This window comes from Schistocerca piceifrons, chromosome 8, assembly GCF_021461385.2.
Source record: "Schistocerca piceifrons isolate TAMUIC-IGC-003096 chromosome 8, iqSchPice1.1, whole genome shotgun sequence".
Lineage (NCBI taxonomy): Eukaryota > Metazoa > Arthropoda > Insecta > Orthoptera > Acrididae > Schistocerca > Schistocerca piceifrons.
Genome location: NC_060145.1, coordinates 246136236 through 246208324, shown reverse-complemented (window position 1 = coordinate 246208324; position 72089 = coordinate 246136236). Strand labels below are relative to the sequence as shown.

General features: G+C 42.6%; 1 protein-coding gene across 1 annotated transcript; it reads left to right on the top strand.

Annotated features, from left to right (window-relative positions):
- The first annotated feature begins 25455 nt into the window (after positions 1 to 25455).
- Positions 25456 to 65872, top strand: LOC124711560 (endocuticle structural glycoprotein SgAbd-8). Its single transcript, XM_047241699.1, has 4 exons — positions 25456 to 25520; positions 37524 to 37774; positions 57516 to 57771; positions 65257 to 65872. Exons 1-4 carry the CDS (start codon positions 25509 to 25511, stop codon positions 65356 to 65358), a joined length of 621 nt encoding a protein of 206 aa, XP_047097655.1. The 5' UTR covers positions 25456 to 25508; the 3' UTR covers positions 65359 to 65872.
- Positions 65873 to 72089: the final 6217 nt, after the last annotated feature.

The window sequence follows — 72089 nt, the reverse complement described above, 5'->3', positions numbered from 1 at the left end:
TTGCAAATTAAAATATTGTGTCCTCGCTATCAAGTAACCTCAGTTCAGTTATAGATTTCCTTTGTTACCCCATACGGTTGTGCTTTCAATGATTTCAATGATAAGACAACGATTTTGGGAAAACAAGGAAAGCAGTATATTGCAGACGGCGTTGATTCATGGCTTTCTGGATGTTATGTGAGAAAAGCGCGATCAGTGTTTCGCGTGGTCGATGTTTCCGGCATCCATGCTGGATGGTATGGAAGAGATCATTCTGTTGAGGTACATAATTATGTCTGAGTTCGGAATATATTCTAATCTTCCACAGCAGCTGTGAGTTAAGGATACTGGACGGTAGTTTTATCAAATCTACTTTCCTTTTTGTACATGGGCGTGACCTGTACCGTCTTCCAACTAGCGAGCGTAGTTTTTTGTTCAAGTTAGCTGCTGCACATTGTGTGTAAAACTTAACCCTGTAATTCTGTACAGAATATGACCGGGACTCCGTTACAACTAAAGTTTTGTTCAGTTTTAACGATTTTTTCTTCATTGCTACTGTATCTCTTATCTTTGTAGCTGTGCGAGAATTAATTGGTGTAACAGCCTTGAATTTTCCCTCTGCTTTTGATTTATAACCCTCATTACCAGTTCTTGTGTCATTCATGAGTGTCTGGGACACTTATATTAGTTTTACATGACGTTATTTGGCTTTTTTTAAAAATATTTTTAGGGATATATATATATATATATATATATATATATATATATATATATATATAGAGAGAGAGAGAGAGAGAGAGAGAGAGAAAGAGAGGGAGAGAGAGAGAGAGAGAAAGATCTTTTCATATGACAGTCGTTTTCTAAAATGTGTAATTCAGCAATTCTCTAAATACAGGCCTATGCCTTTATACTTACAGTACAGTTATCTCTGTATCTTTAGATGTTTCTTTACAGTAACTGTATACCGTGTACGGTCCCTCCTATAATTAGCTGTTCAACGTGGTACATATGCGTCCAGTGCATGGCTGACTAATCTTCTAAAACTGACTTCAATCAGATCTGAGTTTCTCTGGGCCTCAAGGTTCTAAATTCCCTTTCACAGCGCTTACTTGCTGCAGTTACGCCCTGAGAATGGCAGGGTGTGATGCTGTCAAAACATCGGCGGTTGCATTCCCTAAGTTATCCGAACATTGGCCTATAGTGCTCCTGCGATATATTCCTCTTCAAAACAATGCGCTTTACAGTCTCCTCAGGTACGACTACGTAAAGCCAACTGTGCGTAAAGGAGAAAACCGTAGGCTGACTGTACATACGCAGTTCTCGATGTCCATCCACCTGTCGATGCAGTAGATATCCCTACATTTCATCATCCCCCTTTAAAACGAGGCCAATATAGCAGATGTGATACAGTTTTAGCTGCGTTATTGAAGTCTCCATTTTCTTCACTACCAACATTTATTCATTTGGGTGTGAATCTGGTAGAGTGGTGATTTTCTTATCGGTGTCCTGCAGATGTTGAGTGGTTTGTCAATATTTCCAAGTTGTTTTCTTACCAGTAACTGCCAATAAAACGTTGTTATGAGAGACTTAACGCATAAGTGATGCTTCCGAGCACTTTCAGGGGGTGAACAGAGACCAGGATTCGGATGTTTACACTCTTTCTATACATTCATTTAACTTCAGTGATATTCCACCACCTCGTTAACTAAAGACCCCTTTTTTAACGTAACATTTTGCAACAAATTGTGCAAAGGACACATACAGTTTCACCATTATTTGTTAAAATGGGTAATGTATACGGCTGGCTTCATTACCTGCCGTCGGACGACCGCTCCTCCAACAATTTCTCTGAGCTTGCTCCATCTAATAATTAGCTACAGGCTAATACTGATTCATCCACTAAAACTACCAACTAAAATTTCACTTTAACAAAAATCCTATTCTTTTCAAATGATAGAGCAGACCAATCAGTCGTCCTTTTCTTTCACATTTTATAGGCAAATCTAGATTTCGCCTAGTGCCTTGCCATTACAATGCACTATTTCACAGTATTAATGCATGCGCTAGTACATAACTCCCTTATTGTTCGGGCTCTAGTCACAGTTCGTTCGAAACTAGTATCTTGAATGAACTACGACAGAAGCGCGAACTACAGGGGCTGACGTACTAGGACATGCGTTGGTACTATGAAATAGTGCATTGATAATGGCAAGGCACTAGCCGAAATCTAGATTTGCCTATTAAACCTGAAAGAAAAGGACGACTGATTGCTGTGCTCTATTATCTGAAAGTTGTTGAGTGCACCAGCATTATTAATGGAAGGTAACTTGATCTTTACGTCATTTTCGAGTCAGTCAGTCTTCTGACCACGAATTCCTTTCTTGTTCCAATTTCCCTCTCGGAGGAGCAATCGCCACCTCGTTCGTGAATTATTTGCTGTATATAATCCAATCTCTGTCTTCCTCTATAGTTTTTATCCTTCACAGCTCTCCATAGTACCATCGGAGCTACACCCTGACTTCTTAACAAATGTCGTGTCATCATTCCCCTTCTTCTTTTCAGTATTTTCTATACACTCCATTCCTCGCCGATTCCATGGAGAGCTTCCTCATTCCTTACCTTATCAGTCCACCTAATTTCCTAGTTTTCAACTTTCGTCTGTAGCGCCACATCTCAAATGCTTCAATTCCCTTCAGTTCTGGATTCCGCAAGGTCCATATTTCACAACCATACTGAGCTGTGCTGGAAATTTTCGTGTTAAATCCTATGCTTGATACTAGCAGAACCTCTCGGCCAGGAACGCTGTTTTTGCCAGTGCTAGTCTGCTCTTTATATCCTTCTTGTTCCGTCACTCATGTGTTATTTTTCTATCTAGGTAGCAGAATTCCTTAACATGGTCTATTTCGTGATCCCCAGTGCCGATGTTAAGTTTCTCGCTGTTATCCTTTCTACTATTTTTCATTACTTTCTTATTTCTTCGTTTACTGGATCGTCATTTTTCGTTTGTGTCATTGCATCGAGCAGTTTCTCTCCTCTATGACACGTCACTCCATTCTCCTCAGGATATCTATTAGAGGGCCCGCTCGCTCTGATTCGGCTGTCTGTAAAAAAGCGAAGCTGCGTCATTCTGAAGCCAAACTGCAGCTAATTACGCAGTACCTAGTAGACACGTAAAAAAAAATTATTTAGACAAGACATTTTGATCTGTACGTCCGTCTTCGTACAGATGGTTGCCGGATATCGGCTGTGCAATATAATATGTCGTATCAAAGCACCTTCAGCAGCCTAAAACCCAGTTGTTATTTTATTTTAGCAACCAGTTTCAGTGGTGCATTACGCCATCTTCAGGCTTCCTGACCTATGTGTAGCAAGAATCCCACCTCAGGTCCAGTGAAGTGATGATCGAAGGAATCGATGTGTGAAAAATCCACGGACACCAGTCGCTGACCCCATTTTGACTGGGCGAGAGGTGAAATTCCTCCTACGCGTCGGTAAGGAGGCCTGAAGATGGCGTAATGTAGCGCTGAAATAGGTTGCTCAAATAAAATAACTACCGTATTTTAGACGGGTGAAAGTGTTTAGGTTCGATACTTTAGATATCTTTATGGTGCGAAATGTGGCAATTGATTCATAATAATAATAAAATGAGTCAGGTGAACAACATGAGTATTAAAAGGAACCCATTAAAATTGGATTACGCGGTAAATCACACATATGTAAAGGTTCTCAATTCACCTAATTACTTAGGTACTACGAATAACTTAAAACCGGACGACCGCATATAAAATATCGTCGCGAAGGCGGACATAAGACTCCGTTTTATTGGCAGGACCCTAGAGGATGAAATAGTCGCCGGCCGGGGTGGCCGAGCGGTTCGAGGCTCTACAGTCTGGAACCGCGCAACCGCTACGGTTGCAGGTTCGAATCCTGCCTCGGGCATGGATGTGTGTGATGTTCTTAGGTTAGTTAGGTTTAAGTAGTTCTAAGTTCTAGGGGACTGATGACCTTAGCAGTTAAGTCCCATAGTGCTCACAGCCAATTTTGAAATAGTCGACTTAAGAGACAGCTTACACTACGCTCGTCCGTCCTTTTCGAAAATATTTATGTGTGGTATGAGATCAGTACCAGATAGGATTCTCGGGGGACATCGAAAAAGTTCATTAGAAGAGGAGCATCTAGTTTTGTATTATCGCGTAATCAGTATTCCCAATGGTTCTTATGCGACCCGTCACGAATTGTGTTCCTGCGCCATCCATTTCACAAGGGAGAAGCACTTGCATACAACGTCCTCGAGTATTTATAGGATATAATCTAGTCCGTGTCTCTCCATATAGTTTTTGCACCATGCAACTGTCTCAGGTGCCGTAGAAGTTATTCCTTGGTTCCTTATCACATATGGCATCATCCTATCCGGTTCTTTTTTTGACTTCGTTGCCTCCGTGTTCCTCCAGTCGCCGATTACGCGGTGCAGCTCTATTCTTGCCTTATTAGTATTCAAAAATTCTAACATCCTTCTATATCACCACATCTCAAACGCTGCAGTGTTTTCTTTTCCGGTTTTTTCGCGGCAATGGTGTGCCGCAAATGTACTTTCTACGAAATTTCTTCCTCAAATAAGGGATTATGTTTGATTCTAGGGATAGGTAAATTTCTAAAAATATGGATATATACTGTATCGCTATCTGGCACAAATAAGTTTACTAAGGAAGCCACTCTTTCGGACGAAGTAGAAGAAGCTTGGTATATTAAGTCTGTTTCAGAAATTTCTAATAAAACTGATGTGAAATGACGACCAAACATTTCAGACAACAGAGTCCCTTTTTAATTGAATACAGGTGCAGAAATATGTGTGAGTTTTGTTCCGAGTGTAAGTTACTTTTATCTTTTCTAGATCCAGGCAATCAGGAAACAAGAGAAACACACATTCTGCCTCATAGTTGGTAGCAGGGGGTAATAAGTTCCAGTATTTCGTAAAGTGGTGCCACCAAATGCGTGCATTTTGCTCCTCGTACCTATGACTTGCAATGGTAGAGGTCAAACACGAAAGTAACAATGAATGTGCAGTACAGATACATACAAGCTCAAAACATGTGCCCATTTGTAGAACTGAATATTAAACTAAAGTAAGTCCGTTATAAGACATTTGCCGTCGGTTTTCAAGGACTATTAGTTGGAATGGGCAATAAATCTGCTGATGGGAACTATAGTGCTTACGAAGTAAGAAATGACAGACAATAAAAATTTCGCTTTCGATATTCAGTGTTATATTACAGTAATTGACATGTCGATGACTTAATCGATGAAATATATCGATTTTAGTTGGTAGAAATTCGATATTTTGAAGTATGAATATCTTTCGCCAATCCCTGTTTGCTTCTTATATCCTCCTTACTTCGTTTGTGTCTCATTATTTTGTTCCAAAGTATCACAGATCTTTCACATGTAGCGATCCGAATATAATCACCGTACATTCGCATTTTTCTAAAGTCATAACTACGCTGATGTGTTAAAAATGTATGCTGAGAGGCAAGATAAGCGACTCAGGTGATAGAAAATCATTTGATCCTTTATAAAAAGTTTGTTTCTCGATTAGTTTACGAACCACAAAGCAACATCAAAACTCTTTGGGCCTGAGTATCTGGACGGAGGATGAGTGAGCGTTGGAAACGAGGAAACAATGAAGAGGGCAGCACGGTTTCTACAGTTGCTGATGCCGTGACAAAAGGACAGTTCACTAAAACTTTATAAATTTCACTCAGTATGACATAATTCTTTTATTTACAGCAGACCACATAGATTGAGCATGGACACTGAATGAATTTTTTGTAAAGGATCATTAGGTAATACGAGGCGCAATCAAAGTACACTGTTCTAGACGAATGAAGCAGGCTATATTTGTGTTCCGCAATTATCTGTTTTTCTTATACGTGATATGGGGATTAGCGTTATAGTGTGACGATTTATTTTTACTTAATTACAGTGCAGTGGATTTTATTTCCTATTTAATTACTGCTGCTTGTAATACGTTTAAATAGTTATTCTTCAAACTTAACCGGACTACTCTTTGGAATGATTTCACGGCCAGAGCCGCAGAGCATAATTATCGTATGCTCGGCAATATACTAGGTGACGATCATTTTGGCTTTCGGAAACGTAAAGGCACCAGAGAAGTAGTTCTGACGTTGCGGTTGGTAATGGAAGCAAGACTTAAGAAAAATCAAGACACGTTCATAGGATATGTCGACCCGGAAAAAACGTACGACAGTGTAAAATGGTGCAAGATGGTCGATATTCTGACAAAAATAGGGGTTAGCTGTAGGAATAGACGGACAATATACAATACGTACAAGAGCCAAGAGAGAATAATAAGAGTGGACGACCGAGAACGAAATGCTCGGAATAAAAGGGTGTAAGGAAGAGATGTAGTTCTACACTCCTACTGTTGAATCTGTATATCGTAAAAGCAATGATGGAAATAAAAGTTCAGGAGTGGGATTAAAATACAAGATGAAAGGATATCAATGATACGATTCGCTGTTGACATTGCCATCCTGACTGAAAGTGAAGAAGAATTACGTAAGTTGCTGAATATTATGAACAGTGTAATGAGTACAGAATATGGATTGAGAGGAAATCGAAGAAAGATAAAAGTAATGAGAAGTAGCAGAAATGAGAACAGCGAGAGACTTAACATCAGGATTAATGGTCATGAAACAGAGGAAGTTAAGGGACTCTGCCAGCAAGGCAGCAAAATGATGCACGACTGGCGGAGCAAGGAGGACATCAAAAGCAGATTAGCACTGGCGAAAAGGGCATTCCCGGCCAATAGAAGGCCAATAGTACCAAACATAGTCCTTAATTTGAGGAAGAAGTTTATGATAATGTACATTTGGAGCTCAGCATTGAACGGTAGTAAAACATGGACTGTGGAAAATCCGGAACAGAAGAGAATGGAAGCATTTGAGATGTGGTGCTACAGACTAATGTTGAAAGGTACGTGGACTGGTAAGGTAAGGAAGGAGGAGTTTCTGTGGATAATCGGAAAGGAAAAGAATATGTGGATAATGCTGATAAGGAGATGGGACAGGGTGATAGTCAAGGAATGACTTGCATGGTACTAGAGGGGGCTGTAGAGGGCAAAAACTGTAGAGGAAAACAGAGATTGGAATTCATGCAGTTGCAGGTTGTAGGTGCTACTCCGCGATGAAGAGGTTGGCGAACGAGGAGAATTCGGGGCGGACCTCACCAAACCAGTCAGAAGACTGATGACTCAAAAAAAAAATCATTGACAGTATGCCTGTTTCGTTGATACAGTAAGGAACTGTCATCTGGGATTTTTCTGTTGGGTGCTTATCGTGAACGGTTCACCGTAGCTCCATTACTAAGGGGCTTCAGCGCAGTTCTCTCAGTTAAACCTAATCTTTCCACAAAAACAAGAGAGCTGCCGCAGTATTCGGCAACTGCACAGTCTTGATAATTTTATCACTGATCTCATTACCGCTCGCCCACATTACTTTCATCATTATTCACTTTTCTGTAAATGCAAGGTACGTGCTCGTTAGCCTGCTCATTTCACTTTACAGTTCCGATAATTCTTCCTTTCACTGAGGATAACTACATAATCAGCAAATCGAATCACTGATAACCTTCTCGCGAATTTTAATCACATTTTTGAACCTTTCTTTTATCTCAGTCATTACTTCTTCGTTAATGTAAACAAAAAATGGCTCTGTACACTATGGGACAACGTCTTAGGTCATCAGTCCCCTAGAACTCAGAACTACTTAAACCTAATTAACCTAAGAACATCCACGCTCGAGGCAGGATTCGACCCTGCGGCCGCAGCCGTCGTGCGGTTCCAGCCGGTAGCGCCTAGAACCGCTCGGGTACACCGGCCGGCTAATATAAACAGGAGGGCTAAAGACTACATCCATCGTTTATAGTCTACAGTTCCTGATCTGAGAATTTCGTTCGCAATCGCAGCTGGGTTGGTTTATATACAGGGTGTTACAAAAATGTAGGGTCAAACTTTCAGGAAACATTCCCACACACAAATAAAGAAAAGATGTTATCTGGATATGTGTCCGGAAAAGCTTAATTTCCATGTTAGAGCTCGTTTTAGTTTCGTCAATATGTACTCCAACGTCATCAAATTGTAAATTTTCACAATCAACATGTGTGGACTGACGAGAATCTGCACGCAATTGTGCAATCACGTCATCAACACAGATTTCCTGTGAACGTTTGGGCAGGCATTGTTGGCGATATCTTGATTGGGCCCCATGTTCTTCCACCTACGCTCAATGGAGCACGTTATCATGATTTCATACGGGATACTCTACCTGTGCTGCTAGAACATGTGCCTTTACAAGTACGACACAACATGTGGTTCATGCACGATGGAGCTCCTGCACATTTCTGTCGAAGTATTCGTACGCTTCTCAACCACAGATTCGGTGACCGATGGATTGGTGGAGGCGGACCAATTCCATGGCCTCCACGCTCTCCTGACCTCAACCCTCTTGACTTTCATTTATGGGGGCATTTGAAAGCTCTTGTCTACGCAAACCCGGTACCAAATGTGGAGACTCTTCGTGCTCGTATTGTGGACGGCTGTGATACAATACGCCATTCTCCAAGGCTGCATCAGTGCATCAGGGATTCCATGCGACTGAGGATGGATGCATGTATCCTCGCTAACGGAGGACATTTTGAACATTTCCTGTAACAAAGTGTTTGAAGTCATGCTGGTACGTTCTGTTGCTGTGTGTTTCCATTCCATGATTAATGTGATTTGAAGAGAAGTGATAAAATCAGCTCTAACATGGAAAGTAAGCGCTTCGGGACACATGTCTACATAACATATTTTCTTTCTTTGTATGTGAGGAATGTTTCCTGAAAGTTTGGCCGTACCTTTTTGTAACACCCTGTATACGCAAATGAGGGATGGAGCACGTCATATCAGATAGCGCACAAACCCGGTTCTTGATTTAAAATTATCCCTCTGGAATGTCGTATTCGGAAAGAAGCAACTGTCAACTTTCTAATAGTACGAGAGTCTCACTTCTTCTGTCACAAATTCATAATGCAATCTCCGGTGGACATGCTTTACTTTCACGAGACCCAAGTATTTCACTTACTTTATGGTCTCCGTTTTATTTTCACCGTAGCTCCCTCCGACTCAAAAATCGAGATTCAGAACCCCAAACACTCGGGACCAATGACGAAGCAGTTAGGTCCCATTCCCCTCGTCGCCGCCCTTAATCCAATAAACCAACCAACCAACCCAAACACTCCTCGGCAGGTGTGAGTTGGTGTAGCGCCGAATGCAAGCGAGCAGCGCAGGTGTATCACTGTATCACTGTGTAAATATTAAATCACAGAGATCTACAATTTCCATAAAGATAAGCACACGAATTATAAAACTGTTGTCCACCGTCTTCTTTCTTGGGTTTAGCGAAAAACGTAAAATGTCATCCGTCGTACTTAGACTCACTCTTGCCTTGCAACTGTATGAGTACGAAGCTGACGAAATTCTTTAAAAGCATAATTAAATCTTAGGTTCTACTGTATTTAAAGTTGACTTAAGTGTTATTATTAGATTCAATCCTGCAACCAATACGAGCTTTGACGAATTTCTTTCCCGACACTAAGTTATTACACATACTCTTTCAAGAGTATTTGATTTGAGCAGAAAAGTTCCATAAACGCTGTAACCACAGGAAGAAAATTACCAAACTATTATTATTACTGCAACTATTATTATTATATTACAAACTTCGTGTCACAATCGTCAGTTTAGGATACAATATAACTATTATTATTTGTATTAATTCCAAATTATGTATTCTTGACTACTGTGTTTATGGCACTTCGATCCTTGTGTTACGTGTTCTTCAAAGAATGTAAGAATTCAATACATGCTCCATAACAATGAAACTGGAACTATCGTGTCGGTCTGAACTATTTGACAAATTCTCATAGGATACTCAAAGAGAACTTGAGCGTAGCTAGGGCCTGCATATAGGCTTGGCTATATCAAACACAGATCACGAGAAAGAAAAAGACATCGTAATTTAAAGTTCTTTCTATACTAATACTACAAACGCGAAAGTCAGCCTGACTGTTGCGTTTTCACTACAACCGATTTCTACGAAATTTGATGTGGTAGAAGTTCGAACGCCCAGGAAAAAGAGAGACTATGTAGAAAATGTGTAGTACAAGAGATTGATTCATTTGAGTGAATCTGCGAATTAGCAGAAAATATTTGGTCATTGAAGGAGCTATTTACTCTTTCACTTTCAAATGACTCATACATACGGAAAATGCTTTTATTATTGATATATGCTACGTAATATGATTCAACGTAACGAATGAAATGCTAATCTTCAGCGTGTTTAATCCATATTCCTATGCTTACGTTACTGAAACGCCTGGACTAGCAGGACAGAGCGGATTGGGTTGTGGCAAGGGGCCAAAATTAGCTGCTGTCAGTTGTACTCAACATCCAAACTTTATTTATCAACATACAATATTACAAAAAAGATGCGAAACACTCAAATCCTTAATCGACCTCCTTTCATTAACTTTAGATCGGCTAAAGGCCAAACTCAAAATCCAAGACAGAAGGCCTAAACAAGAATTTGAAATACTAGGATTTTCCTGGAGGTTTCACAAAAGAATATGTTCTAAATCTTCAATCTAAACAGGCTGAAGGCCTTAGCAAATTAATTTTAATGAAACTTGGCTGGAGGCCGCGTATTAAACAATAAGGAGAGTTTCAATCAAAAGGCAGATGGCCTTATCTTAAGACATTTCACACAAAATTCGGCTGAAGGCCCCATATGAAAGAATAACAATATCATGCCTTAATGGCAAGACAAGAAGATTATTTAAGAGATATTGATACTCGGCTGAAGGCCATACATCAACCAAATAACTAAAACTCAAGCAGGGAAATAACTATGTAAACCACAAGGACCAGCGCTCACAAGTTTCCAAGGGTCGGCCTGGGATTGTAACACTAACGCCCAGTTAGGTGAGACAGGAAGCCTGTCCAACGACTTCTTCATCTGGAGGCAACCCAACGGACAGACAGCCGACCGACCAATCAACAAAATCAGTTCCGCTCCACGCAAACAGCAGAACGACCATAAGATTTCAATACAATGGCACAAAGAATATTGGCGCCCACAACGACCAACAACATCTCAGCTGTCGAACTACACGCCGTGCTGGACAGCAACAACACGACGAGGAAAATATACTGCCGAAAATTACGTCAACGACCAGGCCAGGTAACCGGAACGTCAACGGCCACAAGGCAGAAGATACCGCTGGTCAACTTCAATAACAGGGAATAAATGAAGCTAAACTCCACAAGAAGACGGCTGGAAACTTAGCCGACTTGAATAAACACACTTTGTTGCTTATGGTAATGTCCCAAAAGCGACAACTAGGATCAAACGAAGAAATGTAAAAACTGAGGCTCGATAGTAGGTTAAGTGAGGACTCAACTTTCATATCCAAGATCCGTGGGCGACGAACTTCGTAGCTCTCGCAAGCAGGACCTCACACTGCAACTATGCGTGCACACCGACGGCGACCCCGGCCAGAGTCTTCGCGATGGAGACTTCCTTGCTGCTCCACGCCAACCGACCGACTGCCCAGGTCCGGAAACGGTGAAACGACCAAACATACGTCGGTCGATGAGACGAACAACCAACGGTAGTCCCGCTCCAATCTCCCTCTTTCAGACAGTTAATGTGTGTCGCCAGCGGCGGGGAGCACTGTCTGTCCGCGCCTCACCGCTTCACCGGCGCTCCGTCCCCGACTTCACTGCTGCTGCATCCTCACTGCACTGCTGATCCATCTCCACTTCACCGCTGGTCCGCCTCCAACTGACTGCCAGACACACGACGACCCGGAAATACTATCGGTCGCTCCAGAGATAGTGCACTTATCGATATGCGCTGCTGCTGCCGCTCACGGACAAGTAAGGCAGGAAGTTAGTGACGCCAGTAAATGGAATAAGAAAACGAGGTGGCAGTACCATAGTAGAAGATGACAAACAATAAATGGCATGAACAAGGGCCGAGCACGGCTCAGTTACTAAATGCGAAAGTAAATCTGACTGTTCTGTTTTCACAACTAAATTGCTGAACCGATGTCGATGAAATTTGGTGCGTAGGTAGCTAGGAGCCATGAGACAGAACAAAGGCTACTTTATGGGGGAAAAAGGTTAAGGGTGGAAAAGGGCTGGAATATTTATTCTTACATCATTGGAGATGTTAAAAGTATTAAATATATTGCACAATGTACATATATAGTGTATAGCTATCAATAGCACGATGCTGGGATGCTCCTATTCATACCAATCTGTACGCGGTGCTCGGCTGAATCTGTGCGTGACGCCACTTCCTTTGTTGGAACAGCTTGGAAGGGTCATCAGTCTTCCGACTGGTCTGATGCAGCCCATCACAAGTTCCTCTCCTGTGCCAACTCTCGATCTTAGAATAGCAATTATTTGCAGGATGTATTCCATCTCTATCTTCCTCTATAGTGTTTGCCCTCTACACCTCCCTCTAGTACCATGGAAGTCATTCCCTGGTGTCTTAACAGATCTTCCATCATCCTGTCCCATCTCCTCGTCAGCATTTTCCACATATTTCTTTGCTTTCCGATTCTGCACAGAACCTCTTCCTTCCTTACCTTACCAGTCCACCTACCTTTCAACATCCGTCTGTAGCGCCACATCTCAAATGCTTCTATTCTCTTCTGTTCCGGTTTTCCCACACCCCATGTTTCACTACCATACAGTGCTCGGAGAGTACCCGTGGTCTAGGGGTAGCGCCTTGATTCATAATCAAAACATCTTCGTTCCCGGGTTCGATCCCCGCCACTCCCTAAATTTTGATAAATAATCAGCATTGGCGGTTGGCGGCCGAAGACTTCCGGCATAAGAAGTCAGCCTCATTCTGCCAACGGCCTTGTCAAAGAGGGCGGAGGAGCGGATAGAGGTTCAGGGCACTCTCTTGTCCTAGGGGTGGGAAATTGCCCCTGAAGGCGGAAGAATCAGCGATGATCAACGACATGAGGATGCAGAAGGCAATGGAAACCACTGCATTAAAGACACGTAACGTGTATCCACAGGACATGTGGCCTGTAATTGAAGAAGTGTCATGATGATCTCTCCATTGGCAAAAGATTTCGGAATAGTCCCCCATTCGGATAGAGGTTCAGGGCACTCTCTTGTCCTAGGGGTGGGAAATTGCCCCTGAAGGCGGAAGAATCAGCAATGATCAACGACATGAGGATGCAGAAGGCAATGGAAACCACTGCATTAAAGACACGTAACGTGTATCCACAGGACATGTGGCCTGTAATTGAAGAAGTGTCATGATGATCTCTCCATTGGCAAAAGATTTCGGAATAGTCCCCCATTCGGATCTCCGGGAGGGGAATGCCAAGGGGGAGGTTACCATGAGAAAAAGATTTAATAATCAACGAAAGGATAACGTTCTACGAGTCGGGGCGTGGAATGTCAGAAGCTTGAACGTTGTAGGGAAACTAGAAAATATGAAAAGGGAAATGCAAAGGCTCAATTTAGATATAGTAGGGGTCAGTGAAGTGAAGTGGAAGGAAGACAAGGATTTCTGGTCAGATGAGTATCGGGTAATATCAACAGCAGCAGAAAATGGTATAACAGATGTAGGATTCGTTATGAATAGGGAGGTAGGGCAGAGGGTGTGTTACTGTGAACAGTTCAGTGACCGGGTTGTTCTAATCAGAATCGACAGCAGACCAACACCAACAACGATAGTTCAGGTATACATGCCGACGTCGCAAGCTGAAGATGAACAGATAGAGAAAAGATTTAATAATCAACGAAAGGATAACGTTCTACGAGTCGGGGCGTGGAATGTCAGAAGCTTGAACGTGGTAGGGAAACTAGAAAATATGAAAAGGGAAATGCAAAGGCTCAATTTAGATATAGTAGGGGTCAGTGAAGTGAAGTGGAAGGAAGACAAGGATTTCTGGTCAGATGAGTATCGGGTAATATCAACAGCAGCAGAAAATGGTATAACAGATGTAGGATTCGTTATGAATAGGGAGGTAGGGCAGAGGGTGTGTTACTGTGAACAGTTCAGTGACCGGGTTGTTCTAATCAGAATCGACAGCAGACCAACACCAACAACGATAGTTCAGGTATACATGCCGACGTCGCAAGCTGAAGATGATCGGATAGAGAAAGTGTATGAGGATATTGAAAGGGGGACGAAAATCTATTAGTCATGGGCGGCTGGAATGCAGTTGTAGGGGAAGGAGTAGAAGAAAAGATTACAGGAGAATATGAGCTTGGGACAAGGAATGAAAGAGGAGAAAGACTAATTGAGTTCTGTAACAAGTTTCAGCTAGTAATAGCGAATACCCTGTTCAAGAATCACAAGAGGAGGAGGTATACTTGGAAAAGGCCGGGAGATACGGGAGGATTTCAATTAGATTACATCATGGTCAGACAGAGATTCCGAAATCAGATACTGGATTGTAAGGCGTACCCAGGATCAGATATAGACTCAGATCACAATATAGTAGTGATGAAGAGTAGGCTGAAGTTCAAGACATTAGTCAGGAAGAATCAATACGCAAAGAAGTGGGATACGGAAGTACTAAGGAATGACGAGATACGTTTGAAGTTCTCTAACGCTATAGATACAGCAATAAGGAATAGCGCAGTAGGCAGTACAGTTGAAGAGGAATGGACATCTCTAAAAAGGGCCATCACAGAAGTTGGGAAGGAAAACATAGGTACAAAGAAGGTAGCTGCGAAGAAACCATGGGTAACAGAAGAAATACTTCAGTTGATTGATGAAAGGAGGAAGTACAAACATGTTCCGGGAAAATCAGGAATACAGAAATACAAGTCGCTGAGGAATGAAATAAATAGGAAGTGCAGGGAAGCTAAGACGAAATGGCTGCAGGAAAAATGTGAAGACTTCGAAAAAGATATGATTGTCGGAAGGACAGACTCGGCATACAGGAAAGTCAAAACAACCTTTGGTGACATTAAAAGCAACGGTGGTAACATTAAGAGTGCAACGGGAATTCCACTGTTAAATGCAGAGGAGAGAGCAGATAGGTGGAAATAATACATTGAAAGCCTCTATGAGGGTGAAGATTTGTCTAATGTGATAGAAGAAGAAACAGGAGTCGATTTAGAAGAGATAGGGGATCCAGTATTAGAATCGGAATGTAAAAGAGCTTTGAAGGACTTACGGTCAAATAAGGCAGAAGTGATAGATAACATTCCATCAGAATTTCTAAAATCATTGGGGAAAGTGGCAACAAAACGACTATTCACGTTGGTGTGTAGAGTCTGGCGATATAGCATCTGACTTTCGGAAAAGCATCATCTACATAATTCCGAAGACGGCAAGAGCTGACAAGTGCGAGAATTATCGGACAATCAGCTTAACAGCTCATGCATCGAAGCTGCTTACAAGAATAATATACAGAAGAATGGAAAAGAAAATTGAGAATGCGCTAGGTGACGATCAGTTTGGCTTTAGGAAAAGTAAAGGGACGAGAGAGGCAATTCTGACGAACGGCTAGTAATGGAAGCAAGGCTAAAGAAAAATTAAGACACTTTCATAGGATTTGTCGACCTGGAAAAAGCGTTCGACAATATAAAATGGTGCAAGCTGTTCGAGATTCTGAAAAAAGTCGGGGTAAGCTATAGCGAGAGACGGGTCATATTCAATATGTACAACAACCAAGAGGGAATAATAAGAGTGGACGATCAAGAACGAAGTGCTCGTATTAAGAAGGGTGTAAGACAAGGCTGTAGTCTTTCGCCCCTACTCTTCAATCTGTACATCGAGGAAGCAATGATGGAAATAAAAGAAAGGTTCAGGAGTGGAATTAAAATACAAGGTGAAAGGATATCAATGATACGATTCTCTGATGACATTGCTATCCTGGGTGAAAGTGCAGAAGAATTAAATAATCTGCTGAACGGAATGAACAGTCTAATGAGTACACAGTATGGTTTGAGAGTAAATCGGAGAAAGACGAAGGTAATGAGAAGTAGTAGAAATGAGAACAGCGAGAAACTTAACATCAGGATTGATGGTCACGAAGTCAGTGAAGTTAAGGAATTCTGCTACCTAGGCAGTAAAATAACCAAGGACGAGCAAGGAGGACATCAAAAGCAGACTCGCTATGGCAAATAAGGCATTTCTGGCCCAGAGAAGTCTACTAATATCAAATACCGGCCTTAATTTGAGGAAGAAATTTCTGAGGATGTACGTCTGGAGTACAGCATTGTATGGTAGTGAAACATGGACTGTAGGAAAACCGGAACAGAAGAGAATCGAAGTATTTGAGATGTGGTGCTATAGACGAATGTTGAAAATCAGGTGGACTGATAAGGTAAGGAATGAGGATGTTCTACGCAGAATCGGAGAGGAAAGGAATATATGGAAAACACTGATCAGGAGAAGGGACAGGATGATAGTACATACGCTAAGACAGGAGTGAATGACTTCCATGTTACTAGAGGGAGCTGTAGAGGGAAAAAACTGTAGAGGAAGACAGAGATTGGAATACGTCAAGCAAATAATTGAGGACATAGGTTGCAAGTGCTACTCTGAGATGAAGAGGTTAGCACAGGAAAGGAATTCGTGGCGGGCCGCATCAAACCAGTCAGTAGACCGAAAAAAAAAAACAGTGCTGGGCTCCAAACGTACAATCTCAGAAATTTCTTCCTCAAATTAAGGCCTATGTTTTATACCAGTAATACTTCTATTGGCCAGGAATGCTCTTTTTGCCTGTGCTATTCTGCTTTTGATGTCCTCCTTGCTCCGCCCGTCTGCGTTATTTGCTGCCTAGCTAGCAGCATTCCTTAACTTCTTCTGCTTCATGACCATCAATCCCGATGGTTCTCGCTGTTCTTATTTCTGCTACTTCTCATCACTTCGATTCACTCTAAATCCATAACCTGTACTCATTCTGCAGATCATGTAATTATTGTTCACTTACGCTCTGGACAACAATGTCGTCAGCCAATCGTACCACCATGAAATTTTATTCCACTTCTGAACCATTCTTTTATTTCCATTACTGCTTCTTCAATATACATATTGAATAGAGAAGAACTACGTCCCTGAGTCAGACCATTTTTATTCAGAATATTTCGTCCTTGGTAGTCTTCTCTTATCAATCCCTCTTGGCTCTTGTACGTATTGTATATTATCCGTCTCTCCCTACGGCGTACCCCTATTATTCTCAAAATTCCGAACTTCCACCATCTTACAATGTGGAACACTTTTTCGAAGTGGACACATTCTATTAATGTGCCTTGATTTATCTTCAGTCTTGCTTCCTTCGTCAACTGCAACGTCAGCATTTCCTCTCCGGTGCCTTTACCTTTCCTAAAGCAAAACTGACCTTTCTCTTCTATTCTTCTGTATATTATTCTTGTCAGCAACTTGGATGCATGAGCTGTTAAGCTGATTGTACAATGATTCTCACTCTTGTCAGCTCTTGCATTCTTCCGATATATGTGGACGAAATTTTTCCGAAAGTCAGATGGTACGCCACCAGACTCTTTGACTCTACATACCAACGGGGATAGTCTTTTTGTTACCACTTCTTCCAATTATTTTATAAAATCTGATAGTATGTTATCTATTGTTCCTGCCTTATTGGATTTAAGTCCTCCAAAGTTCTCTTCTGAATCTAATATCGGATCCCCTATATCTTCTAAATTTGACTCCCGTTTTTTCTTCTATCACTTGTCACAAATCTTCCCCGTCATAGGGGACTTCAGTGTACTCTTTCCACGTATTTGTTCTCTCCTCTCTGTTTAACAGTGGAATTCTCGTTGCTATCTTAATGTTACCACCCTTGCTTTTGATTTCATCAAAGGTTATTTTGACTTTCCAGTATGCTGCGTCAGTCCTTCTGACAATGAAATCTTTTTCGATTTCTTCGCGTTTTTCATGCAGCCATTTCTCCTTAGCGTCCCTTCACCTCCTGTTTATTTCATTTCTCAGCGACTTATATTTCTGTTTTCCCGACTTTACCTGAAATTTTTTGCCCTTTCTTCTATCATAGATAAGCTGAGGTATTTCTTCACTCGTTCTTCACCCAAGAAAACGGATCCGTCAGGGCAGCTGACGCTATCGCACTTACCTACTCACAACCTTTCGTCATAAGAAAACTATTGACATGCAAACACAGCTGTGGGTAACGACTAGTCTGTAAATAAAAGTTATAAAACACCTGTTATTGGCTACGCTGAAGCCAATAATAACAGTGAAGTGAAGTCCAATTTAACTGGCTTGAACTCAATATTTCATTGCATTAAAATATCGTACAGCATAGCAGCCATGCGCTTATATGTACATTCATCAACTTCGTACCCGTACAGTTCCAAGACAAGAGTGAGTCGAACACATACGGATATTTTATTTTTTGGCTAGAGACTGACAAAGAAGGGTGCGAATAGCGATGTTATAAATCGCAGGCATTTTTTAGTCAGCATTATTCTGCGAGCTCGACGTAGCCGGCCACGTCTTTCTTTCTTGTGCCAAGCTCTTCATCTCAGACTAGCATTTGCACTCTACATCCTGATTTATTTGTTGTATGCATTTCAATCTCTGTCTAGCTCTGCAGGCATTACCCTATACAGCTACTATGGCAGCTATCTTCGCATTTCTTATTACATGTCCTATCATCTTGTCCGTTTTTCTTGTCACTGTTTTCCATCTGTTCCTTCCTTTGCCTATTCTACGGATGGTCTCCTCATTCCTTAACTTACTCTTTTCTATAGCATCACATTTGAAATGCTTCGATTATCTTCAGTTCCGAGCCATGAGCATACAACACTGTGCTCCAAGTGATCGTTCTCAGAAATTTCCTCTTAAAATTAAGGCACATTTTGATAATAGTAAACTTCTCTTAGCCGGGACTGCCCTTTTTGCCCATGCTAGTCAGCTTTTTACGTCCTCCTTCCTTCGTCCGTAATGGGTTATTTTGCTTTCACGATGGCAGAATTACTTAAGTGCGTCTACTCACGGAGCCTCTGAAAATTGTCGATTTCTGCCTTTATACACAGGTTCCGGATTTAATTCAGGGTGAGTCAAAAAGGACTTTGGAACGATACGGAAATTGATTGGGATAACTTACAGAATCGATAGATGCATCATTTGGCAGCAAATTTAATTCACGTGCTGAATCAGTACCCAATTCCTCCACTGGAAGCGCAAATGCAGTGCACAGTTAGACTGGCAACTTTCACTGTTGCGGTGTGTGCTCAATCTGTGTTTTTGTTTCATAAAACGAAATCTGCAACACCTGTCCTGCGTGAATTTCACTCCGAATGGGCTATGGAACCTCCAAGGAGGCCTCGAATTTACTCTTGGCACACAGAAGTTCCAGCCTTCCTCGATAATCGCTTCCCATGTCAGTGGAATGGCCTTGAAGGTCCAGAACGCATGACTACCTCGCTCCCCATACTAGACACCAATGGATTTCTTTATCTGGGGTTCCATTGAAGAGCGTGTGTATGTTCCTCCATTATCAAACAATTTAGTCTACCTGAAAAATCGAATAAACCCTGTCGTTGTGCGAGTTACGCCCGATTTGCTGCAACGAGTGTGTGAATAAATTGATTACCTACAGGATGTTAGCTACATCATAAATGGTAGTCAAATAGAACCAAAGTGACGCTTCACACTTGTATGTGAAACTTCAGGTTGTTGCTACAAATGACACATCTACCGATTGGGTAAGTTACCTCAATAAATTTCTATATCATTCCGAAATTGTTGACTCACCCTATATTGAAGTGATGCTAGACAGGGTACAGGTTGGTGGGCAGCAGGCTGTGGTGTGGCGGATGCCGGTGTGCTCACGCGACCAGCGACCGCCCCACAAGGACGGCATTCCTCGCGGAGCCGCCTACCCACCCACTAGCCGCCCGCCGGCTGGCCCCCTCGCCAGCTTGACCTTTCTCCAGACCGCAAATCCCTGCCGCTTCTTCACCGGCCTGGCCTGTTCCAGACCACCACTCTGCAGTCCCAACGGGCCCGCTTGCTGCCTTACAGTCCTCAGCTCGCTTCTAATAACCACTATCGCCAGGGACATTAAACCGACCTTTCCTCGTGTAATTAACACTTCCCGCATTCATGGAGATGTAATACCACCTGCAACTGATATAACGGAATAATTTTGACGTTATTTGTGGCGAACCTTGAGACTGGGACTAGAAAGTAATCATGGTAATAAGATTTTCCTCGAGCTTCCAGACTACCAGGTGGTTAAATATCCACGAGCTTTCGGACGAGTGCTTCTTGGCCATTGTCAAGTGCTTAATGGGCGAGGAGCATGGATCCAAAAGCTCGTGGCTGTTTAACAACTTGGCACGGATAGAAGCTGTAGAAAAACTTAACATGTTTCTCGTGGTGGCCACTTTCGCAGCATTTGTGTATGAATTGAAATAGGTTTCCAAGAAAAACACTTTTGCCAAGAAAATTTTGCATGTTAATGTTTTATTTCATTAATGCACCAGGACGTGTTTCGCCTTTTTAACGAGGCACTTGCAGTGGGTGTCTGGAATATTAGATCACTTCTTTCTTTCAGTAGAACGAAGCTACTCCAGCGTGTTCGGAGTTTGTAAGTTCTTTTTCAGTGTCACGTACCGGTTAGAGACTATAAACGCATCGTGATCGTAATCGATAATAAAACGGAAAGGCACTTACAGATCACCATCAGATTCACCATTTGAAAACCAGGCAATTTTCCTGTACGTGGAAAATCGGTTGAAAGCTTCCATTTTTTCGTGTAGTCACCGTGTCTTCGTAACATAGCACTTTAACTATCAATGTCCAGAGTATCATTTGCTTTCACACGTGCTGACAACTTTCCCGGTTTTTGCTTTCACATATTTCCTGTTTTATTGTTTGTTTGTTGATCTAAGTTTGTGTGTGTGTGTGTGCCCCCATATAACTCCTTTTTCTCAGAAAATAGTGGCGTTTCCGATCATATGTTGGGATGCTTCACGGCTATATAATTAATTAACTACTAATCAACTATTAACAAGTTAAACAAATGCAAAATTTTGTTACTTCATGTCGCCGTGAGACTATACATTGCCAATCATCGTATTTCCTATCCCCGGCATCTAATCTATGTCTACCTGACAGTTGAGCTCTAAAGAGTCCTGAGCATAATCAATTTTCCATACACTTTCAGGTCCTGAAATGACCTACAGTCAGTGGCTGAAATACTTCACTAGTCGTAGAAATATGCAACTACTGGCGTCGTTCTAGTATTAGGCTATCATGCAAGTACACATCTTCACATAGAAGCCCAAAATAATTATTATACCATTAACATTTTCGATATCAAATGACTTAAGATACCAGTCAGAATGTATTGGATTATAAAGCAGTTTGGTGATTTAAACAAGACAGTTACCTATATGTACGAAATACGTAAGGCTGACATGAAGTTGCAAGAACAAGAAAAGCAACAAGGAACAAGCAGTACAAACAGAAACACTTAGAACAGTTCTTAATACTATGACGCTATTTTCCGAGGTATTTTCGTTTTTCTCGTTAGCTCTCTGTCGTATTGTAAGAAATACGGTAGAAAAATTAAGAATTCAAGAGATCAAATTTGAATATATTGTTTCTAATATACTGTGACTGCTATTGAAAAATTATTTGTTTTGTGTACTTTCTGTTACTAACTGGTCATTGTGGGCTGCTAATTTCACTTAAGATAGTGTGTCTAGAGATGCAATTATCATTACCTTCACAGAGAATTTAAATTAAATACCAAACAAACTAACAATGTGGCATAATATACGCAGTGGAAGAAAGTGTATATTGGTGACATCTGAGTTAGGAAAGTGGTAGAGAATGCAGGGAAAGCATACGTCTCTATATTCGACCAACATTCTGGGGTGTTGCCAGTGATTCTGCCAAATCACAGAAAAAGTTAGGGTACTGTGAGATGAGATTCCAATTTCTTAAACACGATATCACTACGCCACATTATTTGTCCAAATACGAGAGGTGAGGTATGCAATATACCTTGATCGAGAGCGGGTACTTTTTTTCATAATAAATGGAACATAATCGTTCAGTTATTTAGGGTAACTAGTAAACTTGTAGGTAAGGAAATCGATTTCGTATCCACGCAATGCTTAACGACGGGCGGACGCATTTGTAGCATCAACGGCACTTTCAGATGGTTTACAGGTCCTGTCTAAACAAATGGGGCGATTGCTGCACTGGAAATGTCAATGAAAACATATCATATACTATTCACTCACTAACAAATACAATGTCTTCTTTGGGATATCTGGAGCTCAGTAATATTTTGGTTCTCTGATGGCTGTATAGACCTATTCTGTTGCCGTAAATTGTGCAATGTCGACAAACGTATAGTTGAAACGCAGCATGCCGAGAGTTGCTCGTTTGAGAGATCATTCGTTCTTTCCTCACTTACCTCGTGACTCAGGACACACATTCGGAGATGACAGTTTTGAGTACATCACTCCTTTTAATTCGGCAGCCACACATTGCCTAGACAACCACCCTACAAAGTCCATGTAAGGGTTGAGTTACAGCAACATTGACCTTTAATATCGACTAACAGTACCCGTTTCAGTTTTCACTTAACTGTCTTGATTTAAGAAATTTATGATCACGTTACGTTAACGATTCCCGAGTTATATAACTCAGTCTTCGCACTCAAATGTGATAGTCCAAATCAGTCGACCAAAGACTAAAGACGAATTGAAGGTACCAAACACAAATTATCAGTAAATACAGCTGAACCTTCGAGATGTCTTCTACATGTGAGTCTGCCACAGGTCCTGCAGTGCCCGATCTATTGTGTTGTAGTTTCTAACACCAGGGCGTGGATGTGCAGTTTCAAAAAAGGGAACAGAAAGGCCGTTTAGGGTTTAACTTCCAATCGAAGACCAGATATCAGGATACAGAGAAGACGCTCGTATGAGATTGGAGCAATGAACGCAATCGGCCTTAAGGGATGGAGGGGAGACCACGGAACATATAAATCCGTATGGTTGGATTGCTGTGGTGCTGTGGAGAGGTTGTGGGGGGGGGGGGGGGGGAGGGGGGTTGGGTTTAAATCCCGCTTCTGTCGAATTCCAGTGCCTTCCTCAGATCGTCACCTCGCCAGGAGCCAACTGCTTGACATGTAGCGTGGATGATTGTAAATTTTGTTTTCTTAAGATACCCAAAGCAGTAACTGAGATATCACCGGAGGGTAAGAGAAATTATGGATTTGTGCAAGTTTCTAACTTGGCAGTAAACCTGGGAATAAACCTAGAGTGAGAAATCCTATGAATCCTATATGCTATGGGTTGTAGTGAGCATAACCGGAGATATTTCTATTGCTGATTGAAGATGGTGTACTGAACGTATTACATCAGTATTTACTTCATATGCAGACTAATAATTACAGCTATTACAATTCATACGGTTTTAGGTCTTTAAGTACCTCCAAGTTCAACAGGCAAGAGCAAGCCATTAACGCTTATTTTCCGATGGGCAGCAGCTCAGGTGTTGAAATGTGAACGTGCAGAGACAAAACGGTTTGTCTATCCATAGTGGTGGTGTTACAACCTTGCACAGAACATCAGGTAGTAAATTACGTGACGTGTTTGCGGAAAGGCTGTTAGTAGCAGAGAAAAAAAGTCAATATACTTATGTGTGTACATGTTAAGGTACCACACATAAAAACATCTGCACTTAAATCTGCATACAAACAAAGTTCTTGAAGAATGGAATTCTAAAAACCATTTGAAGACTGACCTGGAAAGATATTAATTTATTAATATCATTTTATTTGTAGACGGTAAAGTTCTCGTAGCAGACAGTGAATGTGCTTTACAAATAAATGAGGTTAAGTTGAATAACGCTACATCTGTAAATAAAAGGAAAGTAATGGCAGTGGAAGGGAAACAAATAAGAAGTGGAAAAATTTATCAAAAACGATATTGCTGGTAAACTTGTTTAATTATCTGTGGACAGAGATATCGATTACAGTACTGAGGTGTGGCAAAATGTATACAGAAATGTAATGCTGTAAATGTATAAAGAAGTATCTTGATTTACCTATGAGGAAAGAAATAATAGAAAGGCTGTCATTATGTATGATAGTGAAAGCTACACACTAAAAAAATGAGACGAAGGATGAATTAAAACTGCTGAGGTTTCTGAGGTCACTTCATGGACTAACGCTAAGAGACATAGTACTGAGTGAACATATAACAAAATAACTAGACGTAAAGGTAACAATGACCGAACAGGACACTGAAAAAGAATAATAGTACGATCACAACAAAAGGATGCCATCTGAGGATGTGTCATGGCTCACATGACATTTCAACCAAACTCGAAAGCGAGATAATGGATGATCAATGAAGAGATTAAGACAAGTTGCTTGTTAAATTTCTTTGGTTTTAGTACGGGTCATCATCAAGTCCTTGAAATGAAAGAAGAAGAAGAAGAAAAAAAAAATCTTTTCACTATTTTGCAAATCCACACACACAATTACGGCTACAGAGACAACGACTGCATGTAGGTGATCTTATTTCATTTCCAAGACCGAAAACTTCGCCGGTCGGAGTGGCCGAGCGGTTCTAGGCGTTACAGTCTGGAGCCGCCCTACCGCTGCGGTCGCAGGTTCGAATCCTGCCTCGAGCATGGATGTGTATGATGTCCTTAGGTTACTTAGCTTTAAGTAGTTCTAAGTTCTAGGGGACTGATGACCTCAGAAGTTAAGACCTATAGTGCTCAGAGCCATTTGAACAATTTTTGAACCGAAAACTACATCCAGACATGGGAATAAATGCCCTGACCGGTAAAAATTGTTGACCTTGCGGATACGTCAGTCGTTACTAACGTATACTTATTCTGTACACATGAGTACATTTCGCAACACGTTTAACTATACGGAAGAGGTCACAACGGGAGCTATCTTTCGCTTTCCGCATAATCAATCCTCGCTGCCGTCCACTAAACAGCGCGCCTTGCCTGACGCCCTTGAGGTGTTTCCACAAAGCTGCTACTACCGTAAAATATGCCGGACGCAGTAGATGACGACCATGACGGATGCGTAACTTAACGTGCTCTGAGTAAAACTGCACAGGAAACCTGCTGCGACTCGAGCAACAATGGGTAACGTTCGTAAAGTGGTACGGGATGAATGAGTGACGGAATGGATTTGCCACAGCCTCGTGGTGACAAGCACTGGCAGTGCAGCCAGCAGCCGCGGAGAACGAGATGGCGATAGCCGGGTGCGGGATGGGCGGGAGAGAGAAGGAGAAAGGCCGGAGAGAGGGGCGCCATAACAGGGTCAGGCCGGCGGACGCGCTGCGCCGCGGCGCCGTATAAATAGCAGCGCGCACCAGGCGCAGCTGTAGTGCCCGCCACGACACTCTGCTCCGCTCGCCCCAGTCGCACCCACACGGCAGCCGTATCAACATGAGGATCTTGGTAAGCGCGACCACCTATAAGCCCTAACATTTACCCATCCCATATCCTCATTAACCTTCCTCCAAATTGACTGTCCATCCTTGACATCCCCAATATTTGATTCCAACCCCATTGCGAAGTTGCGAAAACTCTAAAATTTACGTTTCAGTTCTTTAACTTTACATTTCTTCTTCCAATACCAACAGCCATTGCACCAACTACTCATCACACCCAAACACCTATTTATCTCCTATTTCCCAATCTATCCTTCATTTCCGAAAATTATCCTCCCAAAAACTTTGGGAATCTGACTACTTGGAGTCATTTTCGACGGTCAAAAGCCTGCAGCAGTTTCCCGTTACCATCAATTTCTATTCTGTCTCTAAATTCTTTGTCGAGCCCCCATTTCACCGCTTTCTTCTCCCATGTACATGTTTGTGTTGGGAAATTGGACAATTTTCTTTTCAGTTACTAGTGTTTTCGATTCCTCTTCGAGGACCTACAGCCAATGCACTAATATCTTGTCATACCCAACCACAAACCTCCAAATTCCCGCTTCAATTCTCCCATTCCCACCAGGAGGGTTGAAACTGGGCTATTTATATTCGCGTTATATGCGATTTCACATCCCTCTTCGAACACCAACAGGTATGGCACAAGTTCTCAGTCACACTCAATCAGGATCCTGTCTCTCAATTTCCAATCACTCCTCCGTTTCCACAACACTTTCTCCTGTGTCACCAAGCAGCGAGGTAGGGTAATGGTGAACACAATGGACTCGCATTCGGTAGGACGACGGTTCAAACCCGCGTCCGGTCATTCTCATTTAGGTTTCCCTTGAATTCCTACTGGCAAATGCTGGGATACTACCTTTGAAAGACAGTACCGACTTCCTTTCCCTCCCTTCCCGTAATCCGACGGTCCGATGACCCCACAGTTTGGTCCCATCTCTTGAACCAACCAGTCTCCCGTGTCGATGTAAATGTTGAGAAGCTGGTTTTCTTTTCCAGTTTACTTAGCTTGTCGATTCCGTTCTGGAAAGCATGGAAATTGCTCCCTGTCAACCATCATTTCACCAGTTACCAATCACCCAGAGAGGCCTACATCGATATGAAATTAATTCTCATGAACTCTTTCGCGCTGAAAAGCTGCACGATTTGCCTTTCAGTTATTTACGTTTCTGATCTCATTCCGGAGAACTGAATGAAACTCTTATGGCGAACAAAGGCTGTACTCTTATTATATTTTCTCCATTTAACTATTCATTTTTTATTACTTGTTTGCTATCAATGTCGAAGCAACTACTGCTCTTCTGTCATCTTAACACTGCGATCAACGTCAAGTCCCACCACATCTCCGGTTAATGTATTGGGTGTAAGGCTAACCAGTCTTAAGACATGTGGTGATGTAGTAGAGTAATCAGATGAACCTTCAGTGGTGCCTCACATCGACCAGCGTATTGAATTGCCGAAAGATGTAACCGTATTTGATTGGAAATCGATGGCAAATTATAAAAGCAGTAAACACAGCAGAGTGGAGAAAAATAGTAATAAGATGACCATGTTGTCCGCAGCATAATTTTAACAAACGACTCTCCAGTTACCAGCCATGTGGAAGCAACAAGAGCTACACCTCTCCCTGGCAACAGTCATTCCAATTTCCCATCAGATTCACCCATTAGATTCTCTGAGAAGTCCAAGTGACATCTTTATTTCCGAATATTGCGTTCTATACAATGAGCCGTTGGATGATTTATTATTATTATTGTTTGGGTTTTGTATTTAATTCTGAAAACCCACGTTCACAATGTCATTGCACCGGTCTGCTGCACTTCACCATTTTTTCCGATGCAGGACTCACGTATCTTTCTGTATTTTACGGTCCTTCCGCGTTGGGTAAATAATGCTATACAGGGTGTCAATTATTGGACTAAATGAAATAAATTCGTCATAACTTCGGAACGGTTTGCGTTAGAACGTTCAAAATGCGCGCTTCGCCGCGGGGCATGATGGGAATTAGTAAGAGCATGCGCACGCGCTCGAGCGACGAAGCCCACTTTCATTCGGACGGACTCGTCAATAACCAAAATTGGCGCATTTATGTGTCCAAGAATACGCTTTTCGCGATCGAGAAGTCTCTTCACTCTCAACAGATGACTGTGTGGTGTGCAGTGTCCATTCACGAATTAATCTGTGCGCTATTCCTTGATGGCACGGTGACTACCGTACGGTACGTGAAGGTTTTGGAAGATGATTTCAACTCCATTATCCAAAGTGCCCCTGATTTCGACAAGATGTGGTTCACGAAATACGGATCTCGACCCCGCACTGGTGTACCCAAAGGCTACTGGCCTGTGCCTCGATTAACCGCCATGTTCTCCGGGTCTGAACACATGCTACTCCTTTTCGTGGGATTGTGTTAAAGACAAGGTGCACAGCAATAATCCCACAATCACTGCTGAACTGAAAACAGCCACAAAGGAGGTCATCGGCAGCATCGATGTTCCGACATTTCAGCGTGTCATGCTGAATTTCGCTACGTCATCGCCAGTGATGGCAGGCATATCAAACATGTCATTTCATATGGTTCAATAATTCTCACTCTGTATATGTCAGTCTCTGTCTCCTCTTGCAATTTATCAGCTTTAATGCTCACGTTCTTCCGAAAATTTCTTAATTTGGTTGCCACAGTAGATTTACAAACAGCCTGAAATTCCATGCCTCAACTGTTACTCGAGGTATAGCATCTTTCCTTGTAATACCTAGTCAAAAGTAGATACAATATTCGAGTTCTGGGCTCCTTATTTATCAAATATAAGAATATTTCATATAGACGTACACATTTACTGTACAGTGGATACAAACAATGCCACGTACTGTTTCTTAATGTGATACTCTAATTCAGTTTTCTAATCACGTTATATACTTAACAAAGAACTTTCTACAGATCAGTCATTATCCCTCTGATTAGAACACCAGTTTCCGTCTTTTCAGCATTTTGTGTCATCGCCTGCAGAATTCCTCATTCTCAGCAATTTCGCACACTGAAAGTGCAAGCTGTAACGAGCATGGTGGGTGGGATTGTAATTAGTGCTTGGAGCTCTTCTTCGATCGTGGCCTAATGTTCACCCATCCCTAAGAAACTGATACGGGCGCTGTCAAAGAGAAATTAAACATTCACTTACAAATTATTTAATTAAAATTAGCCTGAGAGGCACAAGCAGACTATACTTCGTAAGAAAAAGAATAGCAAGTTGTATTTGGTCAACTGGAAATTATGCATTTTTCTGTTAAGATACTGAGAAAGAGAAGGCACGTTCACCATTATCTTTTAGCCATTGTATACATCACCAACATAGACCATATTTACTTTCATTCATCATAGTAATAATTTGGGCTATGAACCGGTTTTTCAGGAGACTTCGATACACGGTTAAGACAGGAGCTCTATCGTTGCCCAGCCTTCGTGTACACGGAAACACAGATTGTATCCGACAGGTACAATCTCTTTGTAATGATTACTAAGAAATTTACGATCTGAAGAAACGAAGATGCTTATGAACGAAAGATACCTTCGCACATAGAATTCAAGTTAGGAACGATATAATGTCTAGGGAAAGGTAAAAGAGCACTGTGGTCGATAGTATACCAAGAAACTACCCAACGACCCCTATTAAGAATATCCCATAATGTTTGACATGCTTGTACTATGGAGGCGATCTCGTTTAATATAAAATTAGAAGTAAAAACTTCAGACAGCCAATATCGCTGTAGTACAACATGTCCTTGATATAACGATATGACACAGTATAATGCGTATATGGTCGAGATTTATTGCTGTCTGTAGCATAAGATCCGAGGATGGCAATATAATTTGAAGAAACCGGTAATCGAAACAAATGCTGTACTAAAGCGATCTCGCCTTTCTGACGTTTTTACTTCTAATTTTATATCCAGCAATAGAGCCTCACAGTGGCTTAATGCTCATACAATCTGTGTGCGAGCATTTTTATCGGTGAAGAAAGAGGAATAGGAAGTGCCTGAGCCCCTAACATACAAGATTATACCGGAGAAATATTTGTTTATTTTTAAATGAAAAAATCATCGATTCACTGTTATTACAGGAAGATTTATGGAAAGGTCTTTCACAGGTGCCTAATTTTTACTTATATGTGTCAATAAGAAGAGGAATGACCAAAAACGGTTTACCATATCGAATGGTTGATCTCCCCTCAGAATGCAATTGAATTAGAGTCAAATTAGAGTTGTTTTCAGAATTCAAGGCAGGAGAAAATTATTAACAGCATTCGGACTCGAACCTAAATCCTGCTTTTAGTGAATTATGCTCTTACCACCTTTTTTAGTGGAAAGTAGGAAATCAATACTGACAGAAGTGGAGCTGTAAATTCGGGTCTGAATATTGGCTGGATAGCTCAGTCGATAACAGCACTGTCAGCGAAAGGCAAGGTCTTGAGTTCAAGTCCCAATTCTGTACGCAGTTTTTATTCTCCAGAAAGTTTCAGTTAATCTTTTGTACTTCTTAAATCAATATTTACGTTCATGATTGTATAACTGAATGGCACTGGATTTCAGTCCTATTTAGAGCTACATACAGCATTAGCATACTGAAAAATGTCACATTTCTCGCTGCCACTGCTCTACTTTCTTTGATTTGAGAGTCATGTACAACTGCGGCAACTGTCTAAAAAATAATTGCGGCAACGGTCTGAAAAGCATAAGTTGTCAGCCAACTACTTTCCATTGACCAGTCTAGTAGACATAAACACGCCGTCGCTCTCCGTCAAAAGTGGAACGCACGTAGGCGCTAATACGAGAAGCCGAAAGGAGTCTCTCCGCATAGAAGACTTGTTTACGGTGCGAGAAGCATCAGGGAATCTGTAGGAGAAAGTCGTTGGTTGCTCCTTCGCTTTGCGAACCGGCTCCTGGTCAATGAACTGGGCAGCGCATGCGAGTCGTTACTAATCCTGAGTAGGTACTCTCTATTAATGTCCAACCACACTCTCTAACGGAGGAGTAAATCTGTTCATGTGTGTGTGTACTCGGGGTCTTTCGCACTCGTAGCTTTGAAAACATTTTCTTTTCTTGGTTTCAAACCTACGTTAATTACATCTAACTTTCGTCAGTACTGTCATGAAGAGGAAACTATTGGTAGGCGTGATTGCCATGATTCTCCGTCAATAACGCAAGTATAGAAGTCCCTGAAATTTCGCAGAAGTTGGCCAGAAGTACAGATCCGAAACTGAGTAAGCACAGCTCGTTTATGGAACCGACTTAAGGCGTTTGATGCAGCCTCTAATCGCGTCTCTCTGTGATTTCGGGTCTCTCTCGTTGCCTCTGTTGCGAGATTCACGTCAGTCGCCATTCTGCAGTCTCCACGTTGTATATGAAACGTTCGGACCGTTAATGATGTAACTTCACTTGTAATAAATTTGGTGTAATTTCGCTGTGTCATCTTTAGCATGCATCACTCATAGCTACACAGGGAAGTGAACTGGTACAAGTCGAAACCACTTTCTGGATTAATACTCGTTCGCTTGGGATATGGACCACCCGGGCGCAGATTTTAGGCGTTGTCTTACCTAGGAGGCATTCCTTGAATCATTACTGTACAGAGAAACGATCATTCTGGACATGTTCGTCATTGTCAATAGATCATCTGCCTCAAAACGACTCAGTGAGAAACATAAGCGCAGTTTAATGCTGAAGTCAGTGCATTTTATTGTAGGCACTATGACGGAACCGAGCACCTGTTCATCGAAGATTATCTTGATATAACACCCCGGATGCTAAATATTTCGCAGTGGTTCTTCACTGGACAAAACGTCGTTTTAGTTAAATGCAGGCGGCTAATCGTATCCATATAAAGTCAAACTGTGATCGTCGACAAGCTGTCAGCCCCATAACCCATTTAGTTGTCTGGTGTTGGTGGCTGCGTAACGTTTCTAATTTTGTGAGCATACGAACTATGGACATTTCCTCGCCCTCAGAATATGTAGCCTACTTCAGTCACCTACAAAGTCTGACTACAAAATGGGAAATAGTTGTCCTGCAAATATCATGCACGAGTGAAGTCTATCCCACTAGACATCTGGCACAGGTATACACATTGTTTTCCGTCAAGATACCATACTAATTGTGAGTGAATACAAAGGATTAAATCCTTTTCTTCTATACACTCCTTCCGTGATTTCCCGCAGTATATGTTTTCCAAGACTATCTTATTGATGTTTTGCGCAACAGCTATGAAGATTACAAGTGAGTGAAATACACGTCGGAAGAAACGAATCAGTGAATAAACGGAGAGAGAGAATAGAACAATTAGTGAAACACATAGTAGATAAAATGAAGTGAAATAAGCCGAAGAATAGGACAACAAAGCTTCTTTGGCATGAAGTCGAATTCGTGGAGAAACTGTTGGGCTACCATTCTAAAACACACCAAAACATACTCTTGAGATATTTTGGAAAGGCGTATCTCAACATAACATGTAAACTCATGAAATGACTCGGTTTATCACCTGAATATTGCGTCGTTTTGTCTCAACTTCAGGTCGAAATGTTGTGACAACGCGACGCCACGATTAGCCTGATAACCTGAGGAGGTTTGGTCTATGAACATCGCCGAGAAAGCCTACATTCTCTGATATCATGCTAATGTAGACAAAACCCTTACGGCTGTGAACGGAATAAGCTTGACACGTAGTCTTTTGGTTTTGAGATCTCCCTCCCAGACGCTGAGATGTAAGAAGAGCATTTTTTCCGTCTTTCAAAAGCGTAATATGTCATTCTAAGAACCTTCAATGCTAGGTTTTTTGAATACGACATTATATCCGAGCGATGACTTATCACCGAGTCGTAGTGGTGAAATAAAAGGGAAGAGAGAAGAGGCAAAAGGATTTCGCAAGAAAAGGCAAATACTTAACCGTCTGTTGGTGTGTGAAATGCTGCCTCTGCAGTAAAGCCACGCAAAGCATCGTGGGGTCAAGGGTAGCACAATATGGGCCAGCTATTTCGTCTCGATCCCTATGGAATGAGACCACTGCAGAGGTATAGGTCACTTTCTTCTTTTAGCAGTAGCAAATTTGGGATTATCTGCTTCAGTAATAGAGGAGATCATTCCAAATGTGGTGAAATGTTCCTGCAAAATGTTGTAGTGGACTCAGATCAGAAGTCCACGACACACTGAAGACTATGCATCAGCGCTTCCTGCCCGCATCTGCTCCTGCATCATGTCCAGAATTGTCAGTTTTTTCTTTCCTCTTTATCTGGCTTCATCGATTCAATGAAATTCATACTCCCAACAGTGACATGAGAAAACTTCATGAGTAAAAGCAGCAGATACAGAAGTACACGGTGCAGTCAAATTAATGTGACAACCTGCCAAAAGCCTGAATAACCACCTTCCGCAACACCGACGTGTCGGAGGAGAGTCACTGACGTTCTGAACGGTACACACAGGGACGTCGGGTCATGCCGACTCCAGTGTCGCAGTCAGCTGCACTAGGTTTCACGGCTGGGGATCCATGGGACGAACAACCAGATCGATGTGGTCCCACAGATTCTCAATTGGGTTTAGATCTGGTGGGTTCGGTGGTCAGGGGAGTACAGTAAACTCATCCTTGAGCTCACTGAAGCGCACACACGCAAGTACGTTGCGAGCTGTGCAACATGTTTCATTGTCCTCCTTGACGAAATCACCCATGGAATGCCAAGAAAACAACCTCCAGACCGTAACGCTTCCTCCTTCGGTCAGACCCCTTCAGACGACTGTTGCACGGCCGTACATGGCAAAGACATTCAGTCTGATGCGGCATAATAATGTGACACACGTAAAGGCCACCTTCGCCACTAAGTGGACGTTCAGTTGATGTAATGGCAAGCAAATTCCAGTCTTCGTGGCCGACGAACAGCAGCCATCATAGGTGCGTGAACCAGGCACTTGCTGCCGAGTCCCACACGATGCAAAGTCCGCTGAACGATCGTTGAGGAGCCAGTGTTGGTTCCCTGGTTCATCTGGGCAGTCAGTTCCTCAACATTTGTACGTCTGTTCGCTCGTACACAGCTACACAGCCGTCGTTCACCCGTGTCATTTATAGCCAGTGATGCACCGCAAGCCCGCCGCGGTGGCCATGTGGTTCTAGGCGCTTCAGTCCGGAACCGCGCGACTGCTACGGTCGCAGGTTCGTATCCTGCCTCGGGCATGGATGTGTGTGATGTCCTTAGGTTAGTTAGGTTTAAGTAGTTCTACGTTCTAGGGGCCTGATGACCTCAAATGTTAAGTCCCATAGTACTCAGAGCCATTTGAACCATTTTGATGCACGGCAGTTGCCTCGGCGCCAGTTTTGGATAGAGCAGTTTTGCCATGGACGATACACTTTAACCATGGAAACACACGAACAGTTTAAAAAGTTAGCCGTTTTGGAAATTCTTCCACCCGTGGCCCAAAAGCCAGTGATCATACCTTTTTGGACGTCAGATAAATCGCTTCTTTTCCGCATTACGAAAACGACTGCACTGTTTTTTGTGTCTCCCCGACCCGCTTTCTATACTCTCCACCCCATTACTACCAGTGGTGCTAACTGCTGTCGCTGAGTAACAATTTCTCGGCAACATCGAACATAGACATTAGATTAATGTGACTGGACCGTTTATATTGAGTAAAATGTAAGATGACTGAGACTAGTTGAAGTTGATGTCGTGATGAAACTGATGTGTCAGTAGTGACTCAGCCAACCTGTATCACAATGTGTGTTCGTGTGGCATATTATGGCCGGAATTCATCATTCGGGAAGTCTGGCTACATGGTACAATTGTTTTGATATGAAATCACTTCAGCGATTACAATCGGTAACGGTTTAAGAAGCCTAAATATTTATGTTATTGTCTTAATAAAAAGCGAGAAAAGTGTGTATGATAACAGGTCTTGATCGTCAGCTTCGTTGTGGAATGATCAAATTTGCAGATTAGCTATCTGATCTCTCTAAAGGTATAGGTGAATTGCCGGAACAGCTCCTCACATTGGACGGGGTCTCCAGATCAAGAGAACATTTGGACACTAAACAAAAGGCCATAGATGTAGACCTCTTTGACTGTGTCAAGCAGCTATTGAAATGAAATGAAAATTAAAGTACCTGCAGTCGTATTTTTTGCTTTTAACCAGTTTCGCTGTTCAATTATACCATATTCAGCCCCCTTGAGTAACGTAAATTGGAAGGAATCCAGTCTCGCTTGAACTTACAGCAGGAACCAACATTAAATTGATGAGCAAAGGAATAGTGTCATGCAAACCATAGATCTACAGATGACAGTCATTTAAAATTGGTTCCTCTTATGATTGCACACGAGAGTGTCTTCGGCCGAATTTTCGTTGATCATAGGGCCTGAAGATGGTGTACTGGAAAATGGAAGTGGTAGTGTAACTAAATTAAACGCAAAAGGGACGGCTGCAGGTATTTTACTTTTCATTTCATACTAAACAGCTGAAGCGTTTGTAACCATCTACTGCAGCGATGGACATAGAAAGATCCAGCTGAATGGAGCAAAGAATTCTTAGTCATGAGAACTGGAATATCTTAGGTGAGAAACTAATCTCACAAGACCAAATATTAGTCACACACGCTGGAGCCATGATTTAGAATTGATCGACAACCGCTCATGTCTGTGTGAGTGTCTGATCGTGCGTATGTGTGTGTGCGAGCGCGCGCGCGCGCATGTGTGTGTGTGTGTGTGTGTGTGTGTGTGTGTGTGTGTGTGAGAGAGAGAGAGAGAGAGAGAGAGAAAGCAGCGGATCGAGTCATGGGACAACGTCACAGAATGGCAGAAAAGGTTCACGAAGTGCCCATTATCGCACTGTATATGAAGTTGCCCTGTTTGTTGGTGTATTGATGTGGACAGTCCAACCTGTCTGCAAGGGATGGTGTACAGCTCGGGGCCATGTAAGACGAAATAAGAACAGTGGTAGTAAAGAGATGCTAACCGAAAAGGACTGAATAAGGTACAGGTCTCGTCAATGAGAGTCGCTTTCAGACCCAATGGGGTTAGCTGGTGCCAATGAATGTAGGTTCATTCCAGTTTAACCCCGAGCGTACTTTCCGGGGTTATTGTATTAAACAGAAGTTGGGCACATCGAAAGTGGCCATTACTTACAGCAGCAAATAAACCCACACTTTAATGGGACAAACAACATAGAAACTAGAGTACAGCTGACAGCTGACAGCTGTAGTGTGGTCGGGTGATATTTCGATTGCCTACAAATAATTAAAGCGGTTGAGTACACCGGAAGCACAATGAATCATTTATCTCACAGCTTGCGCAGTTATCTGAAAGGAATGGGTTGCAATGGTCGAGTAGGTCTCCTGTGAACCCAGTGCTAAACGACACTTAAGATGGTTTAAAAAACGATGCTAGTGACATGAATGACTCGACACGAGTAATATGCAGTGGTTAACCACACTACAGCCTATGGCAATCGGAATTCAGTTTGGCCAAAGGCTGTAGAACGTGACTGCCATCATGCGTAGTGTCGAATGTGAAGGACGGGGGAAGAATTCTCTTTGGTTTAAGGTGTCGTGCTCATAGAGCGCTTAAGAAAACGCTTTAGTGCAGAAGTATGTAAACACATTCTACAGCACTACGTAGTGCGTACAGGAGAGAACCAGTTCTGAGACGATGATTGTTTATTTCAAATGGTTCAAATGGCTCTGAGCACTATGGGACTTAACTGCTGTGGTCATCAGTCCCCTAGAACTTAGAACTACTTAAACCTAACTAACCTAAGGACATCACAAACACCCATGCCCGAGGCAGGATTCGAACCTGCGACCGCAGCGGTAGCGCGGTTCAGACTCTAGCGCCTAGAACCGCTCGGCCACTCCGGCCGGCGACTGTTTATTTCAGCATGTCAGTGCATCATCTCTTAAATAATCGACGTAACGATCTGTGAAAAATAACATTCTTGAAATGGCCTAGCCTGTCCTGACTCCCGAACTAAAACTAATGAAACGCCTTTGGGATAAGTTAGTATATCCAGACTGCAGCGTCAAGTATGCCTTCTCTGGTTTTGGGTCATGATTAACAATGGGCTACCAATCCTTCACAGACACTGACACCTCACTGTGTCCCCAGCCATCTCAAAGGCGAAGGGTAGACACAACTGATACTAAAGTCAACTAATAGGTGTCCGGATGCTTTTGATCAGATAATTAAAGTGTTAATATTTTATACGATTGTGTCAGTGGCTGAGGCGGGGGATGTCTGGTGGAGGGATTACTTGAATTTGATCCTTGTTACATTTTCTGGGTGTCGCGATTATATTATTCAGTAGATTGAACAAGTATGCCAATGCGTTTTTATCTGCTGAGACAACGCCTTCTGGCAGACGGCGTAAGTGGGAAGCAACACTGGCGGATGTAAATGTAACCATGACGTCCAAAATTGTTGGAAAATGTTTACAGGAAAATAGCTGAAAGACGCACTCACTAAGACTTGATGTAGAGAGCGAAGGGACTCTACCTCGTTACACACAACAATCATTCATGAGCACAGTTTCCCATTAGAGTTGTGAAAATCAGTAGAAGTGTGGAGCCCAACGCCGAGGTTATCAGAGCTCAGTAGACATCTCACTACTCCAGAAGTTTACCTTTATCAATAGTCCCTCAGAATCCTTCATCTTCATGGTGTCTCTACTTTTACAGCTTTCATTACTGTATCCAGAGCTCTCCCAGTGATGGACGTATGTTGTCCGATGAAGGAAAGTTTTCTTTATTTTCAGAGCTGGGATCCTTCACATAAAGTTATTCCTTCTCCAATGTTTACTCCTTATCACGTACCTGTTACGCAGTTTTTGGAAAATTAACTTTCGTATCTATTCCAAATTAGGTCGTCGTTGTAACAAATCAGAACTTCTATAACAAATTCTGTCCGGGTGGATTAAGGGGATTGATTTTTCGGCAGTTCTTACGTATAATCATAGGAGGGATTTTCATTGGGGCTCTACTGTTTGGCAGGTGGTTCTGGCGATTGTAGCGTCATGCGCCGTGGCTCAGCGCGGACCGCTGAGGGGTCAGCCGCAGCCGCTGCCGCAGTACCCTGAGGATGACGGGGCGCAGCCGCAACCATTCTCGGCGCCGCAGCCGTCTCCCCGAGCCATCGGCCAGCCACAGCCGGACCCGCGCCCGAGAGATGAGCGCTACACCACGCCCATCCCCATCGTGCGGTTCGACAAGGAGCAGAGTGCCGACGGCAGCTACAAGACCAGGTAGGTCCCCATCCCTCCTTACACCATCCGAACACGTATCCACTGTATTCCATGAAATTAACAGGAAGATTGTTCGAAGGGTTCCCTTTCAGCCCCTCAAGTAAATATAAGTAAATATAATCCCTTGCAGGAATCTGTGTGACCCTCTTTGTTACTTTAAGCTGTTGCTAAAATCTGCCTCCTTCCTATGGTAACTATCGAAAGGGCTTCAGTGTTATTACGTTAGATGGCGACCATCCGAAATTCTTACAGGGCTGTTTTTTTGTGGTGGGGTGGGGGGTTATGAGTCTTCTGACGCTTCTGAAGTGGGCCGTCACGAATTTCTCTTCTGCACCGACCTCTTCATCTCAGAGCAGCAATTGCAACCTACGTCCTCATTTATTTGCTTCATGTATTCCAATTTTCTGCCTTCCTCTACAGTCTTTGACCTGTACAGCTGCAAGTAGTACCATGGAAGTCATTCCATGATGTCTTAACAGATGTCCTGTAATCCTATCCCTTCTCCTTGTCAGTGTTTTCCAAATATTCCTTTCCTCTCCGATTCTACGCATAACTTTCTCATTCCTTACCTAGCCAGTCCACCTAATTTTCAACGTTCGCCTGTAGCATCACGTCTCAAATGCTTCGAGTCTCTTCTGTTTCGGTTTTCCCACAGTCAATGATTGACTACCAAACAATTCTGTGCTTCACACGTACATTCTAAGAAATTTCTTCCTGAAAGTAAGACCTATGTTTGATACTAGTAGTCTTCTCTTGGCCAGGAATGCTCTCTTTTGCCAGTGCTAGATTGCTTTCGATGTCCTCCTTCCTCCGTCCGTCGTTGGTTACTTTGCTGCCTAGGTAACAGAATTTCTGGACTTCATGAACTTTGTGACCATCAATCGTGATGTTAAGTCTCTCGCTGTTCTTATTTCTGCTACTTCTTATTACTTTCATCTTCTTTGATTTACTGTAATTCCATATTAAGTACTCATTAGATTGTTTATTCTATTCAGAAAATCATGTAATTCTTCTTCACTTTCACTCAGGATAGCAATGTCATCAGCGAATCGTGTCATTGATAGCCTTTCACCTTGAAGTTTAATTCCAAGCCTGAACCTTTCCTTTCATTCTATCATTGCATCTTCGATGTACACAATGAACAGTAGGGGCAAAGACTGCATCCCTCTCTTACACCATTTTTAACCGGAGCACTTCGTTCTTGGTCGTCCATTCTTATTATTCCCTCTTGGTTCTTGTACATATTGTATATTACCGGCATCTCCCTGTATCTTACCCTTATGGTTCTCAGAATTTCGAAAGTCTTGCACCATTTTAGATTTTCCAACGCTTTCTCCCGGTCGACAAATCCTATGAACGTGTCTTGATTTTTATTTAATCTTGCTTCCATTATCAATCGCAACGTCAGAATTGCCTCTCGGGTGAAACAGTTATCAGTAAAAATGTAATTGGAAATTGGAAATTTGTGGTACGGTCTTATGGGACCAACCTGCTGAGGTCATCGGACCATAAGCCTACACACTTCTTAATTTAACTTAAACTAACTTACGCTATGCAAAACACACAAACCCATGCCGGAGGGAGGACTCGAAACTCAGACGGGGGGGAGCCGCACATGTAATGGAATACCAACAATTTTGACCGCATGCGTGGAAGTCGTACCTGAACTAGAATACCAGCTACTAATAACAGGCTTCAGAGTAAAACTAAAATCTTGCCTAAAGTTTCTTGTCATACATTTCATAATTTGAAAGGTATGTGGACTAACTTATACCAAGAATTTGAAAGTTCATCATTGGTGTCTGCTTCGATGCTCGTTCGCTGGTGTACTACCTACAAAAGGCAGGTTCCCATGTTTGAATCTGTGGGCGACGTATATTCCGCGAATATTCCGCTACTAACTTAAAAATTTTCGTTACGTACTCACTTAAGAACACAGAAAAGGATTGTCTCGAATATTTTACCGTAGTTCGAAGCATATTATTCCACTATGTCATTACATAAAATTCCGACGGAATACCACAAATAATTACGCTCATTGCCAGCACCTCGTGGTCGTGCGGTAGCGTTATCGCTTCCCACACCCGGGTTCCCGGGTTCGATTCCCGGCGGGGTCAGGGATTTTCTCTGCCTCGTGATGGCTGGGTGTTGTGTGCTGTCCTTAGGTTAGTTAGGTTCAAGTAGTTCTAAGTTCTAGGGGACTGATGACCATAGATGTTAAGTCCCATAGTGCTCAGAGCCATTTTTGATTACGCTCATTGAGTCAAGTTCAGGCTATTAAGCTCCTGAATTGTCGAGTACTTCATCAGCCCTGTGCACAACGAAAACACTATAACCGTGACATTAACAGCTTAGGAATACAGTGCATTTCATTTATTATTTGCGGGTCTCCTAACCGTGCAAAGGTTATGGAGCTGTAAGGTCGAAATCTAAATGAAGACGTAGAGTGACACATATTTCTTTGCTCTTAATAACTGATATAGTTCACATAAAATTAACTCAGAGTATAAGCTTAAATTAGATCACAAATTGACGGAAACACATATTATAGCCAATTAAACAACAGAGTTTGCTTGACAAAGGAAGAAAGTAGCTCGGTACTCCTTAGATTATAAATCGTGCTATTGCAGTTGCGACAAGGATATGTCCCTAAAAATCAGCTACCATGTGCTGGTCAACAGCAGAGTGCACGGCCTAATATTGTTGCCAATCTTATGAACGAAAATATAGCTTATTTTGGGAAAACATGGTAACGCAGCAGAAATTTCCCAGTCTTGGTGTAGAAAATGCAGATTAAGAAAAATGAGATTGGTACTCATTTGGAGCAGCGAGTCCTATATTGGTGTAGGGGCAATTCATTCAAGTGGGCACACAAAAATTTTGGAACAATAGCAACTGGCACCATGACATGCCATCGTTTGATGTACATACAGAAAAGTCACAAACATCATACTGTATTCTCTGGGGGCGGCTGTCGTGGTCCTCTGCTATGAACAAGTGAGACGCCGGATGTGCCAACAAAAACACGGAGCAGACCATAGGGCAACTTCTGCGAAAGCTGCCCCTTTCCCTAGCGTTTCCGCCCCTTATAAAAGACTCACTGACTACCTCCTGCCGAAAAACTGGGCCCGAGAGCACAGTGGGAGTGGATCTTACTGTCGAGACAACCGCAATGTATTCCTATCATGTCCACATGCCCTCTACACTGTATAAAATAACCTCGAAATTGTGGTGTAAAATGAGACAGTACTGCATAGTGACATGTGACAGTCATGTTACAAGATATAATGGTTTGTCCTGAGGAGCAGTTGTTGTAACGAATTTACGCAGAGGTGTTTTTATTTATTTATTTATTTTATAATCAGCAGCGCTGCATTTCTATGTGGTCTAGTGGATTTTAAGTTGATCTAACTTCTAGAGATAAAGTTAATATATACATCTGTTTTTAACGGTAGTTGAGGAACCGTCACCCGTCAGTCACTGAAGGGACACATATTCTGTCGAACTTAGGATTAACCAGTGTCCAGTTCCCTTGTGCGACCATGCGTCAGTTCACGGAAATGAGCTATGAGCACGTAATGGGCGTTTGACACCTATATCAACTGCAAAATATATAGTTTATAGGCAAATTCCAATTATTTGGATAGTGTAAGCTCTAGAGACCACTATTTTTGCACGTATGTTTTGGTTTTCGCGACGAATAATCGCCAGATATGGGCCCTACTGCAGGGTAGTTTCTCCTGGATGACCTCGTGTTAGCCTCCGATGTATACTACCTGCTTCACGGTATCTTGGATTCTCTTGTGCTAAACAAGGAATAAATTACTTCGCAATTTTCGACGGGTGACTAGCCACAAAAAAAAAAAAAAAAATGGTTCAAATGGCTCTGAGCACTATGGGATTTAACAGCTATGGTCATCAGGCCCCTAGAACTTAGAACTACTTAAATCTAACTAATCTAAGGACATCACACAACACCCAGTCATCACGAGGCAGAGAAATTCCCTAACCCCGCCGGGAATCGAACCCGGGAACCCGGGCGTGGGAAGCGAGAACGCTACCGCACAACCACGAGCTGCGCACAGACTAGCCACAATGAATGTGTGAACATTACAGAGGGTTTAAGTCCATGGAAAATTCTTTATATATTCAGGTAGCACTGATCGGGTTCCTGTACCAGTAGAAATCTATTTTTAACGATTCCCTTTTTTTCAAATTGTTCTTCACCTTCGCATACTAGAGCCGAGTACCTGCCGAGTACCTGCCAAAACGTTGTCTCTACTGGTAGCGAATGACCATCATCGTCATTGGATACAACAATTCTCTATCCCCGTTCCGTTCTCCAAAACAAAGAACCGCTTAATAAGAATGTTAGTTCTAGAATATTTTACACAAAAAATTTGCGTTTTGGACAAATACTCTCCAGTACAATGGTAAATGTTCTTCGCCATTACCAAGAAACCTCTTTAGTAAATAACGCAAAGCGCGAAAATAATAATAAAACTTAAAACAAGCTACACCAAGGTTTTAATAGTTTAGCACTGGTGAGGATGGGTAAGATACATAAAAAACTCTTAAAAACACAAGGGGGGGATCTGTACCATGGAGAAGACCAGATGATTAAATCATGAAATAAGATCTTAGATTGTAATCTGTATATAAGGACGAAGATTAGGTTGAAAGTAGGAGATAATCATCAACATAAATTAGTGAGTTAGGACACGGACTATTGAAATACAGGGAATGATATGCGCTTACAGTTCTCTGAAGATATAGATACTGCAATGATGAATATCACAATAGCCTATTCAGTTGAGGGAATCATGGAAGCCAGACACTGAAATACATGTTTAAGAAAGGTAGTCGTGAAGAAATTGCAAGTAGAAATAAAATAAATGAATTGGCGAATGAAGGAAATACAGTTATGTTCAAGAAAAATGAAAGATTAATAATTACATTATGTGTTGAGATTAAGCCGAACGAAGTACATAAGTAGTGGAGCGTAGCAAAAGTGAAATAAACTTCACATGAAAATTGGTGACGGTGAGTTAGACATAGTCAAGGAATTCTGCTACCTTCTGAGAAAAATAACACGACGGACGACTGAAGAATATTGATAGATGAACTGTAAGACAACGAATGAGAAGATTCTCCCCAGAATCAGCGAAGAAACGAACATATGTAATAAAATTGACAAGAGAAATGATGATAGTGAATTTATTGAGACTTCGGGTAATAACATCCACGTTACTAGAGGAGCTGCAGAAGGTATCGGTTATAAAGGAAGACAGAGAGTGGAATTCCATTTCACAGGTAAATGAGGATGTATGATGCAAACACTACTTAATTATGACGAAGCTAGCACAAGAGAGCAGTTCACAGCAGTCCGTATCAAACCAGTCTATATGTATACATATAAAAATATCCAGTGATCTGTTCCCAGAAGTGTAATCAGGCAATAGTAGAACTCTTCACTTGCTTGTACTATATTTACGTTCAAGTGTAACTGGCAGTGCGTGTACCAGTCATCGACCCTCTGGAGTTTTACAAGCAATTTTCATAAGTTATAAGAACCTCTGTAGCCTTCCGAGGACAACAGCATCGTTCGCGAACAAATTCACGAGGCCGTCAACAATATCCACACTAACATAACCTTCTGAGTACTCCCGAAGTAAGCTATACATTTGTTGATTTATCAGGTATGACCATGCATACAATCTTTGATTGATCCTGAGTGAACTACTTCCAGCTGTGTTTCACACCCTAGCATTTGTTGCCGTGCAGCAGCATCTATTTCGAAAAATTTGCAGAAATTACATCGTAACCCGAGGAACACCCAGTGGTAGTTTCCACGGCCGAAGTAAAATAGAGGTCACAGAGTGTAGTTTCCATAACATATATACAAACAGTAATTTACATGTGTTGATACGCGCGAAGGTTCTCAAAACTATACACCCTAAAAACGAAGTGAAGCTCCCATGAGGGGAGAAAGGAATCGTAATGAAACTTAACGGTTTGAGAGGATTTGTGATGTCATTTCAGTGACCACATAATCGAGACAAGAACCCACTTAGCGGTACGAAGTTCCTCTCTGGTCAGGATGCATGCACTGGTTTGGTTAGGAAGGGTAACAGACTGTTGTATCATCTGCTGTAGCCAGTTGGCTCTACACTTTTCGAATGGGTAATTGATATCCTGGACACTGGCACTGGACGTCGAGCTACTTCCACACATGTGCTGTCGCCGACCGATCTTAAGAGCCGCAGGAGTAACACATATAGACATGTTTTGTGTATGGAAAAGCATTGCCCTGTTGAAAAGCATGAGAGGTGAAACACGAAGACGCAGTATGCGGTGACATATATTTGTACTCTCATACACACCATGGTTCCCACGCCATTACCCCAGGACTAACTCTGCTGCACCGCTTACCTCTCCAGAACTTTGGGAGAACAGCACCTCCCCCTAGATCGGTATCACGTGTGTGACGATGGTCATCTGGAGTAGAGCTGAACCGCCAATGATCGCCGAACACAATGCAACGGTGCAATGTTCCCAGTCACGGCACCATAACGAACGCAGCCGTTTGTGTTGTAGTGTTAACGGTCACTCACGAACCGTAATGCACTCTGGTGGCCGTCCTAATTGTCACGAAAAATCATAACTCAAACTATTTAGATACCTGCCGATTGTGAGTACTTGTTCACATTTACATTAACATCCGGCTATGTCTTTAGTTGTTTCACTTCTTTTGTGAGGCAGTGTTTTTCACTATCTGTATATCACTCTTGATCTGACACAGCCATTTAACTGACGCTACAGGTACCTGTCAAAGAGTAAATCTGGTCCCCAGGACAGCCGGAAACAGCTTCGGAACCAATTCGGCCCGCTACGCTCTTCTGCAGTTTCACTCGTGTACTTAGCTGCTGAAAATTGAGCTCCTTCTTGGGAAAACAGCACACACACATCAGATCTACTCGCACTCTGTGTTTGCCTGTTCTACACTCCTGGACCTCAGATGGTTTCCCGATGTGTAAAATCTTAAGATGACAGAGTCACGTAAGAAATGTGAAAGTAACGCATTCCAGAATTCACCAGCTACATATGCGAAGTCCAACCAGCCATCTTTGGTCGCTTAACAGATTACATATTCTATGTCTCCGAGAAGTGATATGAACATCCACTCACCGCACACATACCTAAGGACGAAGGCTGCATGGTTTCATCCTACCGAGCATGAATGGTCGACTCTCAACCGCATCTGATTGATACTAGGGAGATGTAACCACTTACAGAACAAGTGGGATTAATCTGAAAGTATTTCTTGTTACTGTGGCACATAGGAAAAGGCAATTGGACATATCGTGGAGAAGTGCCCTCTGATCTGGTTGTCACATGTAAGTATTAATGTGTAAATTCGTAAATTGAGTATATGCATATGTATAAGCTCTCGGATCCCATACAACAATGATAATGAATCTCTTGACTCTGTATCGTTAAGAACTACACTATAGGCCATTAAAATTGCTACATCAAGAAGAAATGCAGATGATAAACGGATATTCGTTGGACAAATATATTATACTAGAACTGACATGTGATTACATTTTCAAGCAATTTGGGTGCATAGATCCTGAGATACCAATACCCAGAACAACCACCTCTGGCCGTAATAACGGCCTTGATACGCCTCATCATTGAGTCAAACAGAGCTTGGATGACGTGCACAGGTACAACTGCCCATGCAGCTTCATCACGATAACACAGTTCATCAAGAGTAGTGACTGGCGTATTGTGACGAGCCAGTTACTCGGCCACCATTGACCAGACGTTTTCAATTGGTGAGAGATCTGGAGAATGTGCTGGCCGGCGCAGCAGTCGAACTTTTTCTGTATCCAGAAGGGCCCGTACAGGACCTGCAACATGCGGTCGTGCATGATCCTCCTGAAATGTAGGGTTTCGCGGGGATCGAATGAAGGGTAGAGCCACGGGTTGAAAAACATCTGAAATGTAACGTCCATTGTTCAAAGTTCCGTCAATACGAACGAGAGGTGACCCAGACATGTAACCAATGGCACCCCATACAATCACGCCGGGTGATACGCCAGCATGGTGATGACGAATACACGCTTCCAATGTGCGTTCACCGCGATATCGCCAAACACGGATGCGACCATCATGATGCTGTAAACAGAACCTGTATTCATCCGAAAAAAATTACGTTTTGCCATTCGTGCACCCAGGTTCGCCTTTGAGCACACCATCGCAGGCGCTCCAGTCTGTGATGCAGCGTCAAGGGTAACCGCAGCCATGGTCTCCGAGCCGATAGTCCATGCTGCTGCAAACGTCGTCGAACTGTTCGTGCAGCTGGTTGTTGTCTTGCAAACGTCCTCATCTGTTGACTCAGGGATCGAGACGTGGCTGCACTATCCGTTCCAGCCATGCGGATAAGATGCTTGTCGACTGCTAGTGATACGAGGTCGCTGGGATACAGCACGGAGTTTCGTATTACCCTCCTGAACCCATCGATTCCATATTCTGCTAGCAGTCATTAGATCTCGACCAACGCGAGCAGCAACGTCGCGATACGATAAACCGCAATCGCGATGGGCTACAATCCTACCTTTATCAAAGTCGTAAACGTGATGGCAGGCATTTCTCCTCCTTACAAGAGGCATCACAACAACGTTTCACCAGGCAACGCCGGTCACTGCTGTTTGTGTATGAGAAATTGGTTGGTAACTTTCCCCATGTCAGCACGTTCCAGGTGTTGCCACCGGCGCCAACCTTGTGTGAATGCTCTGAAAAGCTAATCATTTGCATATCACAGCATCTTCTTCCTGTCGGTTTAATTTCGCGTCTGTAGCACGTCATTTTCGTGGTGTAGCAATTTTAATGGGCAGTAGTGTACGGGTTCTATCTCCAACGAAGTCCTGAATCCAATCATTCTGCAGGATCAGTGGGATACAACCAGTGTAATGCTGATCGTGGTTTACTATTGCCTCCTCGTGTACTTGCACTTTCGACGAACCGAGTATTGGAATAGAAACTGGTGATTAACGTGCAGGGACGCATTGTAGAGCTGCTCCGTTGCGACACCCGTGCGATTGAGGACGTGTCTCCGGCTCTCAGTTCTGCAGGAGGGCGCCCTGTACCGGCGAAACAATAGACCAACGCCGTCTTTGTCTGTCCATCTGTCCGGCCGCTCCCAAACCTGAGACGCTGGAGAAAGTGGTGCCACCTGCTGTAACAGATCTGGGAGGGGCGGCTCCATGTGAAGGCTGCCCGACACGTGGCGTGGTGCGTCCGTCGTGGGTCTCGAAGGCTGCGGTCTGCGGTCGAAAAACCAGGTGGCAACCCGCTGCTGTGAAGCAACACAATGCCGACAGAAACACTTTCCTCATTAGTCATTCCGCGTTGTAAGCTCATTCAAAGGGAGAGCCAAGTGGCGTTACTCCATAATAGAGAATGATACGAATTGCGATGAAAGCAGTTATTATTCTTCGAGAGGTGACAAACGGATCATAAATATTGTGAAGCAGTCTAATTCAGGAGGGCGGCTGTGGTTCAGATGACGTGTTGAGCATTACGCGGTGAAAAATTTCACGTTTTGACAGTCCATGGCCAACTGGGTAGTTACAGTTAAAGTATAGCTAATCGTCGAAGTCCAGTGTCGTCTGTAATTATCGTATGAGATCGGAACACTGTGATGTGTTGACGCGGAATCGATTTACACAAGAAAGTAATTAGTTCCAATTTTCGCCACAAAGTGTAAATCTGGCGCTGTGAATGCAAGAAAGAGGTATAGAAATGCTTCCATATATAATGGGTTAGAAACGGGGCGTGGGCAGGAAAGGTAATATGAGTGAGATAGGTATATCGTTGATTTTAATATTAACCTCCACTTTCACAATTTGTTCCAAATGAGCACCAGAATGTCGATGAGATGCTGTATAGTGCTACATTTGCGTATGGTGGCTACAGTTCGAACAAACCCTCCTTTTCCAGCGTATATCTATCAAGTATCGCTGCGATATGATAGTCACAGCCTGCACTGGTCGTTCGTGAGTAGTTGGGCTTCAGTTATAACCGACAAGTATTATTCGCGAATTAATCTGTTGTAGTTGATTGACATAATATCATTCAGATAGCAGAGATATAACGCCAACGGCCTTGCCGCTGTCGTAACAGCGGTTCCCGTGAGATCACTGAAGCACTGTCGGCCCCGATAGCTGAGTGGTCAGCGTGAAGGATTGCCGTCCTACGGGCCTGGGTTCGATTCCTGGCTAGGTCGGAGATTTTCTCCGCTCAGGGACTCGGTGTTGTGTTGTCTTCATAATCATTTCATCCCCATCCGGCGCGCAGGTCGCCCAATGTAGCGTCGAATGCAATAAGACCTGCACCAAGGCGGCCGGACCTGCCCCGCAAGGGCACCAAAAGCTCATTTCCATTACCGGAGCACTGTCGGGCTAGGCTAGAGCTAGCATGGGCGACCACCCGGTTTGCTGAGCAATCTTGGCAAGCAGGGTGCACTCAGCCCTTGTGAGGCAAACCGAGGAGCTGCTTTACTGAGAAGTAGCGGCTCATATCGCGTTAACTGACATACGGCCGGAGGTGTCCTGACAACATGCCTCTCCATATCCGCATCCAGTGATCCCTGTGGGCTGAGGATGAGGCGGCGGCCGGTCGGTACCGTTGGCCCTTCATGGCCTGTTCGGGGGCGGATTAGATAGTTTTTTAGTTGGAGCAGGCAAGATTTTTGGAAAATACTTGGAAGTTAGGTACCGAAAGAATTTTCTGCGCAGCAGAAGACGCAAAGAATGGACATCATCGCGAAGGAGATGGAGTTTTACAGCAAATCGTCACTGTAGACGAAACGTGACTCTTTCATCACGAACCGAAAAGTAAGGCTGCGTGCATGGTTTGGAAATACCCCTTTATCAAAGTTAGGAGATTTAAACATCAGGCACCAGATAGTAAGGTTATGCTAACACTATGCTGGGACATGGAAGGTGTGGTAGCCATTCATTTCATCCCAAGAGGCGAACTGTGAACAGTGCGAATTATTGTGATGTGCTGCGAACTAAACTGAGACCAGCAATCAGATCCAAACGGCGCGGAAAACTGCAGAATGGTCCCATCCTGCAGCAACATAACGCTCGGCCACATTCTGCCAAGTGGACGGCCGAAACAATAATGGAATTGAGATTCAAATTGCTGGAACACCCGCTATCCAAACAAGACCTGACTCCAAGCGATTTCCAGTTATTGATGCGGTACAAAACTGGTTACACGTGCTACCAATTTTTTTTCCGCGGACGGATTCAAGAAGCTCGTGAAAAGTTCGACAAGGTGCGTTGAAGTGGAGGGAGGCTACGGTTAAAAATAAAGTACGTTTAAGTCTTCCATCAATAATATTGACAGTCTTTTTCTAAAAAAAGTCCCTTTATTTTTTGACTTCTCCTCGTAATAGGAACGGTTCTGTTGCATTGTTTTCTGGAATTCAGACCATTCGAATTCTAAGCAATGCTTGACTGATGCTCCCAGAAGAATTAATCAGTACAATTTGCCGAAGAAGCTTGCATTTACATATTACACAACAGCCATTTATCGTCATCTACAGTAGGCTAGATAATATTCCGATAATTTTAAGGCAATGAGCACTTCATTTCCAAACAAAAATATTTTGGTCACTGCCTAACGCGAGACTAAGTGCTACGTCATAGCGTTACTGTGTACTGTCGCGGTAAGCATGGGAAAAGTCACCGATATAAGCGACCCTGGCAAAGGACAGATAGTTATGGACCGACACCTGGTAACGAGCATCTCAGAAAGCTTGGAACTTGTCGACATTTGGCATGGCACTGTCAAGAGCATCTATGGAAAGTGGTTGAAGACAGTGAAAGCACTAGTAGGCGACAAGCTGCAGGAAGTCAACGCTTCGTCACCCAACGTGTGGTGCTTTTTCGTTCTGTAACGCGCTGTTGCAGCGATCTTTGACGCGTCTGACGAAAGAATACAGTGCTGATGAAAGGACAAGTTTTTCGGATCACACTACTCGGCGTACGTTGCTGAACATCGGTCTCCGCAGCAGCTGACCAAACTACATCGTCAGCTGCGAATACGGTCGGTCCAAGATAGTCGAGACTGGGCGGTGGATCAGTTCGAACACGTCGCCAGGTCGGATGAATCACATTTCTTGTTCCACTAACTCGAATTTTGTGACCTGAAGCACCGACATCCGGGTGGACAGCTGCTCGAAATGCGCACCGCGCCACGGACGAGGGTCATTCAAACATCCTGCCATGGTGGACGTTCACCTGAGCTTCCACCGTACTTGTGGTAATAATGGAAGGAAGTGTGGAAGTTATGCACTATGTCATCATTACTGCGGATCACATATATTCCTTCATGCTTCAGTGGTTTGGAGGATTGGAGGATGTTGTGTGAAGTGTATCTGTTGAGTGTTAGTAATTGTAATGGCCGCGTGTGAAAAGGGCTGCAGACAAATCACATGACCATAGGCGCCCAACGTCTGCTATAAACTTTAATCATACTCAGCCTTTGGTTGTTTGGTACCGGATTCACAAAAAATTTAAAAGTATGCAATACATAATAACTCCTTAATTATAAACTTTTGACAGTATCGTATTGAACGCTTTTAGAAAGATCAGTTAGAATACTGAAATTTTATGAGTTAATACAGTCGGTCTTTAGAATATAGCCGGCCGCTGTGGCCGAGCAGTTCTGGGTGCTTCAGCCCGGAACAGCGCTGCTGCTGCTGCGGTCGCAGTTTCGAATCCTGCCTCAGGCATGGATGTGTGTGCTCTAGGGACAATGGGACTTAACATCTGAGGTCGTCAGTCTCCTAGACTTAGAACTACTTGAACCTAACTAACCTAAGGAAGACACACACATCCATGCCCGAGGCAGGATTCGAACCTACGACCGTAGCAGTCGCGCGGTTCCAGACTGAAGCGCCTAGAACCGCTCGGCCACAGCCGCCGGCCGGAGTAATTGGTAGTAGATGAAGATTGTCGAGAGGAAATGGATGTAGGATCCTATAAGATGTAATTTCTGCGCATTTAAATACTTGGGAGTCACTTTTTTAACAAATGGAACAAGCTCACAAGACACTACAAATAAATCTCGGCAAGAAAAAGTAATTGGCTATCATAACTTTACGCTATAAAATCACAAATTACGAAGAAAACGAAGATCTTGTTGCACACATAAATCGCAGAGAATATCACCACATATGACGCAGAAATATTGAAATAACACAATCCAAAAGAAGAGAACAAAGAACTGATGTCCCGTGAGATGGATTTTGGCGAAGCAGTCGTCACATCTTCAGCCTGCAACACATCTGAAATGAAAGAATACTTCAAATTACAGGAGAAACAGACACTATTCTCTATGCCATAGTAAAATATTTACTTGGTGTGAGCACCTAAACCGAATCGGCAATAGCCGGTGGCCGAAATGAACCTATAAACGGCCACCACCTGAAGGAAAAATCGTGGAAGACCACGTCGAAGATGGATGCAAGATGTTAATGATGCAATGAACTGAAGGGGCATTTGAAAAGAAGTTTGGACGGATAGGCAATTTCTGAAGTTGAGAAGCGAATCACGACGTCTAGCTAAGTAACTAGGTTTTCCAGTTGATTCTTGAGACGTGCGATTTAAGAGTTTTGCATAAAGTTAAAAAAATTAATAAAATCTTTTAACAGTCAAGGTCGCAAGTAAATAACGTTAAGTGCTGACTAATGCCATTTTATTATAAAGCCATCATTATATCTGTAATAAAAACGTGTAGTGTCTGCATGCAAAATAAGCTTATACCGCAAAGTCTGCATTGCAGTGGACGCACAAGGAACAATCGCATCTCGGTAAAACAATTGTGTACATCACTGAGATAAAATATTACGTATACAAGACACATCTAACATGTCGTCACTGATACCGAAATTTTGCATGCAGTATCGTTACACAGTAACTTGCCAACGAAACCAGAGCTAGTGGGTCCAGTAGTGTGTGGCACATTCAGAGTCGTAAGCAGACTGTGTCTTACAAGCAGACACTAATCGTGTTTCGTACAACAGATCTGAATCTAGCTGTGTAATCTGCCCATATTAGTTATCACTTAATGTTATTTACTTTCGATCCTGACCATTAAAAGATTTTACTAATAAATAGTTTCTGTATTCCTTTCTTGCTGACGGCTTGTGTGGCCAAGCGGTTCTAGGCGCTACAGTCTGGAACCACGCGACCGCGTCGGTGGCAGGTTCGAATCCTGCCTTGGGCAGGTTAGTTAGGTTTAAGTAGTTCTAAGTTCTAGGGGACTGATGACCTCAGAAGTTAAGTCCCATAGTGCTCAGAGTCACTTGACCATTTGAACCTTCCTTGCTTTGTTCCCACTAGGAACATTCCTGGGTGAAATTTCTGGCACCTGGTAATCGGACCGGGATCTTCACAATCGCTTATATTTCAGCAGCTGAAACGCACTGTTGTCGATCACATATGACAAAACCCTTTAACGCGAAGTAATAGCCGTTTGATCAAATGCCGTAATCTCTCCAGCAGGCAGTTGGTATTTTGATCAGCGAAGAGTAGTTGTTACTGTGATGAGCGAAATACAAGCATACTAAATCGCTTGAGCTATTCATGCGCGAAAGGTCGCGGCTTCTTCGCAACCCAGGCGTGCTCCTATGGAGATAACGGCGTTTGGTCGCAGGGTGACGCAAGAGGCTACGGCGTGCTAGTCGTGCCGGCGCGACCTTTACGGGAGCACCGTCGTAAATCGGGCTCTTCGACTCGTCCCAGAGAGAGTGAGTGTGCGAGAGGGATGGATGGAGAGAGAGAGAGAGAGGGAGAGAGAGAGAGAGAGAGAGAGAGAGAGACAGAGAGAGAAGGAGGCCGGAGATGCGGCACCAGTTGTTGCGCAACTCCGCAGCCTCGCGCAGCCGGCGGCCGCACGACGGCTACAGACAGCCTGGGTTTCACTCTCCACTGGAGAGTTGCGTCACACAGGGACGAGCAGCGGCTGACCCGCACAGTCAGAGGCGTGGGTCGTAACAGGGAAATGGTGCTAGGCCTAAATGCCACCGCGCGGGCGGCGATGGGGAAAGCGCGTAGGTACGGCAGCGGGAATCGAACCGGCGTCAGAGTGGTGAAAGCTGAACCAGTTTCTGCGACTGCCGGCGCGTCAAGACAATTGCGGCCCCGGTTTTCTCGCCTGCAAGGCGAATGTCGCGGCCGCGCCTCGCCAAAGGTCTCGGCCGCGCTCCGGCGAATAACAATCGCACTCTGTGGCAACTGGAGCGCTGGACTTGCTGAACAGCTGGCAGGCGCTCGGGAACGGGTTTCGTCGCGGTGTACGCATCACAAAGTATACATTCCGCGCAAACGGCCGTGGCCACGAGATGCGCAGTCGGCTGGGAAAGCGAGGGGAGAGTGGCGGTGGTGGGGGGTCGCTCAGAGGGCTGTAGGGAAAATGCCGAGCGCTGGAGGGGAAGCGCCGTTCTAAACGAAGCCTACACTCACATCTTTTTGCAGTTATTAAACTGGGCCCCTCCACGAGCACACTTTCATGGAGACCATTCAAAAAGATGTACTGTCACCTCTGCTTCCATTAGTATCTAAAAAGGATTCCGCCAAAAAAGCAGTGATTGTTTTGCGCATGGCTAGCTAACCATTTGTCACTTCCAGAGAAGCACCATGAGTGGCACATTCTGAGTAAAACCTACACATTTCTCTGGTAGTCACACCTAAATTTGAGCCGCGCAGGATTAGCCGAGCGGTCTAAGGTGCTGCAGTTATGGACTGTGCGGCTGGTCCCGGCGGAGGCTCGATTCCACCTTTGGGCATGGGTGTGTGTGTTTGTCCTTAGGATAATTTAGGTTAATTAGTGTGTAAGAATAGGGACTGATAACCTTAGCAGTTAAGTCCCATAAGGTATCACACACGTTTTATTTTCATTTCTAAATATGCTTCTTTTGCCAAAACACTGCGGAGTTTGCACTGTCTCATCTTACATGTTGAGTAGACACATTTGCGAGAAATTTCTGAAAGAGTACGTTATTAAGTGAGGAACTTAGCAAAAGTAATGTCAGTAGCTTATGAAAAAGCACATCATCGGTACAAAAAAAGTGTAATGTCTTCACACGAGTTGTTCAAAAAGCCATAGCATACCACGTTTCACCAGCTATCGATGGCCCTTAAGAATTACATTTATTCACTGAAAAAGACTGTAGTTATTGGAATATCACTGTACATAATAACGATATGGTAAAATACTCTCCTCTCTGTATGCTACCTTTTACCACAATCTGATTTCGATATCGAAACCGTTTATGAAATGTGAGGAGTGTTGTCGGTACTTCACTGTGGCTCTATCACTGGTGCGGCTTGATCGCAAATGAGTGTGCTAGATCAGTTTTCTCGAAGTTGGTGACAGATAGATATCTCTAGCCAAGTCTATAGAAAAATTCAATATGTTGGCTAATTTTAATACGCAACAGTGTATTATGCAATATGACCACACGAAACATCGTAGCGACCTCTATTTCGCATTGCACGCATTTCCGAATTCCGTCCATTGTCTTACTTTCACGTAAATATCACAATAACTGTGAGCGTAAACGGAATAATGGGCACATCATCATGAACGTGATATAAAGGCTGAGTCACTAAATGTTGCCACCAAGAATAGCTCCGAAAGTAGGATATGAGCTGAAAAGTTTGTGGGACAAAACTTGAATGGGATAACAGGGGCCATAATATGACGTTGATTCTTTGTTGATAGGTGGCGTCGCTTCAGAGATATGAAGGTCAACTCCATTTTTTAAAATGGGATTCTATAGTTTGGTACTTATTTTCTGATAGCAGCTGTCGAGAGGAATACGATGATATCTAACAGTAAGGTCTTTGAAGGTCAACGAAGGTAACAAATGTGGCATGAGCGTCCATTTACAGAACGTGTTCAAAGAGATGACCATTGGTATCAGTGCAGTGCTGCAGTCTCATTATCATGGATAGAGTGGTATTTCTTATCACACCGGCACTTATCGAAGCATATGCTCTCACAATTCTCGCTCTCATATCTTCAGGTGTAGTTCGAATGTCTATATCTTCAGGTATAGTTGGAATGTCTATATCTTCAGGTGTAGTTCGAATGTCTATATAAACAACGTCTTCTACGAACCCTCGTAAGAAAAACTCCAGAGGTGTCAAGTCAGGCGAACGAGCCGACCACGACATATCTCCTCCACGTCCAATCCTACGATTTGGGAATTGTCTCTGCAGCTCATTTCTAACCATCAGCGAAAAACGTGCCGATCAGTCATCGTGTTGATACCACATTCTGTTTCTTGTTCCTAAAGGTATTTCTTCCAATAACAGACCTCATGTTTCTTGCACGAAAGTGGTGTTCTTCGTATCATTACGATTTTCTTCAATGAAATAGGGGCCTATAATTCTGTCCTGAAAGTATTCCCATTTTCTATAAAATTTCATCTACGAATGTACAACGATGGGATCTGACTACTGTCAGTGAAATATGGCGTAGTAAGCAAATCTCACAATGTAAAGGAACACGTAAAGGAGTCCTTAACACGAGTTAAAGCAACATAAAACTACAACCAAGATCTTCATTCTTTCTGATACAACCTACAGCTTCAGATGTGCCTTCTAATTGTAGAAGAGACATTGCTTTGATATGAGACTTCACTTTTTATTGTGGATCACATAACAACGAGAAGCGTGAAACACAAAAAGGAAAATCTCGAGATATTCAGGTCTGCAACAGTTTTTGAAGTTTTTAGCAACTCAGACCTACATTAATAGTCTGCAAACTATCATGCAAAGAAGTAAAGAAGAAAATACCTGCTTGAAGGAAGTTTATCTTGTTTCCTCTTTTCCTTTCAGCTTTGTACTGCATCGGCACAGGATCGGATTGCTTATTAACAGATTTTGCATGATTAATTCTTGTCGCCACTTCATAACCCCTCCCCCACTCGGGACGGATAATGTATACACCAACCGTCTGTGCGTAGTATTACTGATGCGGAAAAGAGCTGGAGTTCTCCAAATGTTTGCGAATCGTGTCACTGTGATAATGATTGTGTGAGCGAACAGTTTTAACAGCTAAGAACCACACAGATCAACCAGTAAGTCAACGGACATGGTATATGATACAAGGGGAAGAAAAAATATTTAAATCAGTTCATACAATGATAAACCAAAATGAAAGCCACAGCTTTAAAATAGAATTTCTAAATTTGCTCAATGCCCCTTTTATGCCCCGACAAGAAACTTATTACCGTGATACAACTGGATATTTTAATAGGAAAAAGAGAGAAAGGTTGGTAGTCTTACCACGAACACAATGCTTTTCAACTAATTTACCATACTGATTTAAAAGGTTCCCATTTCTATTGCGTAATACATAACGACGAGAAGCGTGAATTACAAAAAGGAAAATCTCGACGTAATTAGGTCTGCAACAGTTATCTTGAACTTTTTTGCAATTCAGATGCACAGTAGATGGCTGGAAAATTTCTTGAAAAGAAGAAAATACCTGATGAAATTAGTGTATCTTGTATGATTTTCAATAATGCACGTAAGATATGTTTAAATGCTGCGGAAATAATTTAAATGAATCGTGTCGGCCAGACAACCATACATTAAAAGATAACATTGCTGGCATTTGAATGTATTATTTTTATTATTTTCACTATTGCAGTATCGGCTTTTGAGCCAGTATCAGGTGCAACTGGGAAACGTGTGTACATAACACGTCATCGTGCTGATTGCAATCCTTATTTTTCAATTAAAACTTAATACCTTTATTTTGTCGATGGTACTCACTAAAGAAATGATCATATATTATCCATGTTTGCTTGTTAGTCAAGCGCGTAATTTACTGGAACTTCTTGACTGATTAAAACTGTGTGCCGGACCGAGACTCGAACTCGGGACCTTAGCTCATCCGGGTGAGCTACCAAAGCATGAGTGACGAGCCCTCTTCACAGGTTTAATTCCATCAGTACCTCGTCTTCTACATTCCAAACTTAACAGAAGTTCTCCTGATGACTTAGCAGAACTAACACTCCTGAGAGAAATTTACTCGTCTTTGCACCCGAAAGCAAAACAGCAAATATATTTTATAACAATTTCTTCTGAGTAACTTTCTGGCAGATTAAAACTGTGTGCTTTAATTTGCAGGAAGTTTCATATCGGTGCGCACTCTGCTGCAGAGTGAAAATCTCATTCTGGAAATATTCTGATTAAGTTAGATGGTATACATATAAAATCATTAACACATTACTTTTCTTCCAGTTCAGGAAACAAAAGGGACAGGTTCCTTTTCAGATAGTTTAAAATAAATGTATCTGTTACACAGAAGATTTGGAGTATAATTACAGACATTATAACAACATAAAATGATATATATGCTGCAAACATTTGCAGTTTCTGTACAGCTTATTTCTTGAAATAATAGTGAACAAACTGAATGCACGTAACTCAATAATTGCAGAATAGATGCACCGACACTGTACAGCGGAAACAAGTATAAGCAGAGCAATATTCAACAAAATAGAACGTGATGCTGTCGGAAACATTACATTGTAGATACAAATGCTAAGTTTTCCTAACTTCGAACAAATCTGAAGTGAACAGCTTATGTCACAATTAGTGGGACCAATGTACTGACCTCTGAAACTGGATGTTGCCAGCTACGAGACGGGCAACAACATCGTGGCAGAGGAGACGGGCTTCCTGAAGAACGTGGGCGACAAGGACACGGAGGCGCTGGTGCAGCACGGCTCCTACTCGTACACGGCGCCAGACGGCTCGCTCATCACCATCACGTACACGGCCGACGAGCAGGGCTTCCGCGCCGAGGGTTCGCACATCCCCACGCCGCCGCCGGTGCCCGAGGAGATCCAGAAGTCGCTGGACCTCATCTATGCAGGCATCAAGCAACAGCAGGTGCGTACATCAGCTGCACCGCACTACATCCTGGTGGTTGTCCAGTTCATTTCTTATCCACTGTTCACTCACCTCAATAAGCAACACAGGTCTGCCACCTGATTAAGTTTACGAACAATACACATGAGACTTCCCAGATTTCCAAAAGCAATTACGAAAACTGTGAGACATAGATACTTGTGGCATCATGCAAAGCTACCCAAAAAGTTTTCTACAACATGTGACTACATTTCTAAATGGGCTCCTTTCGTAACCCGTAAAGTACTTAGATTATAACGTTGCGAAATGCCAGTCGACCTGAAGCTTCCCTCTGGAGTGGTGCAGTGATCTGTATCAATTGCGCTGCAGAGAGGCATATCCGTCTCCGAAGCACTTAGATACTGTACAAATGTATTTTAATGAACACTATTAATTAAAAGGGTTGCCCTATTAATGAGTCTCGGGTATTGAAATATCCATATTTTAATATTGGCCCACGGCATGAATAGACGTCATTAACTGTAAAATCAATCATTTGGCCTAAGGGTACCCAATTTTATTATAAAGAAAGATTTGAATGCACACAGATTAATGAACGACACTGCATAGAAATGAAAATGATCGTATGGCACTGATGGTCAGGAGGCCACCCCCTAGGGAAGTACGGTTGTCTGACTGCAAGTCCTTCCAGTTGACGGCATATTGGGTGACTTCCGTGTCAATGAAATTGTGAGGAGGACAACACTGCACTCAGTCCCTGACCTGACACAATCCCCGACCCGGCTGGGTACCGAACCCGAGCCCGCTGCTAGGCAGTCAGACACGGTGGCCACCCAGCTAACGTTGCTGACCGTCCAAAGATATTAGCTGATCGTATGGCAAAGAACACCTAACTGAAACTTGGCAGTAAGTTAAAATAAACACTAACATATTCAATGATGTTATTTCAGGGAATGGGATCGACAGTAATCAGTTTCGTAACATATTAAATTAGAACAAATAGCCGTAGGTAGGCAACAGCGATTGTGCTAATGAATTTATTGACCAGCTGATGCCACCAGATATGATTGGTGTTAATTGACGAGTGGACTGTGGATGGTTCCAATGGATGCCATCACAACAACACAACTCGTGTGCTAATTCAGGTGCCTCACAAGTGGGTGTCTACTAGCAGCGTCTCCTATGTCTGCTCTGCACTGAATTCGTATATACGAGTAATAAATCACTCCCAGTGAGAAAAATTTTGTCCAGTTCTAGCCAATAGCGTAATATCCTTATTCTGAAGTCGACTCGCCTTTTCCCCGTAGTTTTACAAAAACTTCCTGACTCATCTCATTTCAGGAAACTGTTCTTGATCTCTCACTTTATTTGTTTATTTTGACAACATCCAATACGTATCTTTCTTACTTGTGAGTGGAGAAAATATCTGCTGTGCCATCTGGTCTTGGCGCAAGTTTGTTGCGACACTTTCACCTAGCGGCGAAAGAAAAAAATGCAGAATCTGAGTTGCTCATCAGCCTTTAGGACCGGCAGGCACATAGTAATCTGCACGAATGTGTCTTCTTTTCACTTGTCTTCTGAGAATTCACTAGTTAAAGTACGCTACCCTATGGAGAAAGTACTTCGAGGGAAGAGCCTAGCTATAAGAACATCTACTTATCTATTGGAGTGAGTCTCCGTGGGTCACCGCTGTTAGTAATCTGGCGCCAGACCAACATCCGATCTACAACAACACTAGCTGACCACGTATCTACCGTGTCCAGCTGGATCAATGCATTCTACCACCTGGTGGCAGCTCTTCTCAAGTCACTCCTGCTGTCTGCAGGATAACGCATTGGGATGTCTTGGCTCGCATCCCCTGCTCTGTGTAACCGCTTACTTTCGAAGATCTCTGCTGACACAGGCGAAAAATGCACATGCACAGAAACTTAGTCAGAATAATAGAGAAGAATATAGAGTTGGCTTGATCCTTACAATCACTGTTACCAAACTCGTAACTCGAATTAGAAAATTACTAGGTCTAATGTAAATCTAATAAAATACTTTTACAAAAGAATGAGAAGAGCATGTCGGGAATGGCTCGATGCTTCTCCGTATATCTCAACCTTTGAGAGCAGAAGCATGTTTGTAAAGATGTAGGCTGTTGCATTCCCAACTCTTCCGTGCAGTCACTAAGGTGACGTACAGATGAGGTCTCCACAATGTTTTTCAAATAACGCAACTGGAAGAAATCGAGAGGGGATATGTCAACAAGTCGCGGTGGCCTCTTGTTTGGTGTATCACTTCCTTTCCAGCGCTAAAGAATTGTTCAGTTCACGAAATCACAGTGGAGAAATAGGAAACCACAGATCAGTGGTGCACTATCCTGGTCGTTCGCATTTCGCTGAAGGGGATGAAGCTCAAGGACAGCACATTGCTCAACCACTTCAGATGAGCGGTTCCTGTTACTATTTACTCGAGGAAGAAAAACGATCAAAATATACCGTTTTTCAGCAGTGCAAACCACACACTCAACTTTTTGCTGACTCTGACATGTTCACAAAAACTTTGTCGGTTTACCGGACCACATATGCAAAATCAGTGCGACTGGCCTTCGCACATACGTGGAAGGTTTCTTCATCCACGGAAACGACATTTCGTTGATATTTGAGGTTTTACTCGATCCGGTCCAGCATCTCAATAGCAAATTCGTGGCGAAGCTGCAAATACATTCGCTTCAGTCGTTAAGCGATTTGAACTTCGTAAGCGTGCAAGCGAAGTCGTTTGCACAGCACTTTGTGAACTGCTGGTCAGGGTATGTTTAAGTCTCGTGATGCTCGGTGAACTGAGTTCAGTGGGCCTGTTTGGAAGGAGGATCTCCTCTACCATTTCATCCGAAGCTTTGTCTGCCAGACCCTCAATGTCTGTTTACACTTCCAGTGGCTTATCATTCTATGCCTTAAACGTATCTACTTCTCATGTCTGCCTTTGAAACTGACCTCTGAAATTTCTTTAGAAGCAAAGGGCGGTTTCGTTTCTGCATACCCCAATGCGCATTAAGCTTTGTGAAAGCGTAGTCATTTCTGGTAATTATTTAGCACCTGAAACAGAACAGAAGAAATCGTTTGGGAAAGGAAAACCTACAGAAGACTCTGAGTTTCTTTATCTGATGCCGCAGACAGCAAGTATCTATGTCTCATAGTTTTTTAAAAGTACGTTTGCCCATTATGGAGGTTTCATGTGTAGATCCTGTATAACTTATTAAAAAATTGTAAAATTTGGAATGTAATGTTAAACATGTGTGTATGTTTCTTCCATTATCAGTTTCAGTATCAAAATGAGGTAACATCTTCGACAAATAACTCTACTGGACGCAAAACTTACGAACACGGACATCGTGTCCTTAGTGAACAACGAGTACATTTTTCGAGTGTACAGTTCTGATAAAAATATTCAAGATTGTCAGCATGTTACACTATTTAGTTCTTGAAATTTTAAACATTGTTATTGGCTGAAGTATAACAACCGTGCTTTAACTTAATTACAGAATGTACGTATAGCCACCTCTGCTGCGTGAAGTCAAAGGTGTGAGTACATGTAATCTTACGTGATTGTTATTCTGATGAAGAGCGCCTTAGAGCTGCCGAAACCATCTACATCTACATCTACATTGATACTCCGCAAGCCACCCAACGGTGTGTGGCGGAGGGCACTTTACGTGCCACTGTCATTACCTCCCTTTCCTGTTCCAGTCGCGTATGGTTCGCGGGAAGAACGACTGTCTGAAAGCCTCCGTGCGCGCTCTAATCTCTCTAATTTTACATTCGTGATCTCCTCGGGAAGTATAAGTAGGGGGAAGCAATATATTCGATACCTCATCCAGAAACGCACCCTCTCGAAACCTGGCGAGCAAGCTACACCGCGATGCAGAGCGCCTCTCTTGCAGAGTCTGCCACTTGAGTTTATTAAACATCTCCGTAACGCTATCACGGTTACCAAATAACCCAGTGACGAAACGCGCCGCTCTTCTTTGGATCTTCTCTATCTCCTCCGTCAACCCGACCTGGTACGGATCCCACACTGATGAGCAATACTCAAGTATAGGTCGAACGAGTGTTTTGTAAGCCACCTCCTTTGTTGATGGACTACATTTTCTAAGCACTCTCCCAATGAATCTCAACCTGGTACCCGCCTTACCAACAATTAGTTTTATATGATCATTCCACTTCAAATCGTTCCGTACGCATACTCCCAGATATTTTACAGAAGTAACTGCTACCAGTGTTTGTTCCGCTATCATATAATCATACAATAAAGGATCCTACTTTCTATGTATTCGCAATACATTACATTTGTCTATGTTAAGGGTCAGTTGCCACTCCCTGCACCAAGTGCCTATCCGCTGCAGATCTTCCTGTATTTCGCTACAATTTTCTAATGCAGCAACTTCTCTGTATACTACAGCATCATCCGCGAAAAGCCGCATGGAACTTCCGACACTATCTACTAAGTCATTTATATATATTGTGAAAAGCAATGGTCCCATAACACTCCCCTGTGGCACGCCAGAGGTTACTTTAACGTCTGTAGACGTCTCTCCATTGATAACAACATGCTGTGTTCTGTTTGCTAAAAACTCTTCAATCCAGCCACACAGCTGGTCTGATATTCCGTAGGCTCTTACTTTGTTTATCAGGCGACAGTGCGGAACTGTATCGAACGCCTTCCGGAAGTCAAGAAAAATAGCATCTACCTGGGAGCCTGTATCTAATATTTTCTGGGTCTCATGAACAAATAAGGCGAGTTGGGTCTCACACGATCGCTGTTTCCGGAATCCATGTTGATTCCTACATAGTAGATTCTGGGTTTCCAGAAATGACATGATACGCGAGCAAAAAACATGTTCTAAAATTCTACAAGAGATCGACGTAAGAGATATAGGTCTATAGTTTTGCGCATCTGCTCGACGACCCTTCTTGAAGACTGGGACTATCTGTGCTCTTTTCCAATCATTTGGAACCCTCCGTTCCTCTAGAGACTTGCGGTACACGGCTGTTAGAAGGGGGGCTAGTTCTTTCGCGTACTCTGTGTAGAATCGAATTGGTATCCCGTCAGGTCCAGTGGACTTTCCTCTATTGAGTGATTCCAGTTGCTTTTCTATTCCTTGGACACTTATTTCGATGTCAGCCATTTTTTCGTTTGTGCGAGGATTTAGAGAAGGAACTGCAGTGCGGTCTTCCTCTGTGAAACAGCTTTGGAAAAAGGTGTTTAGTATTTCAGCTTTACGCGAGTCATCCTCTGTTTCAATGCCATCATCATCCCGTAGTGTCTGGATATGCTGTTTCGAGCCACTTACTGATTTAACGTAAGACCAGAACTTCCTAGGATTTTCTGTCAAGTCGGTACATAGAATTTTACTTTCGAATTCAATGAACGCTTCACGCATAGCCCTCCTTACACTAACTTTGACATCGTTTAGCTTCTGTTTGTCTGAGAGGTTTTGGCTGCGTTTAAACTTGGAGTGGAGCTCTCTTTGCTTTCGCAGTAGTTTCCTAACTTTGTTGTTGTACCACGGTGGGTTTTTCCCGTCCCTCACAGTTTTACTCGGCACGTACCTGTCTAAAACGCATTTTACGATTGCCTTGAACTTTTTCCATAAACACTCAACATTGTCAGTGTCGGAACAGAAATTTTCGTTTTGATCTGTTAGGTAGTCTGAAATCTGCCTTCTATTACTCTTGCTAAACAGATAAACCTTCCTCCCTTTTTTTATATTCCTATTAACTTCCATATTCAGGGATGCTGCAACGGCCTTATGATCACTGATTCCCTGCTTACCAACTATTTTATGCAACCGAGAGTGGCTATATGTACATTCTGTAATTAAACTATTTAGTTCACTAAAGCTACATACTCTCACTGTCAGCATCCATATCGAGCTACTGACATTTCGATTAGAAAGCGCAATGGAAATCAGCTTACCAAACGTTCACACAGTAGTCAAAGATCAAATTTACTTGCCAAAGGTTACACAGTTCTAGCTGGTGTATCAAAGCAACTACAGTGTAATATGTAAAATGATGATACCATTTGTACCAAGAAAGGTAAATTTCAATTTAGCTTACAAAAATATTAGAAATAATCAAAATCATAGAATCATTAACGCATTACTCTGTCGTCTGTCACAATGCTAGTCACCAAAATACACGATTAAAAGCATTATCAAAATTTGCACAGCAGATGGAGACACTACCCTCTTCTATGGAGAGAGTATCCTGACTCCTCGTTCATTAATCTACGTAGGCAGTTTGTAGTCTGTAGAACGTGGGGAAGTGTGTTTTATCTATTTACTTATTTATTGGCTAAGGCAATCCGTGGCCAGTGAACATTGTTGCTGCCCTTGTATTGTTTCGAATTTTGCCAAATTATAAGCTTACAGAAATCCATCTTTAAGTAACAACATCTTTCAATGTCCGACGTACTAAGTATTACACTCTTCTTCACTCACACCATCACATAGTGTCACAGCACAAAAACCGTATATTATGAACCAATAACTTGAAATGAATAACTAATGTTTTAGAATATTACCATAGACATATATTTAACTTCTGTTAGTAAAAACAGTTTTCACTATTTGACAGTAAGATGTTTAGATAGATTTTTTGTATGGCATGTAAGCTATTTGTTATGCCACACTGAAGAAAGTCTGTATCAAGTTTTATTACAGACGATGGGCTTGTACGGACAGAAACCAAATCCGTAGTTTGGCTATGCTTTAGCGACTCTACATGCGCTCCCGCAACAACACACTATTTGGCGCACGGGTAGCATAAGAATAAAAGTTTCGGGCAACACCTCAGCACACCATATACACAGATGGACAATACTATTTCCAGATGAGTGATTATCTATCGCTACACCACACTCATAACATCATTACGTACAGTCATGGTCTCTGCATTTAATGGAGACATAGTCGCGAGTGCAGGGAAGCGCACTGATCAGTGTCGTGTCCTGAGTCCCTTTTAATCCAGACCTTCACGATATCCCACCGTTATGTTACCCAACAAGCTATCCAGCCATTATTAACTGTCCAGATTAGCTCAAAGATCTCTCAGTAAGTCACTCCCACTTCCCAAATTTCACAAAGCTGTATACTTGCATTCTCCATGAGTTAGTGATCCTGGGAGAATGTTTGGGTGGACAATTCACTCCAAAATGGTTAATTTCAAGAAAGAATTTGTCAGTATATTGTAGTAGAAACAATAATAAAAACGCGGGAGTTCCAGTGATCCCAGCAAAATTCGGCACAATTTCGTCTGGACAAGAAAGGCTTTGGTTCACCACACGACGATTTGTTTGATTATGCCTAGCTTCCCAAGGAAAACCGTGCTGCATAATATTGGAACCATATCAGGAAAAGACAAATCGTTGCTTATATGTGATAATCATACGCATGTAAAGCGAGTGAATTTAAGTTCCACTTCTTGTCTGAAAACTAATCATTATGCTGTCTTGTTTCAGGAGGAGGAAGCGAGAAACCCAAAATTCCAACAGAACCTGGCTGATGGTGCTCTTCCAGAGGAGCCTGACAACTACCCGACACCCAGCAGGTTCCGCCAGTAGTGACTATCCGGAGCACAAGGTGACACCGCGTATAATACGGACATTTCCCGCAGCACGCGTAAAAGGGGCGTGCGCGTGTGACAAGTGGTAAAAGGCGAATCAGTGCTTCCGAGCAACTACGTTCACTAGACGGAGCCGTGGGAAGACCGCTTTAAGTTATTCCATTCCACTGCGTCCTCTTCACTTTATGCACCTGGTCTCCATTCGTTTGTAGCATTATTTAAGGTTCTTAGAGACCGTAAGAAGTGATGATATTGCTACTAAACTGGTATGACAAAGAATACAGGCGAGAATCTTGACACTTAGTCTTAGATGTTAAGACTTTCTTAAGTTTCTTGCATTTCACATAGTCTCTCTGTGTTTTTGTACTCATTATTGTCGTAGTGTGCATTTCATTTTATACACACATATATGTAAAGTAAACTATTGTTGGACATGACTTGCCATTATAATCATTCGTCAGACTGTGCCAAAATTATGTTTCATTCTCAGAAATAAATGCTGTTCAACAAGACAAACATCGTTTCCTTTCCAGAGTTTTTACCCTACATCGATTATTATATTTTATTTTTTTCATACATATTCCTTATCATTACATTATACCGAAACTTCATGAATATGCAATACGGCGGCTATTGCTACGAATGACTATCGAAGCATGTAACTGGTAGCATATTGTACAGACGGGAAATGTATCTGGAGCTTCATCGAAAAGTAATTATTGGTTCTCCGTACGATACTACGAGGCCTTCAAAGTTAACAGGCACTTTATGACAAGCAACAAAATTTTTATCAACACAGGATGAACTTAGATGTACTTTTCTTTCACACATGAAATAATATTGTATAGTCATGCACTCTACGACGGACAGTATAGAAATGAGAATATTGCTACTCGGACAATTTCGTAAATTACAAAGGACTGTCGGATTGAGATAAAAATTTAACAAGAAAAAACTGGAAAATATACGAGGGAACTGATGTAAGATACAGCAATGGTAGCGTTCATTTGGGCAAAATATTGGATGTTTTACTGAACACGAATGTAAGCTGACAAAGAGGATTTAACACCACGAAGTGAAAAAAAATTGGTAAATTTCTGTATTGTAGTGTCACACCAAATCTGTGGAAAAGCCTCAGGTCAGAATATGAACAACATAGTTAACAGTAAAACTGAATTTCAGATCCTAACGTTTGCGAAAGTTCCAATGCTGGACGAACATCATGGTGTCGCTTGACAGTTACGAATGTGCATATCAAGATAATGATCCTATGTGGTGTAATAATAGTATCTGTTTAAACTCATGCCCTGACATTTATGTTGTACATTTACGTACAGTAAAAAGGCACGCTGTGTTACCATATTCCTAATCTCGAATTCTCTGCGTGTCGTGCATACAAAGTAAACTGGAAAACTAAGAAATTCAGTGAGAGAGTGCCTGTAAACGAATCTGCACTTTATTAGATTCATATGCCTTCTAGATATTTGATGCCATCCATCACGAATTCCTTCCTTGTGCCATTCTCTTTTCATCCCAGAGCAGCACTTCCACTCTACGTCCTCAATTATTTCTAGGGTGTATTCCAATCTCTGTCTACCACCACAGTTTTTACCCTCTAGAGCACCATGAAACGCCATGGGAATTATTTCCTGATGCATTAACACATGCCCTATCATCCTGTCCCTCTTCTTGTTTGTAATTTGCATACGAACCTTTCTCCACTGGTTCTGTAGTGAACCTTCTAATTCCCTATGGTATAAGTCCACTCAATTTTCATAATCGTTCCACGAAACAGACGCTTCGGTTCTCTTCTTTTCCAGCTTTCCACAGTCCACGATTCACTAACATACAATTGTGTGCTACAAACGTACGTTCTCACAAACTTCTTCCTCAAATTAAGGCCTATGTTTGATACTAGTACCATTTTTTTTGGCCAGGAATGCCCTCTTTGCCTGTGTCTTTGCTGTCCTCCTTGCTTCTACCGTCATTCGTGATTTTGCTTCTGAGGTAGCTGAATCGTTTCTCGGTGTTATCTTACTCCTCATTGCTGTCGTCTTTCTTCGATTTACTCCCATTCCATATTCTGCACTTGATAGACTGCTCATTCCATTAAGAATGTCCTTAATTCTTCCTGGCTTTCACTGGAGATAACAATGTCTAAAGTGGCTGTTATCGATATTCCTTTACTCTGAATTTTAATCCCTCTCGTGAAGGCTTCTTTTACTGCTGTCGTTCTTGTCGATGTATAGACTGAAAAATAGGGGCAAAGACTGCATCTATCTTAAATCTTTTATAATCTGAGCACTTAGTTCTTGGTCTCACAGTCCCATTCTCGGTTCTTGTATACATTGTATATTAACCTTTACTATAGCTTACTCCTACTCTTCTCAGAATTTTGGACACCATTTACAGTATTATGTTCTCAAAAGCTTTTTCTTGGTCGACAAATCCTAGGAAGGTATCTTGATTTTTCTTCAGTCTTGATTTTGTTATCGGTCTTAGGGCGAGAACTGCCTCTCTCGTGCCTTTACCTTTCCTAAATCCATCATCAATTTTCTCTTCCTTTTTCTGTATAGCATTTTTGTCTGCAACTTGGACGCTTAAGCTGTTAATTGTGCTTATAGTTTTTGCAATTACACTCCTGGAAATTGAAATAAGAACACCGTGAATTCATTGTCCCAGGAAGGGGAAACTTTATTGACACATTCCTGGGGTCAGATACATCACATGATCACACTGACAGAACCACAGGCACATAGACACAGAGCATGCACAATGTCGGCACTAGTACAGTGTATATCCACCTTTCGCAGCAATGCAGGCTGCTATTCTCCCATGGAGACGATCGTAGAGATGCTGGATGTAGTCCTGTGGAAGGGCTTGCCATACCATTTCCACCTGGCGCCTCAGTTGGACCAGCGTTCGTGCTGGACGTGCAGACCGCGTGAGACGACGCTTCATCCAGTCCCAAACATGCTCAATGGGGGACAGATCCGGAGATCTTGCTGGCCAGGGTAGTTGACTTACACCTTCTAGAGCACGTTGGGTGGCACGGGATACATGCGGACGTGCATTGTCCTGTTGGAACAGCAAGTTCCCTTGCCGGTCTAGGAATGGTAGAACGATGGGTTCGATGACGGTTTGGATGTACCGTGCACTATTCAGTGTCCCCTCGACGATCACCAGTGGTGTATGGCCAGTGTAGTAGATCGCTCCCCACACCATGATGCCGGGTGTTCGCCCTGTGTGCCTCGGTCGTATGCAGTCCTGATTGTGGCGCTCACCTGCACGGCGCCAAACACGCTTACGCCCATCACTGGCACCAAGGCAGAAGCGACTCTCATCGCTGAAGACGACACGTCTCCATTCGTCCCTCCATTCACGCCTGTCGCGACACCACTGGAGGCGGGCTGCACGATGTTGGGGCGTGAGCGGAAGACGGCCTAACGGTGTGCGGGACCGTAGCCCAGCTTCATGGAGACGGTTGCGAATGGTCCTCGCCGATACCCCCGGAGCAACAGTGTCCCTAATTTGCTAGGAAGTGGCGGTGCGGTCCCCTACGGCACTGCGTAGGATCCTACGGTCTTGGCGTGCATCCGTGCGTCGCTGCGGTCCGGTCCCAGGTCGACGGGCACGTGCACCTTCCGCCGACCACTGGCGACAACATCGATGTACTGTGGAGACCTCACGCCCCACGTGTTGAGCAATTCGGCGGTACGTCCACCCGGCCTCCCGCATGCTCACTATACGCCCTCGCTCAAAGTCCGTCAACTGCACATACGGTTCACGTCCACGCTGTCGCGGCATGCTACCAGTGTTAAAGACTGCGATGGAGCTCCGTATGCCACGGCAAACTGGCTGACACTGACGGCGGCGGTGCACAAATGCTGCGCAGCTAGCGCCATTCGACGGCCAACACCGCGGTTCCTGGTGTGTCCGCTGTGCCGTGCGTGTGATCATTGCTTGTACAGCCCTCTCGCAGTGTCCGGAGCAAGTATGGTGGGTCTGACACACCGGTGTCAATGTGTTCTTTTTTCCATTTCCAGGAGTGTATCTGCCGTTGCTACTCTCGTGATTGCGTGGGTGACGTCTACCCGAAAGTCACAAGGTGTGTCTCCACAATTATAAATTCTTTTCACCAATATCTGCAGTTACTTGCTTACCGCTACCCTTAATGATTTCATAAATTGCAAAAGAAAATTTTATATTATCGCTTCAGCCTTCCTTTATTGCAAGTCTTCAAAGCTTTACTAAACTCAAAGTGTAATACTGGATCACAGTCCCCTCCACACTCTTTTGTTCCTTAATCAAGTCATCAGACAGTTCCTCCCTCTCCCAGAAGCCTTCCACGTACTCTTTCCATCTGTCTGCTCTGTCATCTGTGTTTAAGGATGCAGGGTACTTTTCTGGTTCAATATTATGTAGATATAAACACCTATTTCTTTTAGGTACTGTTTATAGTGTATATGTTTTACACATTTTTTGTTGATATCAGGTAATGCAGCACACTTTATAAACAAATTAGAAGTATTATCAATATTTTTTAACCTGTTTAGGGTTATTAAAAAATTACAAAGAAACTGATGCAATTATTTTTCCAAAATGCTTCCCCAAACTGAGCTACCATTTAACCCAATGTTACACATTTTAAGGAGACCAAATTTTTACCAGACATGCATGACATGATGACTGATGTACTAGACCTCCACCTATTATGTATATTACAAGGAAAAAAATATCACATCTTACATTTTAATTTTTATAATTTTTTTCCTAATAAATATGTTATATTTTTATAAATTACTTGTTTCTGCAATAAAGCTTAGGTCTACTACATGCGTATGAACTATTACAAGTTACAGAAAAAAATTACGGCAATGCTTATAAACTTTAGGAAATATTTGTATCTGAATTCTGACAAATACAACTTGCACGAAATTGTGAATGAAGAAATGAGTCCAATTAAACTGTGCCTCAGAACATTCCTGAAACATGGTCTTCATCCTGCAGCATTTCTTCGTCTTCAAGCTTCACCTTAGCATTCCTTTTAGCACTTCTTTCTTCTTCAGTAACTTTAAGAGCGAACTTTTCAGCTTCACGCACCCATTGTCTGTCACACGCAAGCAATTGATCGTCTATATAAGAGTCACATTTTATGCCTCAATTTCTAAGCACTTCCAACCTTTCTACCACTCCACCACTGAAACATATCACTGCATCTAGTACACCAACTTTTAATGTATTTAGTCCTACACAAACATTCTTGGGTAATCTTTCCCATACGAAATGGTTGAAACTTTCATTTGTATTCTGAGTGTCTACCATGAAGACATTTACTAAGCAAAACAGGGTCACTCAGGTCTCCAAAAATTTATTTTATTTCATTCATAAGAGGCTCACAAAGAGAATGCTTATGATGGTGTATGTGACCAATATTTTTTGCTTTCCACTAATATTTACAGTCTCTTCTACTACACGTTTCATAGATGTTTTAGACACAACCGTCAAGGCGCCTAAAAGTATTTTGATGTACATGCTCAACCTACTTGGAAGAGGAGAAAGATCCATCAAACCACAAAACGTTTAAGGAGACTTTTTCCCTTTTCCTATTGCACGCATTGCATACACTAACTTCAAATTCACGTCATGCGAATTATGCACAATTTTAGAAGTCATTTTCAGGGTAGATTTAGTGCAAGGTCTACACAGAACAACTAATTATAACGCTAAAATGTTCCTGCTACTTTGTTGTTCAGTTATTTCCCGACAGGCTATAGCATCACACTGTTTCCATTGCGCCACATCTTTTTTTTTAAAAAGATAAGATGCTCACATCAACAACAAAGAAACTACTACAAACAGCGTCATTATTAACACAAAAATTTGAATCACTAAGAAGCGTGCCGTTTGGGGGTTACTTCCCTGAAGAGCTGATACGTAGGTTACTTTCAATAGTGTGGCTTGCTTTGTTTATGAACTGGTTAGGGCGGAATTACTTTTCATTGAATTTCTTGATGCGTGGCATAGTTCGTATTTATTGCACACTAAAGGATATGTACTTTCATAAATACATGTAGTACTTGGGCAACAAACATTCAGTAGAACGTGAACAAACTGCTTCAGCGAAACAAAAGTAAATACTAGCAATCATTTACAGACACTAGAAAACTGCACTGTTACCAACACATAGAATGTATCATACGTCTAATCGCTGGAAACAGAAAGTTCACAGTTATTTTTGAAATAACACCGGTTTCCGTAACAGAAATAAAGGTGCGTGGCGGCATATATAGGTCATTCTTCACTTGTAAACCTATAATGTATATATCAATGTAATTAGGAAAGACTTTAGAAATTAATAAATTCATAAAAATTTTCGATTTTCCCACCATTTACACGTAATTTGTATTCTTAAAGTGGAAATCACATTGCATTCTTAATGATGACGACCTTGTTATCAATTTCAGCCACGTCCATTTCGATTTTTCTATTTGATGGATGTATCATTTCCACGACCATTCCTTTTTGAATTTCTTCACATTTTTCCTGAAGCCAATTCGCTTTATCCTCCCAGCACTTTGTACTTCTTTCATTTCTAAGTATTGCTGCCTTCCTGTCTTTCCATCAATATTTTCGTATTTCCTTCTTTCGTCAGTTATTTAATTTCATCTATGAAGGAACGTTTCTTCGCCGCCAATGTCCAGTGGGCTATGTTTGTCCTATTTGTGT

Coding starts and splice junctions, on each gene's coding strand:
- LOC124711560 (XM_047241699.1), top strand. Junction 37,775..57,515: donor GACGGCAGCTACAAGACCAG/GTAGGTCCCCAT, acceptor GGATGTTGCCAG/CTACGAGACGGGCAACAACA. Junction 57,772..65,256: donor CAGGCATCAAGCAACAGCAG/GTGCGTACATCA, acceptor GTCTTGTTTCAG/GAGGAGGAAGCGAGAAACCC.